The sequence below is a fragment of the Stylophora pistillata genome, chromosome 3 (genome assembly GCF_964205215.1).
Source record: "Stylophora pistillata chromosome 3, jaStyPist1.2, whole genome shotgun sequence".
Classification (NCBI taxonomy): domain Eukaryota; kingdom Metazoa; phylum Cnidaria; class Anthozoa; order Scleractinia; family Pocilloporidae; genus Stylophora; species Stylophora pistillata.
This window is the reverse complement of record NC_142521.1, coordinates 6,640,086-6,709,868: the sequence shown is the minus strand read 5'-3', so window position 1 is coordinate 6,709,868 and position 69,783 is coordinate 6,640,086. Positions and strand designations below refer to the sequence as shown.

General features: G+C 38.9%; 8 protein-coding genes and 1 non-coding gene across 12 annotated transcripts in view; 3 read left to right on the top strand and 6 right to left on the bottom strand.

Moving 5' to 3' along the window:
• LOC111337376 (b(0,+)-type amino acid transporter 1-like) overlaps positions 1-11,671 on the bottom strand; it is a 21,621-nt gene extending 9,950 nt beyond the window's left edge. The window contains exons 1-4 of one of the 2 annotated variants that reach the window (XM_088753684.1): positions 11,325-11,671; positions 10,563-10,694; positions 10,332-10,430; positions 5,289-5,371 (exon numbers count right to left, since the gene is read on the bottom strand). The gene's annotated coding sequence lies outside the window, so the exon portion shown is untranslated. Of the gene's footprint in view, positions 430-5,288; positions 5,372-10,331; positions 10,431-10,562; positions 10,695-11,324 lie in introns of those variants that run through there. The other variant, XM_022943659.2, reaches the window with a different exon arrangement.
• LOC111337375 (uncharacterized) lies at positions 6,162-10,325 on the bottom strand. Its single transcript, XM_022943658.2, has one exon. The coding sequence runs from the start codon at positions 7,993-7,995 to the stop codon at positions 6,412-6,414; it is 1,584 nt and encodes a 527-aa protein (XP_022799393.2). The 5' UTR covers positions 7,996-10,325; the 3' UTR covers positions 6,162-6,411.
• A 5,064-nt stretch (positions 11,672-16,735) lies between the features above and the next one.
• On the top strand, positions 16,736-28,392 carry LOC111337377 (b(0,+)-type amino acid transporter 1). Its single transcript, XM_022943661.2, has 10 exons — positions 16,736-17,476; positions 19,496-19,621; positions 20,498-20,597; positions 20,709-20,753; positions 21,613-21,736; positions 22,603-22,706; positions 22,967-23,063; positions 23,971-24,126; positions 24,291-24,468; positions 25,237-28,392. Exons 1-10 carry the CDS (start codon positions 16,927-16,929, stop codon positions 25,311-25,313), a joined length of 1,557 nt encoding a protein of 518 aa, XP_022799396.1. The 5' UTR covers positions 16,736-16,926; the 3' UTR covers positions 25,314-28,392.
• Positions 28,393-29,706: 1,314 nt separating this feature from the next.
• Positions 29,707-44,184, bottom strand: LOC111337391 (b(0,+)-type amino acid transporter 1). The gene is made up of 10 exons (XM_022943678.2): positions 43,378-44,184; positions 38,368-38,493; positions 37,822-37,921; positions 37,133-37,177; positions 36,637-36,760; positions 36,313-36,416; positions 35,232-35,328; positions 34,505-34,660; positions 33,021-33,198; positions 29,707-32,249 (listed from the first exon to the last, which is right to left on the bottom strand). Exons 1-10 carry the CDS (start codon positions 43,934-43,936, stop codon positions 32,173-32,175), a joined length of 1,566 nt encoding a protein of 521 aa, XP_022799413.2. The 5' UTR covers positions 43,937-44,184; the 3' UTR covers positions 29,707-32,172.
• LOC148734315 (putative L-type amino acid transporter 1-like protein MLAS) lies at positions 38,526-41,008 on the bottom strand. Its single transcript, XM_088755115.1, has one exon. It carries the CDS (start codon positions 40,504-40,506, stop codon positions 39,940-39,942), a length of 567 nt encoding a protein of 188 aa, XP_088611241.1. The 5' UTR covers positions 40,507-41,008; the 3' UTR covers positions 38,526-39,939.
• A 1,530-nt stretch (positions 44,185-45,714) lies between the features above and the next one.
• Positions 45,715-56,304, top strand: LOC111337390 (syntaxin-16). 3 transcript variants are annotated; one of them, XM_022943676.2, is made up of 10 exons: positions 45,715-46,020; positions 46,544-46,632; positions 48,665-48,683; positions 49,127-49,160; positions 50,102-50,208; positions 50,839-51,001; positions 51,499-51,611; positions 52,723-52,866; positions 53,219-53,299; positions 54,641-56,304. In XM_022943676.2, the coding sequence occupies exons 1-10, from the start codon at positions 45,919-45,921 to the stop codon at positions 54,743-54,745; spliced, it is 957 nt and encodes a 318-aa protein (XP_022799411.1). In that variant the 5' UTR covers positions 45,715-45,918; the 3' UTR covers positions 54,746-56,304. The 3 variants fall into 3 exon arrangements, with proteins under 3 accessions (XP_022799411.1, XP_022799410.1, XP_022799412.1); XM_022943675.2 differs by lacking the exon at positions 45,715-46,020 and adding an exon at positions 46,111-46,425; XM_022943677.2 differs by lacking the exon at positions 45,715-46,020 and adding an exon at positions 46,112-46,404.
• A 327-nt stretch (positions 56,305-56,631) lies between these two features.
• Trnak-uuu (transfer RNA lysine (anticodon UUU)) lies at positions 56,632-56,704 on the bottom strand. The gene has a single exon. It is a non-coding gene; the product is annotated as a tRNA-Lys (tRNA).
• A 51-nt stretch (positions 56,705-56,755) lies between these two features.
• Positions 56,756-58,853, top strand: LOC148734314 (H/ACA ribonucleoprotein complex subunit 3-like). The gene is made up of 3 exons (XM_088752216.1): positions 56,756-56,906; positions 57,081-57,123; positions 58,286-58,853. The coding sequence occupies exons 1-3, from the start codon at positions 56,853-56,855 to the stop codon at positions 58,381-58,383; spliced, it is 195 nt and encodes a 64-aa protein (XP_088608342.1). The 5' UTR covers positions 56,756-56,852; the 3' UTR covers positions 58,384-58,853.
• On the bottom strand, positions 58,796-61,444 carry LOC148734313 (uncharacterized). Its single transcript, XM_088752215.1, has one exon. It carries the CDS (start codon positions 61,208-61,210, stop codon positions 59,912-59,914), a length of 1,299 nt encoding a protein of 432 aa, XP_088608341.1. The 5' UTR covers positions 61,211-61,444; the 3' UTR covers positions 58,796-59,911.
• Between the last annotated feature and the right edge of the window lie 8,339 nt (positions 61,445-69,783).

Genomic DNA, 69,783 nt, shown 5'->3' with positions numbered 1-69,783 from the left:
ATTTCATTATCTCCACATTTGGTATTCAAGCGAAAGTGCCGAAAATTTCACTTTTCATCCCTTTAAAAAAAACCCACGATTTTTGTAACACAAACATTGCATCATGTTACTAAAGAAACAAGACTTGATAGCAAGAATCCCTTTGGGGGGCAATCGACAACCACTTAACTCCAGACCTTATTTTCAAAAGCCAGACAGAGTATAGACCATATATATGTATTGTTTTATCAATTGTGAAAGGTTTATGGCCTTATGCTTTAAAAATATCAATAAGAATTAAAAACAAATGACAAGGCGCCGGGTGTCACAGAAAAGTCTAATATTTAGATCAGAATCACGCAACAAATGAACAGCCGATGTAATCAAGCATCTTGAGAAGAATCAAGAATAGTTTATTTGCGAAAAAATTCCTTTTCGTTCGATATGGCTCCGCTCATGTCTCCGACTTTTCACGGTTGGCTGTCATTGGGGTGTATTTGTCATCATAGTATAAGGGACAAGTAGTTTTAGTCCCTATAAGAGTTTAATAGGGAAACAGATTGTTCGAAGATGGTGAAAATCGATCAGATTCACTAAAAACATAAAATACATCCTACAGTCTGCTCATATTACTAGCACGAATTTCTTCTGTCTACGTGACAAAGGGCACGAAGGGTCGATGTTACGTTGACCACACCTATGTTTGAGGGTTGTCATTTGACTGTAATTAACCGCACCCATAAGGTTTCACCTTTTCATGAGCATCACAAGCTTAGGTCAAACGGACCACACCCAAATTCCTGGGAGCGACTATTCACCTGCAATTTTCGCAGCTTGGTTTTTACACCAGTGGAGAACGGATTTTACTGGTTGAATTTCCCTTCTTCTGTCAGCTGATCTCTGTTTATTTATCATTATTCCGCCCTAGTGAGAGTGAAGTTCAACAGAGAGAAATTTTGTTCAGTAGCCAATTACGTGTCAAAACAACGTACTGTTTTCGCATGTGAAAACGAACCGATTACTATAGTTAAGTTCAAATAGATATCTAATTAGTAAACACTCTCTCTGATTTTGGACTCAAACCTCCGCGGTAAACTAAAATGTATACTGAAAATATTGAGATATTCTTTGGAAAACCTAAATCAGTGTAAGCGGACCAAGGTAAAACACACGCGGATATCTGAGACGCCAAGAAACCATTTGGGTGAAGAGGAGGAATTGCCACGCTGTCATCATGTGACTTCGTGGATCAGTTGATAAAAGCACCCTCTCGAACCGTAAAAATTATCATTTAAAATGCTACAGTAGGATATAGGACAACATGCACTGGGTTGAGAATAATTTAATGTTGCATTTAGGCAGGAAATTACATCCTGATCGCCGCGCTGAAATTTCAAGCCGATTGCTATTCATGTAGGAAAATTTCGGCCCGTTTCATTTCAGTGATCAGGTTGAAGAAGCTGTGGCTATCAGGTGTTGTCTTGCAACCGAGCTAGAGCTCCCAGACGAAGAATTTACCAGCTCTGTTGTTGGAATTTCGGTCATTGTAACTGTGACCTTAGTAACCAGGCCATAAATAAAAAAAAAAAAATATATCAAGGACGGAGCATAATTTCGAGAGTTAAGCCGCAAGTGTTAACAAAGGCGGATAAAAAAAATGTCCTGAATTATCTTATTTTGAAAAAGAATATTCAGCATTATTCGGGAGGCAGTACTTACCAGCGGACTGGCTGAAAATGTAAACAAACTTTGGAAAGCGTGGAAGAAAATTCACTGGCAATACTTTTCACCGCAACTTTATCTATAATGATGCTCTCATGCATATTTACTAATGTATTACACTTCGATGTCACATGAAAATGGCCTGAGGAGGGCTTTCCGGCAAGGGGGCATAGAAAGTTAGCGTGTTTCTGAAATATTCCCGACGTTCAGTTTTTAAACCAGAATGAAACAGCAAACGGTGCGTTATTTGCGTAGGAGCGAGGGAGGTTAGGGTCGAGTTGGGTACGGAACACTTCAATACGCGCCCCGACCCAGGCCTCTCTTGCTTTATCCCTTCTCCGCTACCGATGGCGCTGTTTTTTATCCCCTTACTAACTCAATGCCTGGTACAATCAAAATCTTTGCCGGTTAATGCTGCGAAATGATATGAGTTTAAAAGGAAAAAAAGAAAATGAAAAAATGGCAAAAATAGTATAAATTGGAAATTGATTACATGGAAAGCTCTAGTTTAAATAATTTGGTATACACGACGCTTCCGACAGTGTAGAGAACACGCATGCGTCACGGATGAACCGTGAAGTGACCCAACTCGCCACAGACTTTCTGTGCCTCAGAGGCAAAGCAGGGGTATGCAGAATCCCAAGGTATGAGGTTCTTTGCCTTTATCCTTAACTCCCATGAGTGACCAAGACAGAATTTCTCCTTACAATATCAATACAATATCCAGCAGATAAGTGATGAGAATAAAGAAAATTGTCAAATACAGGATTATTTGTCGATCTAATACGAAATTCTCCAAACCAACATCATAAGAATTGTGTCGTAGACAGTAAGGAGAATCACTAATGAGATCTTGGGAGCGAAAGGGTTGAGAGAACTCATATGATTTTCTCTGTCCCACGCTCGTGACAAAACGAAAAACACCTTTCCTTCCTTTCCTTAACACTCTCGTTCGTCTCATCCTCGTTCCTAGGCCCTTTTCTTTAACTCCACCCCTAACTAAGGGAATAGGCCCTGAGAACGAGGTTGTCGTTTGTCTGTGAAACCTTCTGAATCAATAGCGACACCCCCAAAAGTTTTTACAAGAGTTTAAGGTACGGTTTTCGGGATCAAAAAGTTTTCTATTTTTTTGTTTTTTTTTTTTTAGTTTCGGAGAGCATGAGAAATAAAAGCTGTGGGGGAATTTCAAAACACGAACTTTAGGGTGCGGTGGACGCTCAAGGTCACTAACTGGTGACACGTTAGTAAATGGCACACCAAAGGAAATGGTTAAAGCCGCATCTTAAGTAGCAAGTTTGCCTTAGCAAGTGCATCTGTGAAGGAAAAATTGTTCGATATTTACTCAAGCCAACAAAGACTTGTCACACCAAAGAAGGCTGGATAAAAGAATTTCTTTTTGTGTCCCGTATCAAGTCATCAAGGAAGCAGAAATAAGAACATAAAAAGGACGAAATTTGATTTAGACTATAGAATTCCTTCTTTCAGGCGTTTTTCGGTGAAAAAAGAAAACCTCAAATGTCACGGCTTTCATACAATCATGGAGGGAAAATTCGTCTAACATGCCAACGAAAACTTGTCAGATAAATTCGAAACCTGTTTCCTATTCAACGGGAAAACGTACTTATGCCTAAGGTGTGAAAAAGAGCGATGGATTGGCCAGATATTAACATGGATTACAATGACAAACTATAAACTTGCAATAATCACAAGGACTTCGGTTTGAAATATGCATCTCAGCCGCACCTTTTATTTTTATAGGTTAACGTCATAGCGGTGTGTGTATACGGTACTGTTTGTGGTTTTGCAAAAGTTTTACTGGTTAATTGTATCCGCAAATCGAGGACGATTTGTAATGAACTGTGATAGCACACGAATTGCAGCAATCGGTGATAACTACATTGCTAACACTGTTGACGAATATATTCAATATAAGGTGCTGAGTAAAGAAGTTACAGCAGTAAAATTACACTTTCAGAAAAGGAGTTCCCTTTGCTTGACTCGGTGATTTTTGTACAGTTATCCCTTCCGCTACTCAAAGACTTTTGCGTTACACAGCAGAGTTTTGATTCTTGAAACCCTCGTAGAGTCGATTCTTACTTGTAGAGTTACAACGAAAAAACATGCATGAGATTGATTTGCCTCAAGAACAGTAAACCCAAGCTAACTATGCATGGCTGGGTATACGTGCTCCTGAAAATATTTATCTCGCTTTAAAAACCGCAGTAGATTTTATTTATTTGCTTATATTTCCATTTGTTTTCAGTTAGGTTTTTTCAAAGAATTTATAAAAGTAAACTAACTGGAGACGCTCGTAATGCAGCAGATGATGCTGTAGTTTTCACGGAAGATACGTCGTTTGGAAATATTTGGAAATAAATAATAAAAACTTCTGATTATTTCGTAGATTATTTTTTAAGATCAGAGATCAGATTTTGACGCTTCTGTAGTCTATCTCTGTTAACGAGAAATCTACTGATTCACCAGTAACTTCAAATTCAGTTTCTCTTTGTAGATACTTATATTTTCATTTCATCTATTCTCTTTAAACATCACGAACTTTCGGCGTCGATTGTTCAACTTTATGCACTCTAAACCAAAGAAATTAACCTCATCCATTGACAACACTTTGCAGAAGGCGTTAAAGGTAAAAAAAAAAAAAAAAAAAAAAAAAAAAGAAAACAAATTTAATTTACCGCCCTGGTTGATTGCGCTGGGTGTCAAAATGCCACAATTAAAACCATCCACTGTGAAATAAACTAATTGTTCATTCACGTAACTCTGGTTCCATTGGATGGTTTATAATTCATTCACTTCCAAATCATTGTATTGCATCCGCAGTATACTTAATCGTAAACGGCATCTGACACAAGGACTTTAGCCTCTTACTTATTAAAATCTGATTACGGAAACCGCCTTCAAATATTTATTTTTTTCTTTTTGCTCAGAGGTTCCATATAAATCATTTCTTTGTATTTAAATGGACCACACGCGGAAATCTAAAATGCAAAGATCAAAACGAAGCCATCTGATTTGGAGATTAATACATTTGAATTCTAATTTCACTGTTTCTTGGTGTGAGCAAATTTTCCTAAAATGTTCCGGCCACCAGGCCGCAGCTGCAAGCAACAAAAGAAGCCCTGATGCGCTTCATCCAAAAAATAAGAATCTATTTCAGTTTCGATCTCCTTTAAGGAAAAACTGAAAGGTAACGATATCACAGTCTTCTTGCAAAAAAAAAAAAAATTATAATTTCACTGATCGAATTTCCAACCACAAGAGGTTAAAAAATATTTTCGATTTTCTACACAAAACATGCTAGTTCGATCGGAAAGATGAAAATTATTATCATGCTATTTCCACATTTAGTGATATAGACTGAGATAAATGCAAGATCCGAACCGGCATTTTTTCCCGCTCCTCGAGAAAAAGAATGTAGGAACTTGCAATTATAATAGAGAAAAAATGATTATCACATCCCAGGCGACCTTTCCCCAAAATAAATGTTACCACAAAATGTTTTCGACTAGACTGGTCGACAAAAATTAATGCTGTTGTCTACTTCACTTAAAAAGGAAAAGGTTACCTACCCCAGGTAGAACGCGTCCCTGCCAAATGAAAACTTCGCTTGAAGAGCAGAAAGAACACGGAAATTGACAGCTTCGACTTCACACTGAAATTGAGATGAACGTACGTGACCAAAGTCCGAGATATGCTTTTCTTTTACCTAGTACCCAGGGTCGACGGTCAATGAATAGGCCAGCGCCTTCATTTGATAAGTTATTCATACAAGGGAGTAGCATATAAAAACACAGTGGTCGAACGTCGCGCATACGCGAGGGGATCAAATTTGGGCGCCTGCGAAGAAATTTCCGCTCAAAACATAAAAGGACACGTAAAAGGAGACAAAAGTAGGGAAAAGAAAAACTTGAACACAAAGCTTATTCAAGTAGGGGTATCTTGTTGATTTACCATTCTGTTTTGAGTTTTACCCTGAAAAAAGTTATAGCTTTCAAAACAACGTGACTTATTGGCTTAGGTTTTTGTTTTTGACTTTTGTGAGACGTACCACTTAGTTCTGACAGCCTGGAAGCACGCCAGCTAATCATTTACAGCGTTCACATCCGCAGACGTTTAAGCGAGTTCCAGGCCTCGTGCGACTAGAACTAACTACCAACACCTAGGAATGTAGGAGATTGTCAATCACTCTTGGAACAACGAACTCGGTGAAACATAACCTACATCACGGACATTCTTCGAAATGACAGGTTACGACCACATCTGTTCGCTCGAACAACTTTTAGGGAATGCACAATTCCTCATTGATTGGTTTTAGAGTTCCAAACAAAAAAAAATTAGTTAAAAATTGGCGACTGTCGAAATGTCTGAGACATTCAGTAGAAATCAAGTATCACGGAAATAATCATTCTGGCCTCGGTTTTTCGAAAAGTAAACATCCAGTATTAAAAGTTTAACTTATCCTTTATTTCTCTTGAAATTAAAGCGCATTCTAGGGCTTACGTTTAAAGATGTTTTACTTTAGCTTCAGAGAAAGACTAAACAACTAAAACTGTCTGAAAAGCTACAAACTAATCCAAAAATTGTTGGCTAACCCTTATTAAGCCTTATCGTACTTTGAATAAAGAAGGACTGGAAATATACAGTATGCTCAAACATCACTACAAATCACTGCGTGAATTGATTAAAAATATTTTAAGTACTTTTTGCCGCCAATGTTTTTAAGAAGTCATCAACACGATCTTGCAGAGCCTCCACTGTTCCCGAATGCCTCCGATAGACGCTGGGTGAGACTGGAGCAGGGTTCAGTGTCGCTTGAGGGTCTACCATGGCCTTTCGGAGAGGTGAAGAAGGCGACAGAGTATTCAGATCAATTTGGGAGGAATCTGAACCTCGGCGTCCAGCTAAAGATGTCCTGTCTATTGGAAGAAGAAGAAGCCCTCCTGGTGGCATTGAATAACAACTTCTTGCAGATCCAGGCCTGGAGCCACGTCGCCGAGCAATATCGTACTCGCTAGGAGGTGATGAAGCCCCCAACTGAACATCTCCCGGTACAATATCTGCTGATAATGAAGACAATGACCTGGCGGTGGAGGGACGATTTATGGAGAAAGGTGGTCGCACTGGACTCAGTGACCGCCGCATCCTAGCGGGAGACCCATCATTGTTTAGTTCTGGCAGCATCTGCTCTGACCCGGAATCTGACGACCTACCTAAGGTGGGACGAAGAGAAGCTGCTACACCAGAGCCTCTCCTTCCGAGTAATAGCGAAAGAGGCTGTTTCAGTCGTGGCGAAAGCGGAGCTTGCTCCGAAATCTTTCCCCTCAGATGAGCTTCGTTCAATTCAAGTGAAATTACATTTTTGGACTTTGTAACTGTAGGAGATCCACGTCCACGAAGGAGTGGAGATTGCGAAGAAGAATTTCCTATTGAAGCAGAATCCCGTCTCTGCTGTGAGGGTGACTGACCTGACACAGGCACCTCTGCAGTCTCTGCCTTTGATCGAATCAATTCAGCTGTTGCTGATCCACGTCTTTTGGTCGATGCTGGTGAAGTTGGTTCCAACATTTCTCCCTCCGCCACGTCCATTATGGATCCACGTCTTTTAACCTCTGCCGAACTTTTCGCCATCTGAATGAGCAGCTTTGGCGAGAGATCAGTGATTTCCGGCGCAGTACGTCGCCGATGAGAACCACGTGTGCTTTGAGAAAACGCTTTCAGCATCTTTTGAGCTTCTGCGTCGTCGATGGCAGGCGATTCGTCCGCGGGAGCTGATGCATCGCTTGGAGGTACATCCGAGGATTGACTTCCAACAGATGATCGCCTGCTCTCTGGATAATAGTCAGAGTCAGTCTCTTTCCTTTCATTATTGATAAAAATTTGCGGCGCTTCACCCGTAGAACTCCGTTTACTCGACAGGCTTAAAACAGACGCCGTCTCGTCTGCATCGTCTTCCTTTGGCGAAACAGCTACGTAACTCCCCCTCCGAGACATACTGGGCGAACGCAACACCCTTTCTTGTCCAAAACTAGCGTTTAATGAATCATTAGCAATTTGTTCCTCCATATCTTGCGTGTTTCGTTTCCTCCTCATATCGTACCTCATGTCAAGAGAAGTTTCACATATTTTCACCATAGACTTTCGCTCCAAATCTTTGATAGCTTTCATCTTTTTCTCGAGTTCTTTCTCGGCAAGCTTCTCATTCTTTAGCATCGTGGTTATTAAACGATTCCCAAGCTTCGACATATTTTTATCTATCGCTCTACTTTTCCCCGCCATGATGTACCAGTTGTTACGATACAACTACCTCCGAGGTTATTTTGGGTACGCCGACACCGGCTTCGCCAAAGGGAGATTGAAACAACTCCGAAGGTAACTCTGAATTCTAATCAAGTATCTTGGTCGATTAAATCCAAACTGAAATTTCCACTTAGCTTATTACCAGCACTTTGGAAGCGTTGAAGTGTTAGTTACGTCTTCCTCTGTCTGCTGAACCATTGGTTTGGACATAATGTCACTTTGGTTTATTGTAAACCCGCATCATGCATGCAAATTGTATTCGACTTTTGGTTGGTACATATTTGAAAATAGCTTAAGTACACAATGCAAATGATCTTGATTGGAGTACACTGGTTTAAAGTGATTGTTTGGTTTGTTTGGTTACCAGGATTCATAAACAATTGCGGCAAGTAATTAAGACACTACTAAGACGCTAATGGTCCCAAAAATAAAGTAAAATATTTTACATGCCGCTGTCAAGTAGGGTACCTCCTGAAAGACTCCATTTCACCGAAGACATGATCTTCTGAATACTTTCCAGAAATGTTTAATAAAAGCTTCTAATGAAAGACTTTCTCGTTGCAGTGATTGAGAACACTTCAGTAAACTAGAAAAATCTAATTTCCTAAATCAAGAATCTTTTACGTCGCATAATATTTTTGCAACAGACACAGATAAGATAAGCTGGTTCTTGTCGAAATCGCACAAAATCAGAGATAACTTTTACTTCAGCCAAGCTTCTTTTTTTGTTGTTATTGTTCCTTTGTCCGCTACCTCTCAGCCACAAATCCTCAGCGATTAATTTTATAAAATAGAAGATTAGTCGAGTACATAGTCACTTTAAGACCAACGAACGCAAAAGAGAAAACAATAGTGAATGACGTTAAACGGTTTAGCGTTTTAATCATATCACTTTGCTCTTGACCAACAAAAGCTGGGTGGTTGTCATGAAAGCGTCCAAAAGAATTTATTTAGGGTATGTAAATAATTCTTTTATTCTCCTAGGATCTATGTAGTGTATGATATTTGTATCTAACGTAATTTGTATTCTTCACTTGTGTAACCTTACGTTGTGTAATTAACCTTTATTTTAATACATCAAATAGTTTTCTTCCTTCTTTTCTGGCACCTTGCGTCCACATGCATATAAGGATTCGGGTGGTTACCATACGAGGTTTTTCTTTTCTCCCTGTTTTGAGAGAAGGTCACGGGCGGTGAAGGTTTGAAAGTTACGAAGACTCGTTCGGATAAGAGCACGTTTAATCACTGAAGAGTCATTCTGTAAAACCGTTCCTTTACACGACAAAGAGTCCATTTGCCAGGAAGCGCATGTGTGCCGAGAAGCTGGCCGAAGAAAGCGCAGAAGAAGGAAACGGAGAACATGGATTATCTTCTGTCAGACAGTACGCGAGTGAAGACAACTGAGTCAAGAAAAATCTGAGCGAAGACCAAATAACGTTTAGTTGTGTTGTGGCGTGTCTTTTCGGGCTTGTTTGTGCTTGGTGCTTGGTGTTTTGTGTGTGTTAGAGAGCGCCCACCTTTACGGCGTGGTATCGTCACAGTGGTATATGATGAGTAAATGTCCGCACTTTGTGCATCTTTCCAAGTTAAACCAGATTTTTAAGTTTGTCACTTGCAATTCTTCATGTTAATCTTTTCTATTCTGAAACATCTTCGTTCCTCGATGATTTATTCTCATCTTGATGACGTGCGACGTTCGTATTTTGGAGTAAAGTATTATTTCAAGGTCTCTTCTATTTAAAAGGAACTCTTAATGACGTTAAAAATTGGGTTAGTGACGTAACGTCACTGCCCTAGAATGACATCAAGCAGTCATAAAAACCGAACACCATACAGCACAGTAGACATTTTGCACTAAATCACTCTGAAGCTTTTAATTTATGGGGCAATTTTAGTGGAATGTTGCAGGAGTACATCGTAGTATTAAAGTCACTTTTGTGAAGGAAAAAACTTTAAATTTTAAGGAGCGTTTAGAAAATTAGCATGGTGAGGTTACGAAAAGGGAGGTGGGTGTTCTATTTGATTTCAAGCACGACAGGCAAAAGAAGTTTTCTTTTTTAAGCCTTTTTTGCCACATTATAAGTAAAACACGGGCGTGGAGGTTGCAATGACAATCTGGTGAGTACTCTCTGACACAGTGTGACCCCCCCCCCCTATGAAAAATCCTGGTTACGCCCCTGGATGAGACGATGTTGTCTGATACACACGAGTTCGTTCAGTCGACGACTCACCGGCTTTTCTCCAAATTCATATTTAAAACAACACATCGACCGCCTAAAATAAGAATGAGTAAGATATTTTCTTGAAATACTCACCATTTTGATGGACATAAAACGAAATGGTTCGTCGGTGTCTCAGCAACTTCAGAAATACTCGCCATTTGAATAGAAACAGCGTCCCCCTTGGAAACCTTGCTTCAAAAATAATATATAGATTTAATTAGACAAATATATATCTGCGATTTACGTTGTTGAAATTAAAAATGTTGTGACTCACAGTTTTAAATTCCTGTATTTTCACGTATTCGATTCAAAGTAGACAGTTACCTGTGAAATGAAATCCTATCAACCCTTGCCGAACTGTACGTGACGTCATACTGCACATACTCCTCGACTCAGACTCGCTTGGTCCAGTTCGTAATATTCGTTCAGTACACTGGTCTCTTCGGCATTCACTGCCTGAAAGTAATTACACACAAACATTAATACTTGGAAAGTTCACTTCTTTTGCAAAAAAGGTCCTCAAGCAATAGAAATTCTGAGTGAGAGCGAAAGCAACAAAAGCGGAAGTGAAAGTCATGAGTCACGCCGTGCACATGCTTTCAATGTCACGCGATTTAAGATCAGAGTCTTGATTTTTTTTTCAGGAGAAGTAATTTGTGAAAGAAGTCACTATTGTTTCCTTAGAAAATTTCCAGTTTTATCAGAGTTTGTTTAAAGTGGCAACTTTGCGCTGCATATATAACTTGACCTTTCGAAAAGAGTTTAATATCTGTCAATTTCTCTAGGAAAATATTTCGCGAGTCGAACAGGCTTAGCGACCGAGCCTTAGTGAAGTGAGTTGCCAACCTTCTCTCAAAACAATACAAGATTTAAATAAAATACTGAGAAAGAACCCTGTTTACGTTTTACACGACCTTGGGCAATTAACCTCATCAAGTAAACCACAAATTGACACTGCGAAAACATGCGGAACATAATGGAGTAATTAAATACCTGTAATAAACGTGTTATAAGCGGAAGTTATCGGATCGAAGCGATATATTGAAAACACTACCGCTGCAGTTCGAAAAAACCAAGCAAACTTACTCATACACGTCACCCTCATGTCTCCAGCGATGAATCACATACAGGGATTTAGTCTGGCCGTAATTTAGCGGTCTACCGTTCGTTGTTGCTGAACATTCTCTGTCCAAACAATGATGTTTGTCTTCTCCAGCTTCGATTCTGCATGTTTGTCGTCCATCGATTTTTGAATCAATCCACTCTCGTCCTCTACGTTTCTACTTTCGAGGCCGTATATCAGGGAATTACAAAATAATGCAAAATTACATTTTTCTTCGCTTTTGGACAAACAGCCACTTGGCAAATTGTGCTAAGTATTCGCACATCCTACATTGGCTGGCTGGCTGGAATTTAGACTCGGATGGCGATGACATGACAAGCCTGTAACCAATTTCGGAAAGTTGGCAATCTCGATCCCAGGAACTCTCCTCCATGCAGACTTCTTGAAAGAGCATTGACTCCCGGCAGAAACTACCGTGAAAACTAATAAAGGCGGTAAGTTACTAAAGAAACTGTGATGCTGCGTCGGTGGGGGTAACAAGTTCACTAGGTTATATCAACTAAGTTGAAACTGTAAATTGGCCACCGTAAAGAGTTAAAAAGCTGACGTTTCGAGCGTTAGCCCTTCGTCAAAGCGAATGTAGGAATCGTGGGTAGTGTATGGGTTTATATGCAGAAAGCCAGAGGAGCTACGCTATTGGTGGTAACATGGTGACAAGAAAAACACGAATAAATTAGTAAAATGAAAAGGGTTCGTTGATACCTGTAAGGTTAAGAGTGCCAATTTGAAAGAGAAACTTTCGTGCAAGAGTTTTGCGGCTTTCCGAGCTCTCTAAATGTAAGGAAAGGCCGCAGATTGCCATATGCTGCTTTGAATGATTTGGTAGATTAAAGTGTCTAGCGACTGGCTTTGATGCGTCCTTGTCATTCCTTTCTACGTCGTGAAGATGTTCTCGGAATCGGTTACCTAGTCGTCTTCCTGTTTCTCCGATGTATATGTTTTTGCGATAAGTGCAAGTTATGCAATACAATAAACACCTGCATATAAGAACACATGAATTAAGAAAATCAGGCTGACATTTTGCAAATAAAGCACCATTTTTATAAGAACAAAATCAGCCTGGAAATATAAAATGTTCTTGTAAAATGGATAAGACATTAAAAAAAATTTCAGATCATACAGAAGGCCTGCTGCCAGATAACTACAGCTCATCAGCTGTGATGCTGTTTTGCATTTGTTTTGAGCTTTTTTCCCTTCAAATGATCTAGTTACTTATAGGGAGACATACAGTACTGTGCTATTCTTAATACACCTCGATGTTGTCAAAATAATATAATTTGATATAAGCATCAGGTCCTGTGGCTAATGATACACTATTATGCTGGAAATAAGTTGCATTCATATGCTAAAGACCATAATTGTTTCTTTTCAAGAATACAAAGCAGTGAAGCAAAAGACATTAAAAAATAAAAGCATAAAAACCTTAAACATGCAAATTAGAATACATAGTGTATTGCTCCATGTCAGCATTTAGTCCATGCATGTTTACCACTCAAATTCAAGTAAAACGATGACTCGTTGGTTGCTTGCTCTTGTATTTTAGTCCCCTTCGTAATTTAGGGTTAAACTCAACACTTCTGTACCGTGCTCAGCTTCCAGTTGTAATTTGACTCAGTGTTTTTTTTTTCTGTAATTTAAATATGCTAATTTAATCTCAAGCATTTTTTGCATTGTTACAGTTCTGAATTCCAACAACAAAATTTAAGAACAATTTAAGAACACCCTCAGGCTGATTTTTCACTAAGCACCCGATAAATAAGTACCTGATCAGCCTGACCTCCAAAATCATGTGTTCTTATATGCGGGTGTTTACTGTAGATGACGTTGGCAGAGGTGCAAGTGAAGTGATCAGTGACCCTAATGGATCGTTTGGGTCCCGATATTTTCTCAGCGTTGTGAATGAAAGGACAAGTTTTGCATCGTGCACGAGCGCATTTAAAAGTGCCGGGTTGGTCAATAGTTTGGAATGAACTTCTGACCTTAAAAAATGTTGCGTTTAAATGAAACGAGTTGAGGTTGCGAAAAGATAGTACCAGTCTCTGGATCGTTTTGAAGTCATTTAAAGTTTTTAAGAATAATGGATTTAATTAAGTGGTTGGGAGGGTGAAATGTGAGAGTGAATGGAATGCGGTCGGAATTTCCTTTTGTGACGTTTGTAGTGCTGACTGTCGATCAATAAGTTAGGTGCGGTCAATTCTTTACACCCGGCTCTAAAATGATTTATTACACGACTCGGGCAGTCAGAGGGCTAATAACTAAAATCAACCAATCAAAGTGCTCTATTTCCGGTCCAATATTCTCTAAGTATTGGACCGGGTTCTATCCCGAATGGTCCCGAATGATACCGCACTTGTGTCCCTTTGAACTTCAATCGTATAATAAATCTCTTATTAACCAAGCTTGCTTGGGACCGTACTGGAAGAATATCGGCCCTCGGTCTTTTTTGTACGGACCACGGACCTTGTACTGTCAAGACCTCGGACCGATATTCTCCCAGTACGGCCCTCGCGCTTGGTTAATAAGATATATATATATACCTGAGAAATTTCCGACAAATCTTTATCCTTTTTAGACATTAAAGTTTCAATCGAAGACAACGGTTTGTGCACTTGTTGTGAGATGAATTGGAAGTTGTTATTTTGAGACTTTTCCAGTTAAGCCTTTTGCTTTGTTATTCCTTGCCTTTTGCGCCTAAATGTTGTTCTGGTAGGTTTATATTTTTTTGGCTCAGTTCGCGGATTTCCTTATTATCGTGTTAGACATTTTAATCACTTGTTATGGTTGAGAATAATTAGTTTCATAGGTGGTCGTGTTTGCGTTAGTAAAGCTGACCTTGATTTCTACCCACACTGAAGTTCCTGTTTGCGTGCGCGATTCCTGTGCACAGCTGTTAGCGTTCAATTGCTTCCTTGGCGCTCGACGAGTACTTCGGTGAGGGCCACCCAGTTTCCCCCTTTTTGCAAAATAAACGGATAAACTATAGAAACTCTCACGGTCAGCTAACCCAAACATGTCTACGGTTTTCGTACTTAATACGTTGGTACTTCTCGCTAGAGCAGAGAGAAAGGAAGCGTCGCTGTAGCAGAAGTCAACTCTTTTGAAGGAGAATTAAAAAGAAAGTACAGAGTCCTAGTACGTACCTCTGGTTAATTTGCCTAAGCGAGTTGTACAAGCCCCAACACACGAGTGTGTATTACAAACCCGGCCTACAGACTCACATAGTCACTTGTTGTATTCATCTTCGCACCCATCGCATGTCAAGAATTCCATTCCCTTTTCTCAGTTTCTAAGACTTCGTCGTTTATGTAGTGCTGACTGATTTTTTTCCACAAATCAGATTCAATGTGCCAGTTTTTTCAAAAAACATTTCTGTGGTTCAAGCGGGTCACCACCGCGCCCAACTTATTGATCGACAGTCAGCTAAAGAAACTGTGGTACTGCGTCGGTAGGGGTAACAAAGTAATTTGGTTATATCAACTAAGTTGAAATTGTAAATTGGATACCGTAAAGAGTTAAACTGAAGCTGACGTATAGGTTGTTGAGTGAAACCCACAAACCGTGCATTGCACGAAAACTAGAAGAATTCCTAAAGTTTTCCCCCTGTGACGACTGAGAAATGATCCAGTGTATTCAGTGAACACAAAAGTGAAGCGTTTTTGTTAAGTGAGACCTATTTGGAGCACGCAGTTTCATTTTTAATCGACGCAACATTGTTCACTTCTGAGCCGTTGATTACAAGCTTAGAGCCGAACATTACCCTGAAACCGGTATACGATAGTTTACTGAGACTCTTGTGAGAGTTGACCTGTGTTTCCTGTAACAAAGGTGCTTGTTGTGTCCGTTTTACCCTCTCAATCCGAGGAGTGATCAAAAAAGAAATTCTCCTTTTTACATCGATACAGTCATTCAAAACAGACAGCTGCGAGAGTTGATATATAGATCTTGGGAGCGATATATTCAATGGAGATGTGAGCAGTGTATAGTTTATTTTTGAAAGTTGACAAGTTAGGAAAGATGTGGACTTGGGTCAAAGCCTGTTTAACGTAGAAAGAATTATTATGAGGTGGTAAGCTCAAAGATTATACTATCCATTGGAAAAGGCCAGTCAATCTGTTCTATTTTGGGGCTAACAATTAACTAATATTTTTTTTCTAGAACCGGGCAGTCGGACATCCCAAGGGCGTAGCAAATATTTTTTCAATGGGGGAGGGGTCACAACATTTCACCCCTAGTTACCCACTCGATTGTCATGTCGACATCCACACTGTGGAGTTATATTTCTACCATCTAAATCATAAGGTCATAAGGTTTCTATGTTGATAACTGACTGAAAAACCATTTCACAAAAAAGTGGTGTCAGAGGTACTCCAGCCTCCCTCCCCCAGCCCCCCTCCCCCAGCCCTCTCATCCCAGCCCTCTCCCCCCAGCCCCCTCCCCCAGCCCCCCTCCCCCCCATCCCCTTCCACCAACAATCTGAGCCCCTGCACCTCGCATTCCCGAGCAGGTGCTAACGAAACTCCGTTGGTGTTCTTTCAAAGCAAGTTTCATTTTGAAGTCTTAGGGCTGTTTAAAAGTTGTGATCGTTTGAAAAATGAGCAAACCTCTGCGAGAAAACGTTGTTCACCAATGTGATGGGCGACGGCCATGGGTAGAGTTGCATTTGATTACAACGTTTACATTAACAAGAATAAAAAATTTTCATTTGTGACGCGGCTGAAGTTCTTGACAGGTACGCTCGAGGGCAAAGCCTTTCCAGTTGGTTTTGATATTGCCATGCCAGCTGATCTTATATTACATTGTTAAACGTGGATACCTGCTATTTTCTTGTTTTGTTTAAGTTTTACAATGTCTCTAATTTTCGTTAATTTCCAATATTGATCCAGAAATATTCCCCGGCTAAGCTTGACTTTTTTTATCATCTGTTTTCATAGGTGTCATAGATGAATAATAACATTTTGAACTCTTAAGATACTAAAAATCTCAAATTCTTGCTTAACACTACACCAACTGGGTTCAAAGTTCGCGATTGGGTCCTTCACACATTTACTATCTTTCGCCCACTGTTTTGTATCGAGGCAGGTGACCGTTATGAAACACTGGGTTAATATCAGTATTCGCTGATCAATTTGAACGAAATATATTTTATTTACGAGTAATTTCATTAAAAAAAATTTTCGTTTTCATTTCTTCACTCGATCGCACAATCTTTATTACCCATTGGTGTCTTGGTTTATTGTATTCCTGACCTTCTAATGACATGAAATATTAAAAACCCGGACCCAGCTTTATTGACTTGTTATCAGCTGGATGAAGGCTTTGTTAACCGCACCACGTGCTACGCTCGTGTTTGCCATGACTTACGCAATACTTTTTGGCGCCAATCTGTTTTAAATTTGATCATTCATCACAGTGTCTTTGTTCTTTTAACCAATCACCATCACTGTTTTGCTATTGAACCTGAAAAAGCGCGCTTTCGCTGCTTCATTCATTGTTTTGTGTTTTGAATCGCACGCTAGCGAGGAAAGAAGGAAAGAAGTCGATCTTACTCTTCTTATATTTTTCACCATGCCCCCTGTTCCTGTTGTCAATTCTGATATTGGGGAGAAGCTTGCCAACGAATCGACGTCGAGCGAGAGCTTAGACCAGTCGAATTCCCTCGATAAGACAAGAGAGCCTTTCTTGGAAGAAGAGAAAGGCGAACAGAGAGTCGTACTGAAGAAGAATGTCTCGCTTATCAATGGCGTGGGCCTTATTGTAGGCACGGTGATCGGTTCTGGTATTTTTGTTTCGCCGACAAGTATCCTTGAGGAAACAAATTCGATCGGTGCTGCTCTCTTGATCTGGCTCGGATGTGGTTTGATCGCGTTGTTCGGAAGCTTGTGCTACGCCGAGTTGGGAACTTGTATAAAGAAATCTGGCGGTGAATATTCCTATCTTATGGAGGCATTTGGAAAAATCCCTGCTTACTTGTTCGCCTGGACCTCTGTGTTAATCATACGGCCGGCATCGGGAGCCATAATCGCTCTAACCTTCGCTGAATACGTCTCGAAGCCATTCTATCCAGATTGTGAACCCCCGGCGTACCTTATGAAGCTTTTGGCGTGTTCTTGTCTTGGTAAGATTTAAAACGCTTCATTTTTCTGAACATCAGTTCAGTTCACCTAGTTTGAAATCTTTTCTTTCAAGTTGCTCGCCAAGAATCAAACAGCATGGTGCTTCCATTCGTAAAATTAGTCGTGTCCATTTCAGCCCACATCAACCTTTTGGTTGCCACTTCAACCTGGTTCTACGTGTCCTGTTTTGGCGGGATTTCATATTTTGTAAGCGTAGTTAGAAATTTGTTTACATCTTCATGAAGTTAGTTAATACTGGTATAAAGCTTTACACCTGTAAACTTAAGCATTTGAGTTTAGTCTTTCATCGCCAGAACATGATCGATCGTTCCTTCAGAAATCCTTGTGAAGGTCCCTTGCTAGCGCACGTGCTCGAACTTTTCATTTTCTATATCATCGTGGCAATCGAATATCGCCAATCAAACTTTTGTCGCTTGACCTCGCAGGGAGAATATGGGATTAGATAAAGTGAATTCTGTCCTAAATTCCCAAAAGAACTACAGTCATGTTTTGCCACAATTGTAAACCTAAATCAAAGGCTATGGATCACGGGAGGACATTGCATCATCCATGTTTAGTAATTTGATATTCATTTATTTCAAATGTAAACTCTAAATTGAGTCGTCAGGGACATTCTCGAGTTGGTAGTGAATCGTTGTGAGCAACAGGAACTTAGCTCAGAGAAATTTTGAGATCGATCTTTGAAAATTTTAATTAGACTCCAATTTACGATTCAATCTCCAAGATGAATTGTTACAGTACTGAATAACGTAAAACCGCAAGTTCAATATCGCTCAAGAATTTATTTTACTATTCCTGATATTAGACACCACGATAGAAATTATACCGCAATTGGATACTTTGAAATTTGATTAACTAAACTAAAAGGTGTTATTTCTATTTTTCAAATATCAGTGCGCTGTACAATGCAATTTACAATGTTAAGTTCTCAACAGGGGTGTGCTCAAGGTCTTACCAGGAAACTAAAAGTATATCAAGACTAACAAATTTCCTAAGGGTCCCTTAGATACCCCATACATAAGAAGTGCTAATTATGGGAAAATATTATTGCCTTTATTTAATTTATTGCCAATTGTTAATTGATACTGCCCAGGGTGTTAAAATGAAGAATACTATAAAGAAAGGGGAGTGATTCAAAAAATTGTTAGAGCTAAAGGAGTAAAGTGATTTATGAAAAGCCACAAAGATTAAAGAAAGAAATTTATTGCTAATCTATAGCTTTAGCAAGGGTTGAAAACATGTGTTGCTGATTTTTTTTCCAGGCTTTTTTCAGTTGCTGAAATTGGCAAGAAAATGCCATTATGATATTAATGTTAGTATTTCTGGGTAATATATTTTGCTCATGGTTTAATGCCTTGACATTCTTGAAGCATGATGCATCTTAATTAAACAAAAAGCTCCTTGAACTCAAGGGAAAAGTAATCAAAGTCCATAAAAAAAAGTGTGGTTAGGAAAATGCATATACAGTACAGGCTAGCTTACAGAAGTCCATCAACAAAGCTTAAAGGGAAACCTAAAATCTTAAGAATGAGAATGAAGCAGACATCATGTAGTTCTCAAGATGTGCAAATTAAATGGCAGTATTCTTTCAGTTCTAATATCCTCTTAGTATAAATGGGTTTTTGTTATCTTTCGGTAAAATTATGAAGAAGAATGATAAGGTTTTGGTAGCCTGCACATACATACTCGCAGATAGTCGATAATTAACCAGAATTTGATTAAGGTAGATAAATCACCTTGGCAAATTGTGATAAGGTACTGCGGCATACATATTCTGCCTTTATCAATTTTCTGTTAATCATAGGCCAGGTGTCTCACTTCCCTGCTGACAGAGCACATCAGCTTCAAATTAATTTGTGGCTAACAAGCAATATAGATATACCAAAAGAATTGAAAGTGCACTAAAAAAAAATTGAAATAGTTCAGTTGTGTACTCATATTTGCAGTTGAATTTTTTGTTTTTTATTGAATTTAATATTTTCCTGTTTTTCTGGTTGTAGTGATCCTCTTGGTTATAAACTGCTGGAGTGTGAAGTGGGCTGTAAGAATACAAGACATCTTCACCTATGCCAAGCTTCTTTGTATCATAATGATCACTGTCATTGGTTTTGTGGAACTAGGAAAAGGTTTGTCTGAAGCCGGAGGTTTCACCTCTTGTCTAGATCTGATAATGCTAGCCAAAGTCACCTATTGGCATAGTTAGCGAACCCCCTTTTTTTTTTTTTAAGGGGGGGGATTTTTTTTTATATATATAGTCAGAATTATACAAACCTAGGTGAAAACATGGTAAGTTATGTTGCATAAATCTTTTTGAACATTACACACTTCCTTGCAGCTTGAACACAGGAGCCAGAGCAGTGATATAAGCCACGTTATGATAAGGGTGCACTCTAAATTCATAAAGTTTCCCCCCTCCTTTTGTAAATATCCTTTGTCATCTCCTGCTTTTGTGAGGTCTCAATTCATTTCACCCCCAATACAAATTGATTGATCTAAAGTGCCTCAATTTCAAAAAAAACTCCTAGACATGAACTATCACAAAATTTGTAACCAGCTGTGCAGGCACACATTGTGTAGATAGAATCTTATCCACATCCAATTGTATTTCAAACACATGCATGCACATGCAAACAAAATTGGTGTGCCAAATTAGAAAACATTGCTGTTCAGGTCCCAGTGTGCTAAAACTGAGTGGGAAATTAAAATATCTTTCAAGGAAATATTTTTAAACCCAGCTTTTATTCCAAAAAAGTGACCAAGACAAGTAATGAAAATAAATAAAATTGTAAATTAGGGGACTGTTTTTAGATCCAATACCAATTCTCCAAACTCACTTCATGTGAATTGCATGGCAGAAGTAAGGAGTAGTACTAGTGAGATCACTGGAGTGAAAGGGCTAAAACCTTTTTCCCTTGAATTACTTTCATAGGACAAACTGATTACATGTTCTTGAGACATCATCATGTTGAAATTTATAACTTTTATTTATGGTTTTTATCTAGGAAAGACAGAGAGCTTTAAAAACAGCTTTGAAGGCTCCACTTCAAATATTGGAAAGATTGGTATGGCTTTCTACTTGGGTCTGTGGGCATACGATGGATGGTGAGTGAAAATGCCTTTTTGTCATATTAGAAATTTTAACTTGTGTGATTATACTACAACTTATATTTAGTGGTCTGGAATTAATTTTCATGAAATTTCTTTTATTAAAAGGAACAATCTCAACTACTGTACAGAGGAAATGAAACACCCAGAAAAGTAAGTGCTCGTAGAATGTTTCTAAGTGGATAATTACACTTTCAATGTTACTGCTAGCCTGGTATAGCTTTAGCACCAATTTTTGCTCCTAGTTTGAAGATTTGTTTTAATTCAAAAGCAATCTATTAAAATGAGATGCAGATAGAAAAGCCTTCAGAAACTAACATCCAGTATGTAAGAAGTTGTAAACATATTTGTTGGCTTTCATGCCATGTTTATCAACATCTGACAGTGCTGTGACAGCCTTGTGACATTTTGATGCTTTAATTCAATATTTTATGCTCTAGGGGTTGGTACACAAAAAGGCTCTTTCATTGATTGAGTAGTGGGTTTTATTACTGGGTTCCTACCTACATTTTCAATCTTATCACACCCATATACACCTAACTGATATAACATTGTCATAGAAAAAAGCAAAAATAAAAAAAGGGAAAATGCATATAGGGATTAATTTGCTACTTATTTGCACTTAAAACTACTGGTTGGCTATATGCCAGCAACTAAACAGATTTTCTACTGAAAAATTCTTTCAAACTTCTCAAGGGTACCAGATGTTGTTTATAGATTTCAAGCAATTCCAAAAAATAGAAAAATATATGAATAAATGTCATAATGCTGTATGTCTATGCTACATGCTAATAAATTTGAATTTGACTTATTGTTTTTTTTCTTGCTTTTTTTTCTATGAATAATTTACTGCAGGTAGTGGTAGGCAAATCCCATATGATTTTTCTTGCTTTTTTTTCTATGAATAATTTACTGCAGGTAGTGGTAGGCAAATCCCATATGATTTTCATGAATATTAAGTGTACTCTATTAAACTGATTAAGTATGACATCATTTAAATGATACCTTTCAGGGATATGCCGAGGGCAATAATCATTGGTATCTCCCTCACCACTGTGTGTTACCTGTTGGTCAATGTGGCATATATTACAGTTCTGGGAGCATCTGGTATCCTAGCATCAAGTGCAGTGGCAGTGGTAAGTTTCATGTGTAGGAATTTTGATGTTGTGGATACAAGGGTTTTCATTTGAGACCAAAGACTGGATGTTAAATTTTCTCCTCTCAAAATTATCTGTTTCTTAATGGTCTAAAGTGTAGCAAAAAAGAGCAAACATATTGGTCTACACACCTCAATAGACAGAGGCTTGTTTTTGGGACCAGACGTACAGTTTATTAAATGTATATATCCTATGCACATAGACTATGGCATCAAAGGTTTTTGATGGATACAGAAAAACAACAGTCCAGTAATCAGGAATAAATTACAAACTCTAATCAAAACTGTCATAATGTGGTTGGGAGGGAAACTTAAACTCTCTAAGAAGCTAGGATTAAGCTTGTTGCTTGATTGCTAATAGCACATGTACAGATATACCAAAGCGGCAATAAACTGGCATGTAAGTAGTTTCACAATTAAATGTATCAGTGTGGTGCTTAGCCATTGGCTCTATATCTATGACTTGCATGACATGCATGCTGAACAAATTGCTCAATCTTATGGAAAGGACTAATATGTAAACTGCTCTTACACTGTCCCTCTCAGTTATCAATGTCTAGATTCATAGAATAGAGATTAATACTCACCATAGACACTTGCAATCACCAAGGTTAGCTTAAAAAAATTAAAGGGTAAGTTTCTAAAGAAACAGTGGTGCTAAGAGTGACTAGTGCCCAATCTCAGATGTATGGAGATCTCCTGACAATATCAGACATTAAAGTACCAACTAAAGAAGCTATTGATTGATAAACTCTTTCTCCTTTTCAGCACCTTAGGAAATATTATAAAGTCTAGTATGGAGAATGTACATACTGATGTTAGGGTGTTTCTATATCAATGTTATAGAGTATTGGGGACAGGTACCTTGGTCCAGTAAGTTGGATAATTCCTGTCTTTGTTGCATGCTCAACCTTTGGAGCAGTAAATGGGCTTCTTTTTACTAGTGGAAGGTGAGTTTCAGTAGTAATCACACCCCTTAATTACACTCCTTTTTTGATGACAGTTCTGTATTCACATTATATGTATTGTAATGAAATAACTGACATACTTGGTCAGAAATCTACTGCCTAATGAACCAGTAAACTCACTGAGTGATTTTGGAGGAGCAATAAGCTATTCTCCCTATTGGTTTAAATGATTGTGTAATAACCCCCTTGGAATGTGAGAATTCTCTTGATTTACTAAATACAAATGCTAATTTCTATTTCAGGCTGGTATTTGTAGCAGCACGAGATGGACTGATGCCTCCTCTTTTGGCCATGATTCATGTTAAAAGATTTACCCCTCTCCCATCTCTGTTTTTCACGGTAAAGGAATCAGCTACTTCATTTTCAAACACAGACCTCATCATGTATGAATTTAAGAAGTGTCCTGATTTCTGGACTTTTCATTTTCTAAAAACATCAGTAATTTGAAGGAGGGGGCGTTGGGACCTCTGGGAAACTGCAAAACCGGAGAAAAAAACCTCCAAAACCGAAAAACTGACAAAAAAAAGGCAGCAAAACCGAAAACCGCATGCAAACTTGACAAAACCACTACATTTTCATCTGTAAAGGGGTCAAAAAGGAAAAACCGAAAACCGCATCAGAGTTTTCGTGAAAACCGAAAACCAAATGCAAAAACATGTAAAATCCGCAAACTGCTCTGAACATCAAAACCGAAAAACCAACCTTTTTGGCCCAAAAACCGATCCAAAAAATAGTCAAAACCAAAAATCCCAAAGCCCCCCTCTTAAAGTAATACAAATTTTTGCTCTCCAGTCACTCATTGTAAAATTACCATCAGTTTTGCACTCCTAATGATTCATACCAACACCCTTTCCTGAGAATGTACAAAAATTAGGTTTCCCTAGGAGCCCCTTTACCTCCAAATGATTCATGGCTAAGAAAATAGTCCAAATTCTTATATTATTAGCTTGGGTAACTGAAGGTCTGTACTGTATAATTATGACAGACCAAGAAGAAAACAGGGATCATAGATTTTAAAATTTTGTATAAAACTTATGAGAACAAACAGCAGGAGGTTTTTTTTTTTTTAATTTTTGCCTCATTGAACTTTGATTCTTGCACAAGAAAAGAGACAAAATGTGAGCCTTTGAGAAAGAGGTGAGGAGGGGGCTGGTGGAAGAGAATTACCTGACGCTCTCTGCATTACCATGTCTCACAGACAAGTCAGATTGTTTTATGACTCAAGGTTTGCTTTTATTTTCACTAGACCCTCATCTCAGTGATCATGCTGATTCCAGAAGCTAGTAGTTTCACAAGTTTGGTGGATTTCTTCAGCTTTGCTGCCTGGTTATTTTATGGAGGAACATTTGCTGCTCTCCTCTGGTTGCGATACAAGAGACCAGACCTGAACAGGCCCTACAAGGTAAGGTCACATAATGATCCCTAGCTTTTTAACAGCATTGCTTAATGTCTTCCCCACACCCTTGATTCTGGTGCCAGCTCTCTGACTTGCAAGAACCCAGAAAATGGGCCTTTGAGAAGTAAAAGTCATAATTATTCAACAATTTTCTTTTTGTTTTTTCTCAGATTTTTACACTTGTACCCATTTTAATGCTGCTGGCCTCTGTGTACCTGGTAGTTGCTCCAATCACAACTGATCCTTGGGGATCGCTCATTGCTCTGGCAGTCGTTGTGGCTGGTCTCCCCTTCTATGTGCTGTTTATTGGCACTGATTATGCACCAAAATTTATCCTCAATTCTGCAGGTAAAGGCTTCATCTCCTTTGATGTAATCTCAAATTCTCATTGATTATAAGAGGGAACATGTAATGAGAATTTATAAATTGATATCTTGTGAGTGAAAGGGTTTAATGAGCTACAATCACAGATTGTGCATCGTGAAGAATTATACTGAACTTTTCTAGGCTGGTTGTTGGTAATCTACATTATTCTTATCAGTGTCTGGCCTATTCCCTGTCCTTATTTCTACTTTCCTTCCCTTTTTTTATAATGTTTTTGTACTCCACCAAGTTAAAAATGTTTTCATACTCCCATGTTGAAGGTAATTTTGAAAAACATCTAAAAAAAGTAAATTGACTCTTTCAGTCCCAAGATCTCATTAGAAATTCTCCTTACTGTCTGCCATACACATGACAGGACAGAAAATGCGTGTACTGTAAGTACCCTCCCATTGTCCCATACAAAGCCTTAGGAAATTTTTCGAAGGCTTTCTATGGGACAACGGGAGGTACTTACAGTGCACACGTTTTCCGTCCTGTCATGTTCTTATCATGTAAGTTTGGAGAATTTAGTATTGGATCAACTAAAAATTACCTTGATGATATTTTTGTCTATTCTCATCACTCGTCTGCTTGATATTGTATTGATCTTGTAAGGAGAATTTCTGTCTTGGTCACTTATCAGAGTGAAAGGGTTACAATAATGACTCCTTTTAGTGACAAAAGCTTTTAGGATTCATTTTCCCCTAGTGCTCATCTTTATTTACTAAATATGCTCCTACCCATTTTTTTCAGAGTCATTCACAGCTTGGTGCCAGCGAGTGGGAAACTTGGCCTTTGAGGATCCAGACACTCTTCCAGTAGAAGTTTGATTTGTAATTTCATTCAGTAATTATTGTTCTTTCTTTGGCATTGCTGAAATGCAGGTTAGCAAGTAAAAATGAGGTGAAAGGTTTTGTTCAATCTACAGTGCAGTGATTACTTGGCAATTCACAGAAAACCTGATGGCTTTATGGTTTGTGGGCTCATCTTCAGAGTGAAGGGTTTGAGTACTGCTTGGGTCATTGTAGTTTGTTGTCAGAAATGCCTAACGAAATCTCAACAGAACTCAAACCTGTTCATCCCCTGAGGAACAAAAGGCAACAATCCTTGTACTGTGACCTTGTTGTGGTCTTGCATGGATGTCTTGAGGATCCTGTCAGCTATGCTGGCACAGTTCTTGCCCTCTGGCAGATTTAGTCTAGCTGCACAGGTCCCAGGTGACTTGACAGACTAATACGGCCCCAATTCTTCTCAGGTTAAGAGTTAAGCATGTTGTTAACTACTCAATCTCTTAAAAACTATCCATTTACAGAGACAAATGTGGCCAAATAATGGTGGGAACTTGCCTTATACACTATTCCATTACGTCTCCCTGCCCACTTACTCAAGCTTAAGACTTGCCATTCAGCAATGCCATTCCTTATTTTCATAACCATTCCTCCAACTGTTTATAGAAATAGGCAAATGTAATTAACCACAATGATTATAGTCAACATTCGATTATCACTCACAAAGATGATTTAATTTCTACAGCAGAAAGTTGGCCTCATTGTGATAGCTACCGATACATGTGTTACAGTATTGAATAGAGTACCCGTTATAAGATTTGGAATTTCGCAAGTAACATTTTGACATACATATTCACAAGAAGTGTCCCTCAGAGAGAATTCTCCAGCTATTTTTTTATTTAATCATGGAACAATAGCACATTTTCCTGTTACTAAAAACTATTCTCCAGCTGCTACACTTCCTATCCTTTTCAACTTAACATCGGTACACATCAGAAGTTCTGACAAGGAGAAATCGTTTCACAATTGATTTCTTTAGTTACTTATCATTTCCTTTACTCTCGTTACCTTAAATGTGTAATTCAGGAGTGATATTATATGGAGAAATTAAATGCCTGCAATCGTTCTAACTGATCTGCTCAAAGTGTCCAGTAAAGAACTGTGGAAGATAATTTTGAAAACACAACTGCTCTTCTACCCGTTACAGATAGTGTCCAAAACTTTTGTTGAAAAAAGTGTTAATCTCTCTGAGAAATCTGAGAAACCTAAGGGTTGAAGAACTACCTCGTTGAAGAAAAGCCTCGTTGATCCCCAGCAGCTCCTCTACCTGTTAAAGATAATGTTAAATGGTTGATCATTTATTTAAAAAAAAAAAGTGTTATATCTAAGAAATCTAAGGGCTAGAGAACTGTGGAGGATAATTATGTAAAGCCTCATTGATCCAAAACTGCTCTTCTCGCCATTTACAGTTAGTGTTTAAGGTTGAAATTTCAGTGAAAAAACTAGACGCTCGAGGAGCGTTAACTCGGGCTTCGTTTATAGCCATGGCATTAACACATAACAGGAGTACAACTATAACACATAATTCGCACGACGAGATCTAAATTGTTGTACTTTTATTGACACAGTAACATCGTTATGTTCATGTGCATTATTCATATTGACAACTTTTTCTGGTAGATTGTAGTGTTCATCGTGTCTTCTAAACACATACACCTTCATGCGAAGAGCAAACCAACATTCACGATCGCTTGTACATCAATAATTCTGATTATGTACGAAACAGTACCAAATCGTACTTTACAAGTATTGAACCCAATAATAACCAATAACAGGAACAGGTTAACCTTACTATTCAAGTTGCTTTTCTCAGTATCCTTATCCAATTGGCTGTTGTTAGCGCCACCTTCAAAGTTGTGTTCACGAACATTTTTGATTTTTTCAGCAAGTGAGGTGTTCGTCTCAGCATCATAGTTTGTTGTTAAATCGGCCGTCACAGTTTTGCCAGTATTTTCGTACTTTGCACATTTGGCTAGCTTTCAAGCTTTTATGTTCCTGGACCGGCCCATTCCGAAAACAGTCGACATCATTTAGCGTGGGCCCACAACGAACAGCGTGTGCGTTTGCTTGAGGAATGAGCGAATAAGGCAGGAATCTTTGCAAGGTGGTCTTCAAAACACAGCATTCGGTTAATTTTGTTTACGAAGAGCGAGTACTCTCATCCCCAGTTTCCACGGTTTACGAAAGGAACGATTGGGACCATGACCCCTCCCCTTTGGCGACCGAGAACGGCTTGCATTTTAAGACTCGGGCTTTCCTACGGAAGCCTGAGTAAAAAGTGTTGTAACACGTTAAACCTTAAATGTCGAAGAAAGCTAGAGATATTCTACATGTATTACAAGAAAAACTTCATTACTCCTTGTGCAAAACACTCTTTAAAAGATGAAAAAGTATAAAAGTGAGAACACTGCTAACTTGATTGGTATCCGGTCAATTCGCCATCACTCGAAGTCAAATCGCCAGCGGTGGCGATTTGTCTTAAACGTTACGTGTAGCCTCTCGTGCGAAACTTGCATCAAATAAAAGGTAAGATGTAGTAGTACATTGCGAAAAGAGAAAGGGACTCTGAACTTAGGTGTGGCGTCTCAATAGTGGAGCGTTAAACGAAATATATCACGAAGATTATGATCAGTTTGCGAACGGCGAAACCAGAGTGATATTTGGCGAGTTTGTTGTGGTGGCGAATTAACCGTAAACCACTTGAAATTGTTCAAGTATGTATAGTATAGCTTTGTTCAGATAATTATATTAAGCTGCTGCCCAAATGATTACACTAGATAAGCTACAATCTGAAGAAAATCATTCTTATAAAGTAGTCGTTGGTAACAAGTAAGAGCTCATCTTGCTTTGTGGTAAAGCTGTTTATAGGATGAATGTGTATTAGTTAAAAATTCGTTTACCTGCCATATTAGTAGCGCAAGTGAAAAGATTTATCGAACAATCTTGTATAGTTAAGAGTTGTAAGGTATCCTTCGGGAGGATGTAAGTGTAAGTACTAAGCCGTCCTATGATTGTTATAATGTAAACGCTGTTAAAAATTAAACACGCTGTAAGATTGAAATTTTGTTTATGTTTTCTGGGGATTTGTTCGGGTTTCGATAACATCTCCGGACCTAAAGCAGTCAGGACAGCAACGCTGAGGAATAAAAATTTGATTAATGCTATTTTTAGCTACAATTTCGCTGGTGGTTGGATGAGTTTACCTCTTTACGGCGCCGCATCTCAACTTCAACAACGCATGTGAGCAGCGTTATTTTCCAAAAGAAAACTTAAATAATTTGTCTTCGGTGTTTCCGTTCTCAGACGACACTTTAGGGACCTTAAGCAGCCACAACGGCAACGAGGACGTGGAAAAACAAGAGATCTAATTGGCAGAACAATAGCTCAGCACGTGCGTTTTGAGAATTTGTACATTTCTTAGCCGTCCTATGCAAAACAACAACGTGAAATCGCCAAAATTTGCGTGGCTGCGAACCGAAACCACGACGGCAAATTAATTTAATTTCCATTTGGAACTCAACGCTACTTCTATACGTATCCTGAAGTTCAGCTGTGGCGCCGTATGAGACAGTAAGCTCATGCAGCCATTTTTGAAGTTCTGACTAAGTGTAGAAATTCATTTTTTAATCGAAGTCTTCCTTGGCGTGGCTGTCCTGACTGCTTAAGGTCCCTGTTGTTTTGCAGAGGACAGCGAGGAAATGCACAAAGTTTTAAAACGCACGTGCTGACCTTTTGTTCTCCCCATTATATCTTCTATTTGGCTACGTCCTCGTTGCCGTCGCCGTCGTGGCGACAAATCTGCAGCATAACATAAGAAAGAAACGAAAAAAAACAAAACAAAAGAAGGGAAGTGTTATTCTCAATTTACATTACTTGCTGCTTCACAGCACGTTGGATGAATTAATGACGTCTACCAAAACTTCCACTCGTACTGCTACAAATTGATATGGTTATGATGTTTTTTTCTTTCGTCGCTGCGGGAACTTGGCATTGCGAATCAAGTAAAATCCAGTAAATCTGTGAGAATTAATTACCGCAGAACTTTCATGCTTTACAATGAATGCCCCTCTCAGACGACCCTCCCCCCCTCGTTAAAGGGTATTAATTGTCGAATAAATCAAACCCGATAAGTAATTGTAACAGTCAACCAGAACGGGGAGCCAATGAGAACTCTCAGTTGACATATGCAAAATGTATTGACAAAAAACACTTTTAAAATTGGTTTTTATCTGATTGTCGCGAATATGGCGCGAATTCTTCAGACCAATCAACGTGAAAAGTCACTTCTTATTCGGTTTCGAAGACTTGTAAAGTAATAAAAATACGGTAATACACGTGTGGAACTTTAAGAGACACTGGAAAGAAACAAACAACGTAAAGGCTGAAATACATTTATTTTGTCTCTCAAACTGAGTTCTTGAATGTTTGATACTAAATACATTAACAAGCTACCATTCTACCCACATGGTCTGTTTACAGTAAGTTGTTTGGGCAAACTTGGAGTGGGACTGAAACATAATCAACTGGAGTTTGCACTCAAGTGCAACTTAAGTCCACGCGGCTTATAGAGGAATACAAAGTAAGGCAACTGTCAAAAAGGCGTATCAGCCAATCAGAACAAGTGTACCTCGCGCAGTGAACCAATCAGAATTTAAGAAAATCACGATCGGCGCCCTGGGGCGGGAAAGTAGGCGTGACAAAACTTTGATTGGCTCTCATTGGTAGAACACGTATGCTCACTGAGGAAGTGAATTAATTTGAGGAACGCTCGCGTTTTTTGATCTTCAATGTCATGTTTTGGTGGTGACAATACGAAATTTCAGGTCTTCGCATTTGTCAGAGTTACAGTGTAAATAATTGAGCTAGCACGTTCAGATGATAATAAAAACCCAGATACACAGCAATAATAATTAAGCAATAAAAATGGTATAAGCAGACTTCAAACCCATAAAACACAGTTCATTTACTATGTGCAAAGAGGGTACTCCCTCATGACTATACCAAGTGTAATCGATTCAGAGAAAAATTCTCCCCTAATTCATATGTATTTCAAATTAGAAATTCTTGTGTAAAAGAGGAACTGCTATCATGATTATTTCAGACAGATTACTCGTTTAAGGTAAGCTTCCCCAATATCATCAACACTCGGCTTTAAAATGGGAACATGTTTGATCTGTGCTAATTGGTTGTTTTGTTTTAAGTGTTGCTCCCTGATTGGCTGGAGAAAAGATGTGATATAGGACAAGAAAAAAAAAAAAAAAAAAAAAAAAACAGCGCGATTCGCGAATAAATCGCCCTGCTGAGGGCCAAACAGTTTGCAAGGATCACGAGTGAGTTCAGTAGAATGGGAGTAGTAAATCAATATGTTAAATGATCAGCGATATAAACGATACAAATAAATGTTATTAAAGATTATAACCACCTAAATAATAATTTAAGAGCAAACTTGATGTAATTTGAGGAAATTACTCTCAAGAGTTCATAATTTATAAATTCAGTATCAGTTGATGATCGATAAGTGTAGATATTTTTCTGGAGAATCGCGTACGATTCAAATCCATCAAGAGCGAGGTTACAAAGAACAGTGCGATGGTAAAACAAGAACACCATCCCTAAGTCTCTGAAAAGCAGCCGATTGCTTTTAAACCCTAGCATGTCTTGTATAATCTGAATCCACTGTTTCTGCCGATATTTACACTCATAGACGTACATGTAATACCAATATCATAAATAATTACATCTCACTGAAATATGTCTTGTATTACAATTATCACTTAGAAAAATATCCACATTCATTTCGACAAGGAAATATATTAGTCTATAGAAATAACCTAGCTTTTGTTTAGAATTAACGGTTTTTTTAAAACATATATTTTAGCATGCCAACAATACGCCAACAGTTATCTTTGCGCTTGTTTCAAAAGAGGAAGAAACTGAAATATTTTTCAGAGAAAGGAAACAATTGATGCACATGAATAAAGTTGGGAAAGAGAAGGAATATCCCAATCAAACTTAACCTTCAAATCGCCCATTTTCGGTTTGAAAGATGATGTCGTCGCTCTATAATTGAAGGCATTGTTTACAACACTGGCCCAACGAGAATCATTTCACACACACACACACACACACGCACACACACACACACACACACACACACACACACACACAGACGAAAAAGGCGATAGGTGACCAAAATTCCCGAAGAGAATCGGTGAAAAGAACAAAAATAAGAAGGGGCTCGTTTGTGGGGTTTTCCTCTCTGCTATCCCTTTCTGTTAGCTAAATAGCAAAGAGCTTACGAAAAAAGCTAATATCTCAAACTTTAAGAATCGCTGGAATCTCGGAAGGGGTCTCAACTTGCTAAAATTTCAGGCCTGGCAAAGGTTTTGAGTATTAATATATATAAGGTATTCCTACCCAGGCATTCGGTATTTTCGTTTCACAATATGGGTAAAAATTACCCCATTCTTCAAGAATTTTGGGTATTTGCCTTTAAATTTAGGGTATATCGGTATCGAATGGGAAAAAATTGGGTAAATCAGAATTCCACTAGCCCCCCTGGCCGGGCCGGAAATTTCTAGCATGGCCTGTTTATACTGTAGGGAACTAAAATTTTGAATGGAGTTTAAGAATGTAGACTTCTTCAATACCTACGTGATATCCTCTACATATTTGAAGAAATAAAATAATTTTCAGTCAAAAACAGTGTTTAGAAGGCTCATTTACATCTACATGAAAAATGGTAACTATTTGAAAGAGATCCATAGGACAAACTAATCTTACTTTTGTTTGTTCATCGAGAAGTCGATCAGACTTTACACTATCAATATTACGAGGAAGTTCATGTTCCCAACATATCAGCCTCGGATTCAGGAAAAGCCACATCACAAATCGTCTGCAGTTTGTACGTCCACCGCGCTGAAACAAAAGTAAATTAAAGTTAATTTTTTTTTTGGGGGGGGGGGGTCGTTTATTTTATTATTAGTTTGTTTGCTTGCTTTTCAGCTCAAAATCTGACGGTAATAGTCCAGCCCGCCCAACGATCATATTCCAGTATAGTCTTGTACCCAGACCATCCAGGGCCAGTTACAGTTACACGGTAGGGCCCAGATTAATTTCAGTAGTGTATCCAGATGCACTATGCTGAAAATGAGGGCCTGCCCAAGGCGTTCAGTTAACACAACAGAGCGAAATAGCCAATGGCGCGATCAGGACGGAGAGAGATTGGAACCTCTTCTCTGGGCGCAATAGCAGTAGCGGCAGAGCGAAACGAGGGAAGTCTGGGTCGGATCGGTTAAAGAACGCGACCCGACCCAAGCCTCCCGCGTTTTTTCATTCCTCTGTTAGTAAGCGAGTTCAGATGGAGGGGGGGGGGGGGGGAGGGCAGGAGAAAGAGGAAAATGGATCTTTTCTTGCCAAAATGGTACGTCTCTTAAAGTCAGAACATTCAATAATAGCCTATCAGTTGACGATTCGTGCCGACACGATAATAAGACCCTGCTTTCAGGCTGCAAAAAGATATTTTGACTCCACAGTTTAGAAAAATAAAATACCCCAAAAATGTCATTCTTCATTATCCTCTAAATTCCAATACGCGCACGTATAGCTAATGATAACTGTTTTGAGTAGTCGGTCGTAAATACATTTTAATACCGGATAAAACCCGAAATTTGCAGATAGTAAACTTACTTATGCATTTGAAGAAACTTTGAGGCACGATCTTGAAATAGACAAATACAAGGTAGAACGGAATTCCAGCAAGGATGAAGAGGAGACAGAAGAAAGACTCCAGAGGGGCCTCGTAGAATGGCGCCACGATCAGGTAGATGGCGGCCAGAAAGACCAGAATGGGGATTGGCAAAGGCACCTAACGTCAAAAAATGTCAGTTATCAAACGATAAAGCGCTAACATCTCACGAGAATCAATTGCATACTTCTATAACCCTCATTGCCTTCAGCTTAGGTCACTAGCCGTCTCTATCCTTGTATTCGTTACCTGTTGTTTCTATCTTGTGGACTTTCTCTCTGCGCATGTGCAAACGTTGCAATGACTAGGTAGCGTGCTTTCAGGCTGTTAGAGCCAAGTTGTCTCGCACGAGTTACCACACGAGCCAGCAGGTCACGATGTTAAAGAAGCGTTTAACGTTTTTTTTGTAAAGCTCAAAATACTGTGGTAAAATCAACAGGATACTCGTACTTGAATGAGCTTTATGTTCGAAAAGTCTCGAGTTTCCTTTTCCCTGCTGTTGCTTCCTTTAACAGATCTCTGCGAACATTTCAATTTCTTCTTTCGCTTATTTTGCGAGACAGCGGTTGTTTATTTAGTTCTTAATATATATCGATTTAGCCAAGCCTAAAAGCGGAGCTCCCAAGTTCGTAATAGTAATGATAACATATAAGATGTGCATTTGCCAAGTATCGCCTGAGACACCCCTCCTTTCGTTTTGATAGTCTCCCCTACCCTACCCGTGCAATATGAAGGCACATACGTACGTACGCTCGGTCAATCACGTGACAACCAAACGGAAAGAGGTTGACCATATTCCATGGGTATGGGGCTCTGCCCCACGCACGCGAAGCGCGCGTTGGAGCCCCGCTGTTAACCGAGCGAGAGGTCAGTATGGGAGAATCTTGACCGAGGTCTCCAGTACAGACCGAACGCAGTGAGGTCTGTACCAGCGACCGAGGTCAAGATTCTCCCATACAGACCGACCTAGCTCGGTTAATAAGATGTTTATTATATGGCTGTGTCTTATATGCCAATTTTTTATATTCTTTGTACTTTTTATTTTCGAGACCGGTCTAGATGCCGGTCTAGATGGTAAAATCTAGACTGCTTTCAATATTGATTTCAGCCAACCAAATTCGGGAATTCGGTAGTTCCCAATCCTTGTGAGACACAGCCATATAATAAGTTTTCATTTGAAATTTTGCGCGGGAAAAGGTGCACGGGCGGCCAAAGTTGATCCTTTCACGCATGCCCTACGTTTGACAGCTGTGATGACAAGACCTGTGTACGTTTGAGGTCCCCTAATACAAACACTTCTTAACTAACGCTTTATTTCTCCCATTTGTGACTATCCCTTTCAATTTAAAAATCTGACGCCCACTTGTCCGATTATTTAGGTCCTTTATTTCGCAAGCACGTGACCAATTTCAAACATGTAACTTACCCTGTACGGTCGTTTCATTTCAGGTTTCTTGTATCGGAGCCAAAGCAAAGCAGCCACAGTACAACCGTAAAAAACCCAGGCGGCAAAACTGAAATAGTTAATGAGTGTCTCAAAGCTACTGGAGTCTGGCAGCAACATGATCCAGGCAATGATACTCTGTAATAACCAAATAAAAAACTTGTTAATGTAATCTGATGCCTTAATGGCACCTGCAACACAACAAGTATGAACAAAAAGATAATGTTAAAAATGGAATTATATGATAAGCTAAATGATACGCCCAGTTTTAGCCACTGATCGGTTAGAGGACAGATGCGTAAACGACGTCACCATTAACAACATTTTTCTTTTTTATCATGTAAAACAAGCAGATCCCGGTTTGCTGTGTGTCTGTACAGTTGTCACATAAGATGTACAAAAGGTGGTAAATACATCAGTGACACGCTCATCTGGGCCTTGCATGCCACTTTCACATGGCAACAGGGATTCTTTTCTAAATAGACTATATCTAGACTATATCACTTGAGATGTCTGCTCGTTTCCTTTTTTGGATTATTTGTAAGGATAAGTATCTGTTGGGTTGTGTCAGTTCCTACACCGACGTGATGCCAAAAATTTCATTGATAAGTGCCAAGAAAAGAGTTGAAATAAAACTCTTCTGGATGGTCCTTTCCCCTTTGTATAAACCAGGAAAAATTCTTATTTTTTTGGAAGTCCCTGAACTTACTGTGAACAACATGGCAGGAAGCGGTGTGTGTCTCTTAGTATGAATCATAGCCAGAAACTTGGGAAGATGACCCTCGCGAGCAGCGGCGAACACAAGTCTGTAAAAAAATATGTATATATATATATATATATATATATCAATACACCGCTTTTAAAATTGACGTGAAAGAGGTGCTAAAATGAAGTGAATTGTCGAAACACAATGAAACGGAAACTGTTGGGAAAATAACTCGATATAACACTATGTATAAAAAAAAAATCCCCCCTTCTGATTTCTTGGTGCGTGCTTCATCCCTGCCTTGGGGAAAGAACAACGCGCAAAATATACAACTACTGTTTTATTCTATTGCTTCGTAGTCGAAAAATGTCAGAATTGTATCGAGAATTCAGGGCCAGAATGATAGAAAACGTGTCGGCAATTAAGGTTTTTTAAAAAGAACATGAGTCATCTAATTTCCTACAATAAGGTGACAAGGCCATGCTCTCTAGGGTCAGTTAAAAAAAACTTAACAACTTGACTGAATTTATACCAGAAATCACATAAACAAACTCGATGTGGTTGTCTTATCAGTTTCCTTCAGCAAAGTGTCGTATCAACCGAGAAAAATGTTAGCTCACTTGCAGAAACGTTAGCGACATATATGTCCCAGCACGTGAGCTTTGATTGCATGGTCAGTTTGGCGAGCCGTAATTCACTGTATGGCCCACTAAATTTAAAAGTTTGTTTGAATGGAAATCTTCCCCCTATATCTGAACTCGGAGGTCGAACAAACATCCTACTATCCTTGTTTTCTCGGTCCCGGCGTACTGCAATTTACGGAGCCTTGTTTTTACGCTGGGATTTATGTCCCGTGCAATCGAGTTGGAAAACACGGTTAACTTACAGTACGGACCTCGAAGAACTCGGTTAGTATTAAAGAGGTATTGAGTATAATTGGGCCGATATACACTTCAGTCCATGTAAAACAAACTTCTATAGAGTTACTTGAGAAACTACCAATGAGAGTAACCACCTATTAGATACATTTTCTTCAAAATGAATGATATTCTATAAGAAGTAGCTTTATTAATCTCAAAATCACCTTCCACTGCTAAAAGCAGACCCATTAGCGGCACCAAAGGTGGACGAGGCAACAAATATGGGAATCACCCAAGCCATCACTCCGTATAAACGATCAGCCAAAGTCTGAAATAAAACAAAGAAATAAACAAACAAAAACAAGTAAAAAAAGTGGAGACTTTACAATTCGAAACGGCTACAACACTCAGAACTAGGGCGCAGATGGCCGACGGCTTACCACTTTTGCATGAAAACATGTAATTTCTGCAATGAATGAATGCCATGAAACTAATTGGATTAAAAATACTAAAAATAAATAAATTGATAAATTAATCCCTTTACTTACCACGGCAACTGCGCTGGAATTCATGATTTCCACGGGTGTCAAGACGGTCAGATAGGCGATATTTACCAGCACATAGCAAACTGTCACAAGTGGAATACCAATCAAAATGGAAAGCGGCAGGTCCCTTGAAGCAACAAAGAGTTTTTTTTATAATTAATACATGAACAGCATATAGCAACTTTCGGTGGATTGTCGAAAATAATCCGGAATTGCTTTGGTTTGCTTCACTTTGCGTTGTGATTGGTTCCTAAAATTCGTGCACTCTCTCGACCAATCAGATGCAAAAATAAAACCAATCACGACTTGGTCAGCCGCTTTTTCCCGCGGTTTAGACGGTTTGCTTTTGTTTTCCCGCGCTTTAGACGGTTTGCTTGTTTTTATATTGATTTGTTATTGAATCTTTTGTTATAACTTAGGTTTTGGTTTTACAACACTTAACCGAAAAGCGCTCTGTAATCTTCCATTTTGCGTAGTAAAAGTACAAAAGGGTACTTACCGATAAGGATTTTTCAATTCTTCTGTCACGTAATTCAAGTTATTCCTATAAAGAGCCAAACAGCTTCTTCAAAAGATACTCAACTTACGTTTATACTGTTTTCCTTTAAATTTTTGCATGGGAAATTGACACGCGGCTGGCCAAAAATGAACCACTTGCACATGCTTGACGCTTGACCGCTGTGTTTTCCAGTTCAGGGTAACCCTGCCGCTATCAATACTTTCTACTTTGATACCTGAGTCGAAAAAATTTTAAACGCACCCACAAATATCCCTCTCAAACCATGAGCGGTGATGAGTCGCATTTGACAACACACATACAAAAAGCTCTTTCCGGTAAGGGAGAATGGGTATTATTATTTAGGAGGGGCAATCACGTAATACGCAATCTAAAAGGAGAAGCAATACTCTCGATTCAAACAGCAAACCAAGTGAAGGCATCACTCCAGCTCAAAGTGAGCCTTAAAAAAATTCTTAGTGTTTATTACAATAATTTTTCAAAGGGGACGAACATTCACTTCAGGAAAGGAAATAAAAAATGCATTTTGTCATGTCCAATTAACGAAATGAACTTTTTGAGATATAAAAAGTTTAATTGTCCTAATAAACATAAGTTACCGTGTACTGTATTAAAAAAATTAAATTTTTGTGGAAAGCTCAGCGAGGACAGATGAAAAGTAACGAACTAACCAGCCGTCATAGGCCCAAAGTCCGTTGTAAAACGCGAATCCCACCAAACCAAGGCTACTCGTTGTTTTATGAAAGGAGTTATCAAAACTCGCCGTAAAACCTGCAAAAAACAATTGTTAAGTTAAACAAAAGTGACGTAAATACTCAGTTTCAACTGACATGCTGGCAACATGATGCAAGTCCGGGAGATCCCAGCGTTTTCATGGGTCGGAAGCCTCCTGATGTCGTAACGGCTTCTATGGCGGATAATCCAGAACTTCTTCAATCGGTGATCACTTGATTTAATTCTCGTAACTTTAGTGTTTGATTCAAGGGGGAAATCGTAAGGAGAAATAAGAAGCTAATCACCCTTAAAGGTTAGGGGTCAGAGGATCAAGTAGGGTGTCGTGAGAGCATTCAAGTTATTTCAACAACCAATCATAACAAAGGAAAGAATCATAGAAAGCCAATGAGAACTCAAAAAAAACAAAAAACAACAACAACAACAACAACAATACCACCCGCGCGAAAAAGGTGGATGTCCAAGTGACCAATGAGCAAACTTACCTTGACCGAGGCGAACAAGGCCAGTAATTATCAGCATAACAATGGCCACCATCTTACAAACTGTGAAGACAACTTGCATACGCGAGGCCCATTTTACACTGGCAATATTCACGAACGTGATGATTCCTGAAATGAAACAGGAAAAATTTAGACAAGAAACACATTAACTTATTAAACAGGGGATCAATTTGCATGTTTCTCCAACGGTCTGAGTTGTAGCTCTTTTCTCTGACTACAAAAGCTTCAGTGCTCCTCTAATAGGATTAATGCGAACCCAAAAGGTTGTCTTATTGGCCGGCGGTGATAAAATATAATAACTTGCGTTAAAAAAAGCCATCGCAAACAATGAAAAACTAAAAGAAAAAATAATGATTCCGATTCTTGTGTTTATACCTAAAGGTGCGAGCGCGTGAGTTACCGGTTAAAAACCGGGTTTTGTTGTGGGCAGGAGGCGCAACTGAAGTTGGAAAAATCCTATAGTCGAAAGGTTCAGTGCGTTGATTTTGAGTTCGAGGCTTTCATGTGGAGTATGAGTGGCAACAAAGTAGGACACAACGTAAATAATCACGATACTACCAGTCAGTAACACAATAATGTTCCAATGCAACCAAATTTTTACAATTTGTTGCAGGGTACTCGTGGAGTTTGAGGAAAAAAGAACCTGTTTAACGATGTATCTGCTAGTAAGCTTGTTCGAAACATGAAAAGAAAATAAAAAAAGAAAAAAAAAAGGAAGAGAAGAAAGAAAGAAAAGAAAAAAAAAAGAAAAAGACCAAAATGACTGTTTACCCCACCGTTGAACAAATACGTCATTCATGCGATGATTTTCACAGAAAGAAATTCTGGGACAGAATGCTGCGAACGATTTTCATCGCGCAAGTGTAGAACGATAAGCAGCGCTAAACTTAATCAGAGACAATTCTAGCCGTGGTTAGCAGTAATCGAGAAGTAGGGTCAAGAATTATTTGTACTTACTTGCGAATGTCACATAAGAACCAAGCTGGTAAAAGCAAAGTTAGTATAGACAAGCTTTTCTGTTTCCGGACTCAATTTACTCGAAAACGGATTGCTTCGTTGGTTTCTTGCCTATCCGCACTGGCAGATCACACTAAATTTTTTCTCTACATTAAAAATTTCAAAGCTGTTAAATTCCGTTCACGCTAGATCTACTCGTAAGACTTGTCGGCATTGTTTCTCAATGGAAATTCGCAACAAAAGACAACTGTTTCCTTCCTGGTAAACCAGAGGTTACTTTTACGACACGTTTAGCACGGCCTTGTTCGTTTAATTAGTCGATTTTGTCCAGTTCTTACCCGAAACAAATTTTGTCAGCAGTGCGTTTGAAGATTTGTCCACTTATGTCAAGTCGGGACAAACCCTCCGTACTTGTAAAGTGTTGGTAATGACAGAAAAAAATTGTCAAATTAAATAAACAATTTTCGTGCTATTGTAGATAGGCCCTCCTTCACCGTGGCGACAAACTTTCAGAAACTGATAATTGACTAATCGCCGTCTCTCACGTTGAAAAAACAAATTTTGTGTATCGTTTCTAAAAGGGGATGGTCTAAAGCCCTAACCAATACACAAAGCCGCCAATAACCTCACCAATATATTCAAGTCTTGCCGATCCGAATCTTGACATGCGGAAAAAAATGGCTCGACTACATACTGTCCAAAAGCCAGAGCAATAATCGCCATTTGTGAAGGTCTGAGAAGTGTAACCGATGTCCAACTGAATAAAAAGGCAGCTAGACCACCGAATGCTTCCAAGATGTAGGTGAACTCCCCGCCGCATTTCAGAATCGCTGTACCTAGCTCTACGTAACACAGAGCACCCAACATGGCGATGACACCACATCCAGCCCAGACGATCAAAGTTAAGCCAGGCGATCCTGCATTGGTGAATACTCCACTGGCCGAGGCAAAGATACCACTACCAATCATGGTACCAACGATTAGGGACACGCTTCCGATCAAACCAATCTGTTTCTGAAGGTAAACAGCTTTCTTCTCCATATCTGCCCCGTCGGATACGTTCGTGTAGTGGTCTTCCAACTGGTTTTCAAGCAAATCGATAGTGCTGGCGGCGCTGATCGGAGCGCTCGGCTCCCGACGATTTGTTACTCCTTGTTCTTTCATTTCTACCAGAAATCTTTGATACTCAAGACGAAGACCGCGTGTTTTGCAGAACAATTAAAACGGTCACCTTTCCAGCAAGTACGCTATATTTGCTATGCGCTAATCCCGGGTTAATAATTAGTTTTTTTTTTTAATGACACTTTTGTAATTTGATCCCAATGGCGCTTGTTGGTCGCCGCTGTGTTACATGCTCTTCAGAAGATTATCAGGTGATCATAAAACAGTTTTGTAGGTAGTTTTCGTTTGTAAAAGGCACCGAAACTCTTGTGTTTCTACTGGAGAATTCACATCAAAAGAGAGTGTGAACATGAGCTATTTCAACTGATATCGGCTTTTATTACACCAATTAACAATCAATAGATAAACCAGACAAACGAGAGAATTTGCGGGAGCAGGTAAAGTGTTCAATTTCCATGCTGAAAAGTCACTCAAAACTTTTTTTTGGAGGGGGGGGAACGGGGAGGAATTTCGTGACTTGAACTGAAAGGCTGTAAAAGGGAGTTAAATTAGAAACGGCAAAGGCCTTGTCCCCCCCCCCCTTTTTTTTTTTATCTTTTCACCTTGTTTCTACCCCCACTGATCAAGAATCTGGGAAAAAGATTTACTATTATGAATTTGTTTGTTGCTTTGTGTCTGTCTGTTTGTATAATTAGGTTAACCAAAGTGAAACATTTTTCTAAGCAAATCAGTTTTTAATCTGTAGCATTTTTCTCCTTTAAGGCAAATCATACATGACTATTGCACTAAAAACATACTTTGAACTTCGAGTGCATTGGGTATCTTCTGTAATTTAAGGAAAACTTTTCATTAAAATCAAAATTAAAAGCTGAGCCGAAGAGTTTTTGGTGAGACACTGGCAAATATCGTAATTGTAAACTGCAATAGCCTAGATCAATAATTATTTTATTATTGGAAAACAAGTTTGGGTTTTTATAATTATTTTCAAGAATCTCCCTTTGACAGCTCATGAATGAGATCATTTATTCTCTACAGACAAGCATAGACACAACAACCCATGAATAGAATTCATTGTGCAACAAAGCTGATTTAGTATTGTGCGTAAGCAGACTATAGGTTCCCTGCAAGGTCATATGACAGGCTTTTGCAGCAAATGAAAAGTAAGAGAAAATTCCACAAATGGTAACATTAGTAATCAAGATTAAAATTTGCGTTCAAATTTCAATAAAAGAAAGATGTTGAATGTGAATCTTTTGACTTCACAATGATGTCTGTTATAACTGTTATAAAATTTTGTTTTATGTTTTTTTTTTTTCTTTCACAGGTCAAGAATATTTAACAATTATTCCACGAGCGCGCGTTGGATATGAGATGATAGATAGCCAACGAGGCGCGTAGCGCCTCGTTGGCTATAATCATCTCATATCCAACAAGCGCGAGTGGAATAATTGTTTTATTAAAAACGCCCCCAAGAAATTATTATTTTGTAAGAAGAAACTGGATTTTTTAGCTCCCTTTTGATTTTAAGCTGACGCGTACGCTTACCATATTTGTATATTATGGTATATTGGCTGATATACCATAATGGCTAAGCCAATAAAAAGTCTTGAATTGCATTATCCAATGGTCCAGTTTTTATTATTCCACGAGCGCGCGTTGGATATGAGATGATAGATTGCCAACTCGGCGCTACACGAGTAGCGCCGAGTTGGCTATAATAATCTCATATCCAACAAACGCGAGTGGAATAATTGTTTTATTAAAAAAAAAAAAAGGCCTCCAAGATATTAGACAAATCTTCTCAACTTTATTTTGTAAGAAGAAACCGGATGTTACAATAAATGTACAGATATTAGATTATGGTATATTGGTTCATATACCATAATGGCTAAGCCAATAAAAAGTCTTGAATTGCATTATCCAATGATCCAGTTTTTAATAATATTGATTATTCTCTGATCACTGTTTCTTTCTTGATACACGAATGAGGAGAAGGTGGGGTTTGAATTTTTGTTGGCATTGTTTCCAGCTCATAAGCCTTGATTCATAGTTTGGCCATATTTTCTATATCCGAGGCTGTGATATAATTTATTAATTTTATTTTACCACATTATACCACATGGACCTCAGGTAGGTTGCTTGATTGTCATCTGTTGATCATGTCAACTTCCCTTGCACCTGTAACACTATTTTCAAACATAGGTAGTCTGGCGGGTATTCGAAATTGAAGTTTACGGTTTGGAGGCCGAGGTAAACTTCAACTTCCGGTAACTTTTGTTATGCTTTACAACCTGAAAAGTTGCGTAAGAGATTGTATACTGATGCAAATTAACGCCGGTTCGATCAATGACGAACATTTGACAATAACAAAGCAAGGCAAACTGCGCAGCGTTGCAGAAATGATACAAGTTATTTTTTCGTCCTCTGAAAAAAAAATTATAAGTGAAAATATTTTTCGCGTGATCAACATGTTCAACAACTCGACTGGTGTTTTCTCACGAAATGCTTACGTCGAAGATACAGCATGTTTCCAGTACATTTCTTAAAGATTTAATAAAATTTTCGTTAACTATAGAAGTTGTTTGGCAGTGTGTTTCAAATCATGATTGGATGAATGCTTTATATGAGGAAAAGATAAACAAATTTAGATGTTCGAGCCCGTGGTGAAAAAAATTTGGCGTAAACTGAGCGCAACGGGAGTCGTCATTGAATGAAATGAACACCGGCTAAGCTATAACAGTGCATGGACGTATCCTTGTTGTTTTGCATTCCATGTTTACAAAGCGATCGGTTTGTTTGTTCGGGATTAAAATATACCAACACGCTCTGAAAACCTAATTCATATGTTTCTAGACACGTTTGCAATAGACTAACAGCGGTGAAAAATAAATTGGCGAAAGGTTTACTACTCACCGATGGCTAGTGCAGCCAACAGCTTAACGACGGGTTGTAAATCTCCTCTGTCGCCACATCCAGGGAAGATTGGCTCGATCACGTAAGCTCCAAACGCCAAGCAGATGATAGCAACTTGCGACGGCTTTAGCACAATGACAGACGTCCACGAATAGAGAAAAGCTACCAGAGGACCAAATGCTTCGTACAAGTATACGTACTCTCCTCCGGATAAGGGAATCATTGTGCCGAGTTCAGAGTAACACAGCGCTCCGAATATCGCCAAGACGCCGCAAAGACTCCACACAATCAAAGTCAGTCCAACAGAGCCACTATTTTCCATGACATAGCGAGGCGAAGCAAATATTCCAGAACCGATCATAGTTCCTACGATAAGACTGATTCCACTGACAAGGCCAAGCTTTCGCTGCAACCCAACGTAACTTTTCTGCTGAGCTGGTCCTCCCTCTTCATTGTGAAGTAGGTTTTCGGCGGTGTTATCCTTAGCTTCACCAGAAAGATATTCCTCGCTACCCCAGTGGTTAGCAGGTTTACCTTCGCCTGCATTCCCGTTCTCCATCTTGGTTGAGATCGCGGAAAAGCGAAGGTGGTTAACTTTAGCACGTGGCGGGTCAAGTTGCTTGCAATCCTCTATGGAAATTAACGCATCCTTGGCGGCCTTCTAATGTAAATCATTTCACTTCTAGAGGCGTTAGCCAATCAAGAGACAGACGGTGAACTTGAAAAGTTATCCTTCCAATTAGTTTGTAAGAAGAACAATTGAATAGTACAGCCAGATCCAGCACACAAGACCTTTGCCCTCGCTTGACTGGGATTAGCTTGGGCGCGAAAACCTCTTAAGCTTTATTTGGAGATAAGAGCTTAAGGAAAGGTGTTGTTTTAAAATGTTGTTGCTGTATTTGCACTCAAAAATCAGTCCTGACTGATAAGTGACTGAAAGCGCGAACTCCAGCCAAAATTATCGTGCTATCAATGAACTGTAACATGTGAACCAATTCTCAATAGTCACGCAATGAATGTAACAAGGACACTTACGTTTATGCCGGCAAAACCATTGCGTAAGGCAAGCAATACTACAAAAGCATATGTCTGAACGTGAAAACTTGGTAAATTCACCCGTACTTGATTTACAAAAGAGCAAAGATGGAACGGAAGATCCGAAATCATGGAGTACTTTCATAAATGAGGACAAACTGTCACCTGTGAACGGGTTTCCATCCCGTTCTTAAATATAAACGGCACTTATTTCGATGGAACTTGGACTGAAAAGAAGTAAAGTAGTAAATGTGAGAATTATCTTTCACATGTGAGACCAGAGGCATTAAAAGGGTCATGCGCTATGCCACGCGTACGAAGACAATTTTCCGCGGCGGACCGCGAATTTATTGCAGTCATCATTGCGCTTCGAACGATACTACAAGCAGCAAGATGATCCTTGTCTCAGTGGGAGATGGAAAGTCTGAATGATTGCATAACTTCAATCAAATTGATCTACAAATGCCTCTCCAGCTCCACCTGAAATCAAGAACAGTAGGAGTCCATATCTAAATCGTAAAAGACCGTAGAGTTCGCATTTTGTTTGCCTGTTTGAAATAGTCTACTCGTGCAATCCATAGAAAAAAAAAACTAAGCAATTTAAGCATATCCTTGTAATTTATAATTTCTTTAGAAACTATCAGCCTTTATCCTTATATTTTTGTGCACCATTCATCTGAAGAACTTTTGATCAATTTATCAGATTAGAATGTAGTTATCGTATTCATATTAGTGCATGTTACAGTTAGATGAAAACCCCCAGGATTTTCATTCCTGTGTGTATCATGTCACTGGGTGTAGGAATCTTGTCAATCAGTTGGCCTGTTTGAGACAGGGGAGCAAGTGGAGGTGTTGTTTAATGTTTCTGTGGTATTTGCTATCAAAATCAGTCCCAACTATGACTCAAATGAACGTAAGAACGCGCAAACTTTGGCCTGAATTTTTTAGCCTTCTTTTCTGCAATCCTCTGTGTGACAGTTGCCGAATATATTTTTTCATGCATGACCTAGAAAACATGTTTTAAACCTAGGAAAATGCTGAGAAAAGGTGACGAAAGTTGCCTCGAAAAAGAGGAAAAATATCTTGGTATCTCCTCCCCGCTCACGTCCCGAAAATATATTCTTCCTGTGACCGTTTGGTAAACCACAATGATATTCATAAAAACTCGAGCACGCATGTTTTTTTACTTTGTTTTTTATCGTTAACTATATGAGCCACCAGCTCACTCTTGTTGCAGTTTTTAATACCTGTTGGTTTGTAAAAATGCGACTGGCTTTTTGACTGGTGCCCAGTGATCGATAGAGAAAAGACAAAGGGGCGCACGAGTGTGGATTCAAACTGTTGATTTAGAACAAATTACTGTCTTCCGAAATGGGACATGTTAAGATCAAACGAGAAGTTTGTGTGAGCAAAACGCGTTACTGATAAGATTGTGATGATGGAGATCGCCTTTGTAGGCCAAAAACAACAACCTTGTTGGTTATCCAATCACCGAATGTAGGAATCATGTCAAAGCTCGTCTGGCGATCACATTTCGATCTATTTCTGCGATTCAGGAATGATCACCTCCAGTATCGAGTGCGACCTGGAAGTTATTGGACTGATTTCGTAAGCTTGGTTCATTTATTCGTTCTGTATATGTTTATACAAGGCTTATCAGATTGAAACGAGTGTTTCGCCTTCATGACGAAGTTTTCATCGGTGATCTTCGGGTACTGCCGGTCAGTCGGGAAGACTAACGAGGCGCTCTACCCAGCCTCTCGCGACCAAGTATCGCAGCTGTGTGATTAAATATGGCGGAGCTGTAATCTCTTACCTTGTCACTTACCGAAACAATTCTTCTATTTATCCGCGCTGAACTGAAACTATCCTGTATCAGGAAGTCGATGGAACATTGTCGTGGCGATGGCTACAAGGAATCTGACGGATATTTACGTAAATCTTCGCACCGAAATCAGCCGCTTCAAGGCATATTCGTTGGGTGACTCTGGTGTACGTTGTGATAGTCCAGGGGTACTACACATCATTCCGCCAACCATAGAAACAAACACCGTGCTATTTACTATAAGAACACTTTATAATCTTAAAAAAGCTACATACTGACGCCTCTTTCTTGTCTGGATTCAAACAGGACGATGATACAGTTGCCCTTGTTAGAAGAACGAGCGATCTTGAACTCGGGGTACAAGCCGGAGGAATAAGTTCTTTACCGCCCCAATGGTGTGTATAGTTTCGTCTCTCGCCTATGTAAACAAATTTGTACAATGCAAATTGAAACTTAAAACACACGATAACTCGATTGATTTTTGATTACCGTCGATCTCCTCAAACCTTAATTCAACGTTCGTGTATTGCATTAAAATTTCGAAAAGAAAGTTTAATGTCTTAACTGTATTTCATTTAATTAAGTGAGCATTATTATCACACAATAAATTGGAATGTACTGTAAACATGATGACTAGACGAACTAATGAAGAATTTAAAACAGTTAACTGCAGTCAAATATCATAGCTTCACATATAAATTATTTTAAAATTTGTCACTATCTTTTTTGAGAAATTTGACCCCTTCGGAGATGCTGAAGCGATTTTTTTTTACCAATTTAATTTCATATACTTGACTTGTCTTGTATTCGTTTTTATCATTGCAAAAGATGAAAAGCAAACTGGTTGGAAATAATCAACCAGAGGTAAAATTTGAACCACACATGTTCAAACTGATCTCAGTTACTTCAGTTTTCCTTTGTGGATTATGGTGATGTACGCAGCTGAACTAAGAAAATATATTTCAAGCTATTCTAAAATCATTTTGACGTGAAATACATTTTGAAACAACATAAAAACAAAAATGACAGTTGAGGGCCAGAATTTCTTGTCAGTTAAAAAGTGTTTCAATATTCTGTATCTGTAACCAAGTGTACCATATGAAGATCAAAAGTTTTCTTTCCACTGCGACTATTCAAAAGCATAAAATGATGGTCTGATTAACTTACAGGAATGTAAAGTGTTCATTAAACTGTAACTTACATAATATCTGATTGCACAGAGATGTATATTTTTTAAGACATCTCTTCCTACCCCAAAGTATAATATCAGATTTTAGTATAATTTCAGAGCTGAGCAAAGAGTTCTATCAATCTGTTTGGTCGAGCTCTTCCTTATATGATGCTATATAAACCGCTCCACGTGGTTTATATAAAATATTGAAATAAAATGTTAATAAATGTTACTAAAATGTTATAATTTTAGAAATTTCTCTGTTGTTCAGCTCTGAAATTATACTAAAACAATTATTTGCCTCAGGTTCAGTGAATATTGTCGAGTAATCCCCTCAACTTTGTCTCTGGGATTATTCGACAATATTCACCTCGCCTTCGGCGACTAATTGTTAATTATAGCTACACTGTTTGTCATACAAGTATAACAACCTTTTAAACCCCAAGGGTGACCAACATCTGTTCTCTCCTTATAATTGTAATGTTGAATCTCTCATTAAGATCAGGACAATAAAGGAAATAGACCACTTTCATAAATGGCTGCCAGATTAATATTCTTTTGTTTAAATTTAAATTAGCCCTTCTGGCCTCGTTCTCCAGTACAAAATTCAAAAGAATACATTATCTCTAGTGAGACCAGAGGGGCTAATTTAAATTTAAACAAAAGAATATTAAATCGGCAGCCATTTATGAAAGTGGTCTATGATCTCCAACTTAGAAGCTTTGATTGTTAAACAAATTCTCCTTGACAGTACCAAGGGAAATGTAAAGAGAGGGTTATGGAGAATATAGATACTGATGTTAGGGTATAAAAGGTTCGCCATTTTTTCTTAACCGATTATACTCTTTAAATGTTGAATTTTGGATGCCAAGAGCATTACCATCTTTAGAAATCAGTTAACTAAATTAAATTTGGATACTGAAGTTAATTGCAATTGCACCTTCTGCGCTTGATTCATGCCTTCTGCATTATTTCAATAAGAGATTTTATTAGCCCTTAATCTGCAATATTTTTAGCTTGTATATTTCGGGCATATAGCATGTTTTTTTTTTTTATTTTTATTTTTTTGATATATATTTTCTCAAATTATTTATTCATTTATCATATTATAGTTTCTAATTATATTAGTTAGTATACATGTACATTTTTGTAACAGGCATCTTTTTGCTCATCAATGTTTCGTGTTTAAAAAAAATTATACTTACACGTGTATCCGAACATAGTCTGACTGTTTTTGACCTTGTTCCCTACCACAGGGTTGATGTTGTTGAGGAGGTAAGTTTTTTTTTTTCACTCTGTGGTTGTTGACATCATCATCAGAATGAAAAAGTAACTGAATGCTATAAACTGTAGTAAACTCTGAAACGTCTTTTGGTAAATTTAGATTCAAAATTATTGCAAAATCTCTGAGGGGGGATTTTGTGTCATGTTACTTTTTAGACTTATTTTTTATTTGCATAAGAGATATGCCATGAGATTGATGGACAATGTAAACATCCTGAAGTGTTTCTCTCTGGCCTTGCATCTCAATTCTTGTGAATAAGAATGTGAATGATGTCTGAATTTGTGTGATGTAAAGTTCTCTCTGTCTATCAAGAACAGTCAAGGTGACCCTTATAAAGTTATATCCTGTGGTGTTTTTAAACCATATACTTTCAAGCAGAGACCTTTATTTCTACAATTTAACACTGATTGAATTTCCATTTTTTGCTCTATAGATTCAGTATGAAATCACTAGAATAAAACAAAGAAGTGAGTTTAACTCTTGGAGTCTACAGATCAAACTATGACTTTTGAATTAGTATAATTATTCTAGCAGTGATTTTTCTCAGCTCGAGAGATCCAAGGTTACAAATTCCACTTGTTTAGGGTATACACTGCCTGTAAGTTAGCTGTGATTAGTTAAGAACAATATAAACTTTTATTCTTATTGTTTAGCTCTTCACTCTCATCAGTAATTCTCCTTGTTTGCCATTCAATTCTTATGATAATAGTTTGGAGAATTTGGTGTTAGATCAACCAATAATCCTCTCATTGATATTTTCTTTATTCTCATCACTTGCCTGCTTGATATTATGTTTATATTGTATGGAGAAATTTTATCTTGGTCACTGATGAGAGTTAAAAGGTTGAACTTGTTCTACAATTGGAGGCGCAGTGGCCTCATGGTTGGTGCGCTCGACTCTGAATCGAGTGGTCCGGGTTCGAGCCCAGGCCGGGACATTGTGTTGTGTTCTTAGGCAAGACACTTTACTCTCACAGTGCCTCTCTTCACCCAGGTGTATAAATGGGTACCGGCAATTTAATGCTGGGGGTAACCCTGCGATGGACTAGCATCCCATCCAGGGGGGAGTAGAAATACTCCTAGTCGCTTCATGCTACAGAAACCGGAAATAAGCACCGGCCTAATGGGCCACTAGGCTATTAAACAGACTTTACTTTACTGTTCTACAATTGCTTAAAAAAGATTTGGTAATGTGGGTCAAAGTACTGACATAGCGCTGTTATCAGCTGTGATGTATGCAAGGATCCTGTCGAGTTCAGGAACACTATTCCTTTGCTGTCCTAACTACTGTACAAGGAAATGTGTAGCAGCTATAGGGGGAATTAACAATCGCATCTTGGTAGTGAAAGGTTAATGTTGTTGTGCTTGTGAAGTATCCTGGCTGTATAATCTCTTATTTTTCCATCAGTGCAAGAACTGGCAACTCTTCATGATCGTCATCTGAACAGACCAACCCTTGATGACAGTGTGGATGAAGAACAGACAATAGAAATAACAACAAAGGAAATAACACAGGTATGCTGTACAGGGGAGGGAGGGAGATGCAGTGGTTCAGTGTTAAATGAGCTGGACTACAGGTCAAAAGGTCCAGTTTTGAGTCCTGATCTGGTCTGTGTGCTTTTTTTTTTCCAGGGAAGCCTGATGAAGTGCTGGGGGAGGGGGGTGGGGGTAGCCTTGCCATGGACTGGGGCTCTACCAGGGGGTAGTAGTGGTCACTTCTTGCTATGGAGACCAGGGACAGGTCATTTAAAGCTGGTTTAAGATAATCCAGGGTTAAGATGAAATTTGATTTCAGAGCTGTAAGGTTTGAAAGAAAATCCACTTTAATTAATTTTGTCTACAATTTGATATTTGGATGTTCTCAAAAGAGTAGGAAGATTATCTCAAAAAGCCTTGTGAACAGAGAAATGAAGAAACCAAGATTAAAATTTAACCCTGGGTTAGTGCTAATTGGCCTTTGCACAACTGGGCCCAGGATAAGCTGTGGTTGATCAAATGGGCCACTTGGTGCGGGTACAGACTTACACTCTATAAATTTTACTGATACTCACATTGCACATGTACATGTTTATAGCAAAGGATTTTGTCACAATGGTAGCTAGTAGCAGACCAAGTATTTATTTTTTTTGTTTTTGTTTTGGACAGATGTTCCATCAATGTCAAGGCTCTATTCAGAGAATAGGACGCCAGAGTAGAAATTCTTCCAAACAAGAAAATCGTCTTTTAAAAAATGTCATGTCCTCATTAGCTGTTAGTCTACAAGAACTCTCTACCAATTTCCGGAAAGGGCAGTCATCATATTTGAAAAGTAAGCTTTTGTTTAGTAGTTACTGTCAGTGACATTTCTGTCTTTTTATTCTATAAAAAGTGTTTTCATTCTTCCACTGCACCCATTTACCTGGTTTGTGTTAATTTGTTTGCCCCAAAAGCATGAGGATAACCCCAACCATTGCTTAAATAAAGGCCACTAATATCGCTTAATAGTGGCAGCCAGAAAATTTCAGTGACTAAGAGAAGGGGTTTGCTTACTGAATTATAGAAATTAATCCATGAGAAGAATTTTTAGACAAGTCACAAGCTTCTCTTGGTACTGATCATTTCCTAGGAGAAATTAGATACCAGTCACTCCCAGGAATTGACTGTGAAAGCTTGTAATGAAATAGCATTCTGTTCTGAACACAATCTGGCATTTGCCTCACCACTAATTAAAAGTTCATATACAGTATGCTTTGGAAAAGTTACAGTCTAAAAGTTCCCTGAGATCATACTTTTTAAGAATACTTTTTTGTCCTGATTGTCTTCTAGGACTAAAAAACCGAGAAGAAAGGGAAAGGCAATATTTTGATACAGGATTACCTGCTACCAGTAGTGCACTTATGAATGAAGATGTAGTTGAAGATGATGAACTATATGACAGGGTAAGTTGAAACAGATTCTGATCTAAAGAAGGAAATCTAGCAGAAAAAGATTCCTTAGTGAGTTATAAGAAATAAGCCAACTAATCACAAAATTAAACCTCAGAAGCAGATGAGCGGCAAAAAATCTCTAGGGACCATTTGTTATTTATGGCAGAGGAGGGTATTTTTTTTGGGGGGGACATGATTTTCTGGGGGGAATGGAGGGGAGATAAGTTGTCACTATAGAGGGGGACTAATAAAAATTAACTGCCAATGAAAGGAGGGGGGGGGTCAGGAAAATTGTTATCCATTTGCTCAATGTAGATATGATTTTTGTTTTTAAATGTAAATGTTATATACAACCATATGACCTTTGCAGTTAAAAACCCCATTGAAAGTATTTTAGCAGTAAGATTTAAGTTTAGTCACTCACACAACACTGCTACATTGCTGATGCTAGCAGTGTGCAGAAAAGAACCTCATCAGAGCTGAACTCAGTAAAGACCTCACTACCAGCAAGTTCTCTCTTTGCTAGTGGAAGTTCATTGCAGTGAGAAATCGAAATGTTTGCTTAGGGCTGGACATGAATGATAGCCCACTAAGCACAGACTAGTAAAAATTCAGTTTTTGCTAGTGTTTTTCAAATTTCCATCAGCCAGTTTGGCTAATAAACAAACTGAAATTGTCGTAACATCTAAAATGCCTCCGGCCACTTTGTTAGTAAGTTAATAAGTTAGTGTCAAGCCCTGTTGCTTTCTCTTGGAGGACTTATTTTTTTCCTTGCTCCGTGCTCATTCTAAAATGAGTAACATCCTTCTTTCAATCTTTGATCCTTAAGAGTGATTACTTTCTAATTTCTCCTTACAAAATCACCCCGAATCAAACATTAATGTCAGGAGAATAAAGCAAATGATTGCACTCTAAAGAAGCCCTTGATTGTTAATCAAATTCTCCTTGTCAACACCTTAGGAAATGTATAGAGAACAGTGTGTGTCAACACCTTAGGAAATGTATAGAGAACAGTGTGGAGAATATGCATACTGATGTTTGGGTGTTAAGGGTTAAACTAAAACACTATTTCCTTGAATTCCTTTACTCTTTTTTTTAAATTTCTTGAAACATCTCTTTGCAGGGTTTTACATCAGACCAGATGAGGTTGGCAGAGGAGAACAGTGCTTTAATTGAACAGAGAGAAAAAGAAATCCAATCCATAGTCCAGTCAATATCAGAGCTTAATGAAATATTTAGAGACCTTGCTACCATGATTGTAGAACAGGTAAGGTCAATAATTCTAAGAGCCTTTTCTAAGAACATTCACTCCCCCCACCCTCCCCCACCCCTTTTTTTCCACTATCACTCACCCCCTTGGTACAAATTTCTTTCTCTCCCCAGCCTTCCCCTTCCACTGACTACTATTCTTTTCTGCATTTTGCATCCTGCTTCTCTCTCTCTTTGAGCCCATGTCTCTTCTTTATTATTATTTTCCATGAAAGCGGGTGTGGGCTCATAAAAATTATCTGATAAATCAGTAGTACTGGTTATGACAAAATATTGGTAGAAACTGCGTTACAGCTATTTATCCCAGTTAACCACTGGTAATTGACTAATAATGGAAATTATATTTGCAGGGTTCAATTTTGGATAGAATAGATTACAACGTAGAACAAGCAGCTGTGAAAGTTGAAGAGGGCTTGGAGCAGCTTAGAAAGGTTGGTGAAAGATACTGGCTCAGGATTAGTGAATAAAGATGTTTTGGGTCAAGTGAGCTCTGTTTTCTTCTTATAGGACTAATTTTGAGATATCTGCCTCATCTCCCTAATTTGACCTGTTCTTGGATCTTCTACTTAAATTCTCTTTTTAGCTACTACTCTTTAAAAGCTAGAAAAATAAAATTGTCACCTTTGATAATTTTGGTTGAAGTTGTGTCTGGACCTTTGTTTGGAAAGTTTGCAAATCAAAAAATGCTCAGTCTTGAGATCTGATTAATGATTGACCGGTCCAACTGCTATAAGTTTCCTCTTGATCAGGTTAGGACAATTCAGGGTTCTATTGTTCAAAGGGAAAACTCTTAAGCTAATTGATTTATTTATTCTTAGTCTGTATTTGGTGGTTTTGAATGCACTTTGAAGAGGGAAGGAAAGGGTGATCCTGATCCTGTTTCACACTAAAATAAAAAAAAAATTCATGCATCACAAATACATTGCACAGGTGTCAAATTTAAAAGCGAAAACTTAAAATCTCTCTAATCAAGTTTCAGGGAAAGGTCTTCACAAAATGAAAGAAAAGACATATGGGTAATATATATTTCAGGAGGCAAAACACATTTCTAGTTCACTGATCATGCTGAGCCTCATTTATCTGTAAAATTTATATGTGATGTATTAATAGGCCTTTTGCAGCTAGAGATCACATGCTTAGATACCACATTGCAACGCTATACTGGAGAGCAAGCACTGCAGAGCAAGCACTGCATTGGAGGTCACAGAGGTCTGCATTCAAACAAACAAACAATATAGCAGATAACAGGTCAAAGATATCCCAATTCGAGAAATCCAGTAAGAAGTAATCAACAGCTTCCCCGGAGTGTATCAGCAGCAAAATCACACCAAAATTCGTTTTTCGCTGATACACTCCAAGGAAGCCGTTGATTAAAACTTACAAGATTTCTCAAATTGGGATACCCTTTAACTTGTTATCCGCTGTATTCTTTGTTTGAATGCAGACCTCTGTGATCTCTATTTTGTCTGAGATCACTGGAGTGCTTGCTCTCCAGTATGGCATTGCTATGCGCTATCTAAGCACGTGATCTCTAACTGCAAAAGGCCTATTTTGACCTTATTCATGTGTCTCTTACAAACCCAAATATTTCCCTGCAAGCTAGCCTTCACTCAATTCTTATTACCCATTTGCTAGTTAGTGTATTGAAACTGTAGGGAGAAACTACTGGTCAATCACTCCTGGCATTTTAAAGGTTTAATCTGATTTGATAGCATTTGCAGTTCAGAGCTTTTAACTCATGTCACTTTTTTTTTTCTTATATTTTCTTTCAGGGTGAAAAGCACCAGAAATCCACACGCAAGATGTTATGTATAATCCTTTTAGCAATTGTTGTGATTATCATGCTGTTAGCTCTTGTAATAGTGAAAGCTAAGTAATGAGCATGTTTCTGGTCCATCCATTTCCTTTATTTTAGGTTGTTTAATATTAATTTGTATATTTGCTACAAAATACAATATGTATGGTTACATAAAAGGAAAATCTAAGTTTTTGTAATTGGAAGAAGTTTCATGAAGTTTTTTAATGACAGCACTGTCCATGATAACTCAAGTCAAGACTGAAGATCAGGGGAGTCTTACCTTGAAATCTGTTGTTTCATTGATGTGTTAATAGTTATGATATTAATGAATGTTTGATTGTTTGTCTCACAAATTAAGAATCAGGCTAATAACAACAACAACAACAGCATTTATTTAAACACGATAAAAAATTCAGCAAAAGCTGATGTGGTGGTAATTGCAGCATTTTGACTGCAATCACTGGAAGATTGACGAGCCTGATTCTTATATCATGAGACAAATGGTGAAATGTTCATTTATCTATAAAACCATGATGAATGACCACATTTGCCATGGCAATAATGAACGTTTATACGGGATAGCCATTTAACACATAAGTACTGTTGGCAAAAGGATCCTGTTTAAATAGAAATATAAAAAAAAAAAAACCAAAAATACGATTGAAATGACCGCATAACCTATGCTACCATACTACCATTGTAGTAGCTACACAATACAAAAAAATTAATCTAATAGGGAGGGGTTGGTGTGCGGTTGCTCAAATGCTAGCCATTGATCCCAATACCCTACTGTTAATCACCCTGGGGCCCATTTCTCAAAAGTCCCGGTAGCGTAACAACCCAAAGCCATGTCCCAGGGGGGAACTCCCTTAGAAGGGCTTAATGGGGACGTGCGGCCAGCCAGGGTATGTTTTTCGAGATTTTTGTCTTAAGCAGGGTATTGAATTTATCATTTTTTGTCTTAATCAGGGTATCGATTTATCAATTTTTGTCTTAAACAGGATACCTTTTCTTGGAAGATAAACAGCAAAATTTTTACAAGCTCTAATTTTAATTAATATTGAATTCCATTGATTTTGGCATTGATACCAGGCACATTAAATGTCTTAAACAGGGTATGAAAAATCGGAATTCTGTCTTAAACAGGGTAGGAAAATCAGCGATATTTGTCTTAAACAGGGTTAGGGTATGAGGGGTCTCTCCGCACCTCCCCACCCAGGAATATATCGAGTACCCCCCTGAACCATGTTTGAAAGTCAAAGTTTAAAGGATAGGATAGCAGGTTCTTGCATCCAAACCAGTCCATTTTGTTTCTTTAGTTGATATTTCCATCGTGTTATTTTCAAGACTTTTGAAATCTCCATCTTGAATAAAAACAGAACAGCTTTACGTGCCCGTGTCTTCAAGTTACCGGGACTTTCGAGAAACGGGCTCCTGCTGAGTTGAAAGCTGAGATTTTTCTAAAAATGTTTATTTCTTGGGAAAAGTTTGGATTTCCCACCACACACTAAAGTAAACACTTCTTTTATGTTCATTTCTTAGTTCTTTAATCTTCAATCTTTCTCTTCTACTTTTATTACTAACTGTATGAAGAACAGACTAAGTGAGAAGTGTAATGAAGACAATTTTCTATTGTTAGCTATGGTTGGTTGTGTCTTGGCAGCAGTGGTAACAGGGAAGGAGGGTTGGGTAGTCTCGATAACATAAACCAGGGGTCCTAAACGCTAAAATAGACGTCAGTGAAGGGCAGGGGAAGGGAAAACTTGAGATGTATTTGCATCACACATCATGACCAGTTACCTGTAGATTTCACACTGAAATAATTTTTGTCGTTTACTTTTTTTCCATTTTCTTCTATTTTTTTTTTTTTTTTTTTTTTTTTTCTTTTTCTCTCCTTTCTTAGAAAAATGGCCTACCGATCTTTTCTTGCAAAAAAATAGCAACAAAAAAAAAAGATACCTAGCGCGCCCGATATGGGACTTGAACCCATGGCCCTCAGATTAAAAGTCTGATGCTCTACCGACTGAGCTAACCGGGCTCACGTTGACTATGATGGATTTAATTATATAATAATAACTTTGACATGCCGCTGTTTGACTGAACCGTAACATCATAACGAGGCTGTTCTTGTAATCTTCCTTTATCAAGTCAGCCCTCGACGAGCGACTCGGTGTTTCTTCAATAAAATGCATCTTATGTACTATCTCAGCGACGAAGGGAAGCGAATTTATACACTGAAGGTAGCTAAAGAATCAGTTCAACACTTTTATCCATCTGTAGAAGTTCTGCTTTTAAGTGTAATAGTTGTTTGTGATGACTCCACGTGCATGTGCAGAACTTAATTAGAGCAAATTCTAGTGATAAATGTACATGTAAACCGACTTATTTGGAACGAACAATCTCTCGTTTTGCAGAAAATCGATCCTTTGGGACAACCAACGAAGTCTGCTCATCCAGGTAATTTTTTTAATGATATACGCGCGATTCTCCTTCGCGATCGTTCAAAAACGTATCGCTGTGAGTTTGCACAACAGTTAGTCTTTTTTGCGTTACATTGGTTCGACTCAAATTTGTCGTTGGTTTACTTGTTCACCTCAGTTAGGACGCGGAGAATACTGGTAGTGTAATTAAGTTTGGTTCTCCGATAAATATACTGTGTTGAAAGATGCTCAAAATGCTGACAGCCAACCTCATGCATATGTTAACGGTGCATATTGAAGCTGGTTTTCAGTTACGATAGAGTTGGATCAGAAGCGCCGAGCGATACGGCCCAGAGAAAATCAAACCGATGGAATCAGAAGAAAATTGTTGATGATGATGCTAACGACTCCATTGCCCATGATCCAGTGAAAACTGGACAGTCAAAGTCGTAAGCCATTAATTAGATGGCCTGAGACGTAGCATTATGACTGGTTGGCTCTTCTGGTTCTGCTTGCTGCTAAGTGTCAGAGGGCACCTTCCATTCAACAAAAATCACGTGTCAAAATGTCGGTATTTTCGCTGGCCGAATGGAACACGTCTGACCATATCGAAGAGGGCACACTCAAAATGTATTCCTAAATTTTCGAAAACTTATCCCAGAACTTTTCTGTTCCATTCGATTTCAGACCGGAAATCTAAAGAATTTTGGTCAAATGGAAAGCACCCAGAATCTTAAGAGGAATCGGAAGAAAATAAAAGCTTTCTGTTTTTTTTCCACCCTGATTTTCTTCAAGCTTATGACTCAGCTTTTCCAAAGAGGATAAACTGAAAATCCTCATTTGAGTGGCCCAATTGTTGGTAAATGTTTGGCAGAGTTTCTACAGGACTTTCTTGGAAACTCATTTGGTAGGAAACGGAAAGTGCACAAAATCACTTAAAACACTTAGATTCTATTTTGTAAAGCAACTTTGAAAGCGTTCCCCTTGTGTTAGCTTTTTACATTCCCATACTGAAATATGCAGTGGAGAGACTACAGTAGTGAGCTTATTTTTATGCCTGCAAAATCTGGGATGGTTTTGAAAAAGTGCATTCTCCCATCGTTTTGGTTTTGTAAGACATATATTATAGACCAGTATTCACATAAAGAGCTGTGTGAGAATTCAGTGCTTAACCTCCTCTATCCTCTCTATTTTCTCAGCTCGCTTCTCTCCAGACGACAAGTACTCTCGCCACAGAGTGACACTTAAGAGGAGGTTTGGAATCTTGCCTACGCAGCAAGCAAAACCTGTGTATTGAGACTCAAAGAAATTTTACGTCGCCCATGAACTGGCCTGGATGACTGCTTCTATGCATTCCCTTTGATTTGTCATGCCTTGCAGATGAAGACTTTTGAGAGTTCAAATGCCAAGGATTTGTCAACATATCATTTATGTATGATGTAACATCACATTTTTTTCAAAATTATTTTAGTTATTGTTGTCATCGCTATCAAGAATTTAGATTAAGTGCAAACCCTACCTTCTTCCATCCTGGTAGGCAAAATATCAATCAATTACAATATCTCAACTTCTGACAAAGCAGTTTTTCAGCCTGAATAAGGTGCATCACATTTTTAACTCAACACAAACGTGTTTTACAAACCTTTCTTAAGTTAGGAGCTGTTGTTCACAAATACGATAACAGTTGGATTGTAATAATGATACATCAGTAACAACAATTTGAGCATTTATTGGTGAAGTGAAAATAGAAATATTTGTTTTAGTTCATTTTTACTTTTTATTGTTGGACATTGTCTCATCACTTAAACCTGTACACCTTAACAGTGGTATTTACATTCTCCTTACTGTCCTCTTTACAATTCCTATGGCGCTGACAAGGAGAATTTCTTTGACAATCAGGAGCTCCTGTTCATTTCCTTTCTTCTCATGACCTCTACATTTGATAGATAGGGAACACTGAGGGGAGAATTTAGAAGCAAGAGCAGATTTAACATGGTGGAACACATGCCACCTTCTTGACTAACCAATTGCAAAATTAGAGCAGTTTTTAATTGAGTGTGGAAAAGTGATCCAGAATTGCTCTAGTTTTGTTTCAGTTTGCTCAGTGATTGGTCTAAAAACTTCTGCCACAATCTCAATCAATCAAATGCAAAACAAGGTCAATCATATTTTTACATGCTTCAATCAGGTTGCCTGTTTTTACTGCGAGTTCTCCTCAGTTTATAATGATGTTAACCTTTGTTGTAATTTGTAGTTGTGATTACTTTGGTTTCAGGTTTTTGACTCTTGTTGAAAACTAACCTAAAACCAGTTTCTACCAAATACCTTTTGTTAACCAGGGCAGTAGGCTTCAGCTTTGCCCCCTGTTTTTAGAGTTTTTTTATTGGCTATTTTTGTCTACTAGCGTTATTCTTCTTGGTTGGTCATGGAAGTAATCTTATTTTCTGATCATGTTTTCCGTGGTATACTAAACAAGCCAAAAATAGGGGCAAGGCTGGTCTATGTACACTGTACAACACTGAATTGTGCTTAACCCTTTAACTCCCAAGATATGATTGTTAATTCTCCCATCTAGCTTCTACACATTTCCTTGTAAACTGGTTATGAGAATTTGGTGTTAGATCAGGATAGCAATTTCTTACATTTTTGTTGGATAACTATGGATGTTATAGGGAGAAGTTACATGTTAATCACTTGGGGGAATTAAAGGGTTAAGTGCCAAGAACTCGTATAAGAGTAAGCTGACTCTACTTTGAAGAATTTGATGATGAATTTCTTTCCAAAAAACGTCATTTTCAGTATATTCTTTTAACTATATTCAGAGCCTAAGATCCTTTGGAGGAGAAAAATGCCCTGTTTCGTGCACTGCCTTCCATGCCTTGACAGATCATGCAGTCGGATCTTCTTTTGCTTCTCAGTTGATACCACCTCAAAATTGCAGGCTCGTCAGGCCTTTTAAAGCTATCTTCAGAATATAAGTGATAGTATTCTTGCTCTCTTCGATTAGCCCACATGTAGAAAGAGCCATCTAGATCTTCTTCCAAAGAGGCCAAGACGGTGTTCTCACCACGACACAATTCCACCAGGGCCACTTTCACCAACATGTTTGCAACTGGGATGATGTCAGAGGACAATCCCACCTGGATGTTAGCTTCGACTTCATCGTCTCCAATGTATGGAGGAAAAGCTGCGCGAGCCTGAGCGAAGGAAGACATTTCCTCTTCCACGGCTTCCATTGCGGCATCCACGTATACGCATGAGAAGCACGGACCATCGTTGGGTCTTACGCGCACCACCTGACCCCCGGAGGCCCTGACGGAACATGCAGCATAGAGGGTCACAATGCCAAGCTCCAAAGACAAATTGTTGATATTGAACCTGCTCATGATGTTGTCGGTAGCAGCGATGATGATGTCGCACCCTTTGAATATTTGTCTGGCTTGTTCTAAATTGTTGACATCGCTGTTGTAAATTTCTATCTCAGCAAATGGATTCTTCTCCAGGATGCGATCCCGCATGGCATTTGTCTTAAGACGCCCAAGGTCACGTAACCCACAAACGTGGCGGATGACGTTTTGAAGTTCGATTCGGTCGTAGTCGACCAAAATAAACTTACCCACACCAGATTTAGTAAGTTCCATCGCGACGTGGGAGCCACCACTTCCTAGGCCGACCACGGCAACTCTTCGGTCTGCTAAAAGACGTAGGTCAATTATTCCATCGTCGTTGAAAAGATGAAATCTGTTCGGCAGACACAAAACGGCTGCTTCCTCTACAGGTTTATCGGATTCCGGTTTGACAAAGATTCTGACACAATCGTCTTCTGACACCAGTATTGCGATTTTTGGTTGATTGAGATCTGCAAGACCAGCAACCAGACTGGACGCAATCAAATGAAGCTTTGCAGACTGTCTGGGTAACTCCTCAAACACTTTGAATGCTACCCTCGTCAAGATATCTTTTTTATCAGACTTGTCTGTACTTGCAACTCGGACGTGGATTGTGTCACCGCCGTCAAATGTCGTTAATGAAAACACTTTCCTATCAGCCTCGTTACGTTTTAGGATATCAAGAAAATTTGGCTGCATTAGGCAGACCACTCGGTGTAGGTCTCTTTCGTTCATCCTCTTTGGATTCTTCGTATCAATTCTGGAAAGGCACGAACAAGTAATTTAGCTGTTGGAAAAGTATTGGAAGGAACCTATTTTGATGGCATTTTCTGAGAATTTCCATTATCTCTTTGATTGGCTAATTACAAGTCAAAAACAAAAATGTTTGATTTCCCGGAATGGGAAGCATTATATCCTGCGTCAGCTGCAGTGCTGCAGATCACTAGCATACACCAATTGAAACAAGAGTTCTAGCTTTCGAAATTGGATGGCTTTGTTACTGTCTATTTTCTTCTATCCTTCTTTTTAAACGCGTAAACAATCAGATAATTATCACAACAGACTTCCAAAGCAATAAGTCAGCTTCGCGTGAACTAGCCCGCTTCGATGAGACTCGTTACCATATTTGGAATGACTCCTGACTTTCAGAGAAAGACTGATCATGTGAAGGTATAGTCTGATCGTCCGGGTGAGTGTAGTCCTGAGAAGGACTGTTGTCGGTGGTAGTGACAGACGTTTCGACAACCTGTGCGGAAGTCATCATCAGAGTCAAGTGAATGATTGTTGTCAGTAAAATGTTCTTACTCCAGTTCGTGGAATAAGAACATTCGAACTGGAATAAGAACATTCTACTGACAACAATCATTCACTTGACTCTGATGATGACTTCCGCACAGGTTGTCGAAACGTCAGTCACTACCACCGACAACAGTCCTTCTCAGGACTACACTCACCCGGACGATCAGACTACACCTTCACATGTTACCCCCGGGTTCAAACCATTTACTGCAAAGACTGATCATTAGCCAAAATCGTTGAATGACGTCACCTATGCTTACAATGAAGCTACCCGAAACCCCAATTCATCAAGGACACAAAGACGTTGGTTAACCCTCTACATATGTGATCTTTCGTCACACACTGAGGAAATCGGATTTGCACGCCGTCGGGATGGCAACCAACTCTAGCGAGATAAATAACTTTTTCCAAAACGAAGTGGCGAAGAAAGGTAGCGAGAAAGTTGAGCTGTTGTTTGACAAAAGCACTGGAGAGTTGAGTGTGAAAGCAAAAGAAGAGGTCAAGAATACAGACAGGAAGGTGCATCTCAAAATGAACAAGTTCTTCTATTCATGGAGTACAAAGTGACAGTAGGTGGAAGCGGATATCAGCAACCAAATGAAAGGATCCGAAATTGTTTTGTTGCAGTGTCATTGAAGGAATTGTATATCTGGAACAGACTTAGTTTGAGGGACTCTCATCGAAGATAGACTTACTCAGAAACGAATATAGTTTTGGCATGTAGAGGTTTGGTATCTATAGTTTACCATGTTAAATACATTGTAAAACATCTATAATCTAACGTAGACCATCGTGTGTACTCAGGACTAGTCACTTGGCAAGCGTCGTGCCCGTGTTGACCTTCAGTTCCTAGGTTTATTTTGTTTTCTTGTAAATCGACCGAGTTGCTTAGTACAATCTTCTTGCATTAAAGATACCCCTTTTCAGCAAGATAAGCCTATCGTATGTCTTCCTCGCTTAAAAGACGTTTATTGACGAAGAGAAATTTGAGATTACAAATCGGCAAAGAATGAACATCTGTTGCGGTTTATTTGCAGTTTGAAAGCGTTTTTGCGTTTGGTCGTTTATTTATCAATCTATTTTTTCCATCTAGAGCGTTTTAGATAAATATTACGGCCAACACAAGTGAAATTATTTAAATTTCACCCGGAATAAGCAAAAAATGTCAGTCCCATAGCTAGCTGCTGAAACTATTAAATATCCGCAATCTATTGCTGGGCATGAATCTCTACACATTAAGTTTCTTGCTCCTAATGGTACAAATTGGAAGGTGTTTTTGTTCTCGGCTTACTTCATGGTCATGTTTCTTACAGTATTAGCACATTTAAAACTATTGTTCCTGATCCACAGTCTCAAACCTACTTTACTCGAAATGTGGCAAATACTGGTCGAGATATCCGCCGGAGGTACGACGAAGCTCATAGGCCTCAAGCCAAATTCGACCCTTCATCAACACCTGATACAGAGTGTTCACATTGCTCCACTTGCTGGGGTTGAAGTGGCATATTTGTGTGCATCCGTCGTAGGCTTCATGAGTGTGATCTTCTCTGCTTGTGCCGTTCATAAAGGGGCCGTCATTCCCCTTTGTTTTCAGAGGGGAGCCGTAAGGAGAGCTGCTAACCACCAGATTAGGACATTTGTCCGGAAACTTCTCTGGGATGTAGACACGAAGAGTGAACTTCTGTTTATTATTCGTCCACATCTTCCATTCGACTCGAGTTTTTCCAGCTACGATTGGATCGAGCCAAGTCACGTCATTAAGCTCGCTGTCCAATATGTCTTTCTCCATGCTAAGTCTACTCTGTTGGGTCAAACTCCAATTCGGCATTGCGAGGTTATCTCCTTCAAATGCTTCCTTTGACTCTGTGAGCTTGAAACGGAAACTCCAGTTCCGCTAAGTCAGTAGAAATCAATTCAGCAAAAGAAAACAATATCCGTTTATCATCATATGATCTTGCTCTAGGTCAATTCTCGGACCCTTGATCTCCTGTTGGGCAGATTCATCAGTGCCTAACAACGCTTGTAAACAATTCCAGGAAACTATTGCATCGAATTCTTTAAAATAATGCTCTTTTTTAATAGTCAGTATCGTAAAAGCTGAAGCACAAAGAAAATAGTAGATTGCCTACAGTAACTCGATAGTTTTCTTTTATTTTTGAAAACCCAGCATTGTGGAGGATGAATATTCCCATAAAAAAGCAGACGCTTTTGTGTTTGTCTTACCCATTTCTAGGAAAGTACGGAAGAGTTCACTGATAAATAGAAAATTCCTTTGTCTGAGAGGTCACCTGCCTGAGGTTAGATAAATTATGCTGGTGTAATTTTGGACATACTGAAAAAGGTAAAATTACCAGTACTCATTCTTACTCGTCCTTAGTTGTCTCTTATTTTGATACGAGACCGTGGGATCTTAAGGGACTAGAAATACCACGTTGAAGGGGACGATGGAAAGTAAGCCTCTCTCCTTCCCCACCCCTCCCTTCCTCTGCTTCTTTGTGCGTAACTCTCCAGCGCGTCCATCTCTTAACATTCAAAAGTAGCCGAGGAGGACGACTTGGAACGAGTCAGGGTGTTTAAACTCCGAAGCATAACTGTCTGAACTCATTTGTTTGTCACATTTTTGTGAAATAAATCTTATGATGATCTGCGAATGAAATTCAGGTGAAGAAATGCTTCTCGCAGGTCAGCAGCAGTGAAAGCAATTGCGAGAAAGAAGTACGAAAGTATGCAGGCCGGAATTTGAAGCCGGGGCCCCCTTCCCCCCGTCCACATACTATTGTATTTGTCTAATTTTTCTTCATCTATGTAAGCTAGGTTACTCAGTCAAGGCGTGGTTACTAACTCAAGTCGCAGGAATGGGGTCTACATGTTCTTACTTTTGCGCATAGGGATGAATAGATTGTGCAAGTAAAACCAGCAAAAGTTGCTTGACAATGCACCCAAAAGTTGCTCTAAAGTTGCTCAGAAATTTAAAAGTTCCTTACTTTGAGAGTCATTTTGTTCTAGATTACCACTCAAAACATGACGTCTTATGTGTAATTTAACATCACTTGTTGTGATCAATATAATCTTTACGCTCACCGTAACTAGAGAGTCTGGATGGGGTTAAATGACAACTAACAAATGGCCAAAATTTTAACTGACAACTGACATTTGTGGTGGGCTTTTACTGATAGCTTATAAAAGACCGGATCGCCCTAAATATCCTAAAAACTGGACATAAAATAACGACACATGATATATTTTGTCCAATAAAAGTAGGTTTTTTATTACATATCAGTAGGAGTACGCCAGAGTGTCATATTTCGTTAATAATCACTGCATGGACCATCCACATCATGGTCATGATGTCATATATCGCGTCTATGATCTTTGATACCCAATTCGATCGTCAACTTTCGCGATGGCCATCAATGCTGGTATATTAAAAGCTATTGTAAGCTTTTATCGAATTGATTCGGAAACGCCATTTGAGCGTCACAGAAGCCGCATTCCTATCAGTGATGTAAACACCGCACTGGCACTGAAAAAGCACCTTTTTTCATTCCCTGGTCTAACAGAATTGTCCGGGAAATATGGCCTAGGAGATTTAGATGTTGAACTTAACCCCATGGCTCGAATTTTCTCAAGCTTGGAAGTTGAACTACTTCTAAAGAACAACTCGGGGTCTTAAGCTTGTAAAGAAATCAAAAGACTGAATTTGAAGACAGGCTAGGATAGCGTTCATTGACTCAGGAGACTCTGTCCTTCGGAGGAAAGCGTTAAAACCTTGATGGGCTCTAGTCAGAAAGCAGCAAGTGATGGAACGGATGAAACGTGTTCGTCTACGCAAGTTCGTGGCATCTGTTCTATTGAGAAGACTTTATTCGTATCGAATGTTGCTACAGGTTGCTTTAAACTAGCATCGGGACTCACTGGTACTGTGTCGTTCTTACTGTCCTTGGAAGTCTCTAGAACAGTTTTGGTCTCAGAACCCAAAGCATAGAGAAAGCGCACATGTCTCTTCAAGATACCGCAGACAAAGTATCGTATGTAAATGACAACATCGCAAAGACCGTTTCTGAGGTGAAACAACGGTATAAGGAAACCACAGCAACCAATGACCCTAAATAAACTTTATCTAATAAAACTCGAGTCTCGCTAAAACCGCCTCTCAGTTAGCTCATTGGATAGAGCGCTGGACTGTTGTGCGAGAGGTCGAGGGTTTAAGCCCCGGGAGGTCGAGAGTTCGAGCCCCGGCCGGACCGATACTCAAGGTCTTAAAATAATTGAGAAGAATATTGTAACACCACAATTTCACGATAAAACACGGTGTCAAACTTTTAATATGCCAACCTTGAGATATCTAATTTTCTTTTTAAAACTCAACCGAGCGCATGGTTATTGCGCCATACGTCACATGACTTACAATAGTTACTTAGGGGGGTACTCATGAGCAATCGCCTAACGCTACAATATCCTTCCTTTCTATAACATCAAGAAATGGTTTGATATTCCAGTCTTCTCAGATAGGGACGAATAAATGGAGGTCCCGTCTCCTGCAGTAGGGGTTGGAGACGTTAATTTCCCACGCACGAGATTACTGTGTGATGGATGTCCTTCCCCGGGGCGGAATGGGTGGGTTGGGTTTAGGTGGATGAACTTAGTAGGGGACTACGTGTCCTATTGTTCTTCCACCTGTACAATGTACAAATCTTTGGAAAAAAACTTCTCGAAGGAATGCGCCGCCTGCACAGCAGCATAGTTTCAATTAGCAACGATAATCTCGAAGACAGTAATTGTGCACATTACAACAGCTGTGGAGAATCCACAGGCAGTTTCCTATTTTAAGCATGAGACTTTCATCGCATTGTTCTCAAGACTTTGGGATAATTACCAAGGAGTCGCTGAAGAGAGCAACAAAATGAGCAGCCAAGTATTTTACTCATGAAAAATTCCACAATCCTGTCCCTCAGACCAGCACGGAGTTTGCAAATGTCAATTTTATGCGACCTCTGCTTTCAGAAGAAGTCAACTCCGAGACTGAAAGTGTTATGAAAGAATTTGCGGAGAAGTAACGTCCCTCGAGGCAAAGGACAGTTCGGGTGGAAACTACGATGGACAAGGAAGGGGCTTTACCACCGGCCGTCTACACGAAGCAACAAGATTCTACCAAAGTGAACTTGTTAGCCGGGTTAGGGAAAGATTTTCAGCCAGTAGGGTTCAGCAGCGACAAAGTAGCTGACTGTATCGTTGAAGTGGAAGTTGCTGAGGTGCAAACAAATGCAGACGAATATGACTCGGACTCAGAAGACGACCAATTCCCGCCCATTTTCGCTTGGATTTCCAAGATAAGCTTACAGTAGATATCTCTAATAACCTAGTTGGAAAGTAGACAAAGGAACATTCCTTTCCGCCGGATTATTTCATCGGAATCAATCGCAATCGACGCATTATAAAACAAAACATAAAAACATAATATTGTGCTCGAGGACTCTTCACATATTTGTTTTCCTTCTGAAGATCTTTCTAACATTTTGACCGGCTAAGAGGTTGAAAAGAAATGTTTCAATTTTGCACACAGGCGGACAGAAGTTTGTGTGCAGAAGAGTGATAATTTAACTTAAACGCCCTTCAAACAAAGACTGAAAGTCACTTGGGATATCTTGGAATTACTTTATTCCAGAACTGAGAAAAAGGAGCTCTTACTTTATCAATTTTCGACTTAATTTTTGAATTTATGCTATATGTGCCTTTTTGGCCAAAAATAGGGTCGGAAAGTAATAATTAACTCGTCGAGTTAATTAGTAACAGTCATTTAACTGACAACTGACAAATGGCCTCAAATCCAACTGAGAACTGACAAATGGCCGAAATTTTAACTGACAACTGACATTTGTAGACAGATTTGTAGACAGATTTGTAGACATTTCCAGACCCTCTAACTAATAATAGAAAGTATTTCTAATGACGTTTTCCATAGTCTTTCATGCGATTCCAAGCGGGTGTTGAGTTTCCTTTCCCTGAGGGCGAGGGCGAGCTACAGCTTCCTCCTTGTTTGTATTTGCCTTCGTTGACGTGAATTTTGCGCTTTCTAGAAATCGAAGCTTTTGCAGGACTACTAAGAGTTACCCCAGCGGCTATGGTAACCTCAATAGGGTCAATATATGTATTATTTTCATTTTCCTCGTCAGAAATTTCAGCTTCTAATTGTGATGCCTCGCACTGCAGAAAATACCAAGATGGTGGGCGGGAAGCTCTATTGTTGGAGTAAATAACCGCTGGATGTAAGCGCCCGTTAGGGTAACTGCTGTCCAGTTCGTGGGTGCATGTGTTATTTTATAAATTATTTGTAAGAACGTACCGGACATCCTTAGCTTTTACCAGTTTTAATAAAAAAACCTTTTAATAAAGACCTTTTTGATGGTTTGGTCAGTTTTTAATTATTCGTTGACTCAAAAGTTGCCAAGGAAGGTAAAAGTTGCTCTAGGTTGCTGACCGTGGCTCGAAATACAAAAAGTTGCTGAAGACGCTAAAAGTTGCTCAAAAGTTGCCGAGCACAATGTATTTATGCCTATTTGCGCAACTGAACACTGTTCGCAGTAAACTCAGGTTTTGTTGCTTGCATCTTGAGACATTTGGTCCTATAAAATGTTGCACCTTGCGGAATTTTATTTATAGTAACCTGTTAACAGCAGAGACGAGGGGAGCAGTTGAAGGAGCTCTTGGAAGAAAACTACCCCTTAGAAAGATGGGGGATTCTAATTAAGGTGTGAAATGTTCAGCAGGAAACCGTGGACGATACTCCTACTCTTGTACGTTGGATCAGCGATGATCTGACCGGCCCCAAAATAACGAATATGAAATATAAATATAGAGGCAACACCGATACAACGTAGATAAGTAAATTTTAAGACGGAGCACTATATTTCGGCTGGCCAAACCAGCCTTCTTCAGGTGCAGTGGGAATTAACAGAGAATTGGGGTGATGCTTAATAGATAGCTGTATGATGTAGCAGCGGAAATATGTAAAACTAATTTGATTGACAATGAGATAACAATAAAAATAGAAATAGTGAGCAAAAATAGAAATGAAGTAAGGTAAATTGGATAAATAACTAGAAACTAATACATTTCTTCGCGAGCGTTGAGGCCATCTGGATAAATAGTGTTGCCTCTTGAAATTAAGAAAGCTTCCCTGGCCTTGCGTATCGAGTCTCTCTTGGAAAACACTTTTTCGATGGCGATTAGCTCCATGTCGTGAGCAGAGTGGTTAGGAGAGGAAATGAAGTGTTCTGCCGCTGTAGTAGGTTTAGATTTAGAGTTGGGTTTATCAATGGTACGGCGGTGTTCATTAAAACGGTCTTTTAAATGTCGTTTAGTTTCTCCTATGTATTGTAGGTTACACTGAATTAAGTAGATAAGGTTTTTAGTGTCACAGGTCAAGTGAGATTTAATGGGACGTGTTTCGCCGGTAGAAAAAAAGGTATAGTTAGTAAGACCGTCAGAGATGTAGGGGTAAGTAGCGCAGTTTCTACCACAACGGAAAGAGCCGGGGGGGAGTTGAGGATGGGAAGTGGTAGAATTAGAGGGAAGTTTGGCTGTTACTAATGTGTCGAGAGGGTTGGGGGAGCGTCTGAAGGCGACAACTGGCAGCTGAGGAAAAGCTTTTTTGCAGCGGTTAGAAGACTGCAGTAAATGCCAGTGTATTTTGATGATGTTGGAGATGTGAGGAAGCGACGGATTAAAAGTAGTTATAAATGGAATACGGTTAGGTTTTTTTACGTCTTTAGTTTGTAAGGTGAGTGTGCGGGAGATGTCAGCGGCGCGTTGTATTTGTTTGGTGACGAATTTATGGCCGTAACCTCGTTTGAGAAGGTATGAGGTAAGTTGAGCGGCGCGAATCTCAAAAGCTTTATCTGTAGAACAGATACGTCGAAGGCGGAGTGCTAGACTGAACGGAATGGCTTTTTTGGTATTTAATGGATGGCAAGAAGAGTACAATAGATACATATGTTTGTCTGTGGGTT

What these genes read in the sequence shown, in the direction of transcription:
- LOC148734315 (XM_088755115.1), bottom strand. Translation starts at nt 40,506, where the DNA reads ATGAAAGAACAAGGAGTAACAAATCGTCGGGAGCCGAGCGCTCCGATC.
- LOC111337375 (XM_022943658.2), bottom strand. Translation starts at nt 7,995, where the DNA reads ATGGCGGGGAAAAGTAGAGCGATAGATAAAAATATGTCGAAGCTTGGG.
- LOC111337377 (XM_022943661.2), top strand. Translation starts at nt 16,927, where the DNA reads ATGCCCCCTGTTCCTGTTGTCAATTCTGATATTGGGGAGAAGCTTGCC. An exon ending in CATCAAGTGCAGTGGCAGTG is followed by an intron (nt 21,737 to 22,602) that starts GTAAGTTTCATG and finishes TCAATGTTATAG; the next exon opens with AGTATTGGGGACAGGTACCT. An exon ending in ACCTGAACAGGCCCTACAAG is followed by an intron (nt 24,127 to 24,290) that starts GTAAGGTCACAT and finishes GTTTTTTCTCAG; the next exon opens with ATTTTTACACTTGTACCCAT.
- LOC111337390 (XM_022943675.2), top strand. Translation starts at nt 46,318, where the DNA reads ATGGCTACAAGGAATCTGACGGATATTTACGTAAATCTTCGCACCGAA. An exon ending in TACGTTGTGATAGTCCAGGG is followed by an intron (nt 46,426 to 46,543) that starts GTACTACACATC and finishes GGATTCAAACAG; the next exon opens with GACGATGATACAGTTGCCCT. An exon ending in ATGATGAACTATATGACAGG is followed by an intron (nt 51,612 to 52,722) that starts GTAAGTTGAAAC and finishes ATCTCTTTGCAG; the next exon opens with GGTTTTACATCAGACCAGAT.
- LOC148734314 (XM_088752216.1), top strand. Translation starts at nt 56,853, where the DNA reads ATGCATCTTATGTACTATCTCAGCGACGAAGGGAAGCGAATTTATACA. An exon ending in AGCGAATTTATACACTGAAG is followed by an intron (nt 56,907 to 57,080) that starts GTAGCTAAAGAA and finishes CTCGTTTTGCAG; the next exon opens with AAAATCGATCCTTTGGGACA. An exon ending in AACGAAGTCTGCTCATCCAG is followed by an intron (nt 57,124 to 58,285) that starts GTAATTTTTTTA and finishes CTATTTTCTCAG; the next exon opens with CTCGCTTCTCTCCAGACGAC.
- LOC111337391 (XM_022943678.2), bottom strand. Translation starts at nt 43,936, where the DNA reads ATGGAGAACGGGAATGCAGGCGAAGGTAAACCTGCTAACCACTGGGGT. An exon ending in CTTTGGGCCTATGACGGCTG is followed by an intron (nt 37,178 to 37,821) that starts GTTAGTTCGTTA and finishes GGCTCTTTATAG; the next exon opens with GAATAACTTGAATTACGTGA. An exon ending in TCTGCTTTTAGCAGTGGAAG is followed by an intron (nt 35,329 to 36,312) that starts GTGATTTTGAGA and finishes ATTTTTTTACAG; the next exon opens with ACTTGTGTTCGCCGCTGCTC.
- LOC148734313 (XM_088752215.1), bottom strand. Translation starts at nt 61,210, where the DNA reads ATGAACGAAAGAGACCTACACCGAGTGGTCTGCCTAATGCAGCCAAAT.